This window comes from Cinclus cinclus, chromosome 3 (genome assembly GCF_963662255.1).
Source record: "Cinclus cinclus chromosome 3, bCinCin1.1, whole genome shotgun sequence".
NCBI lineage: Eukaryota > Metazoa > Chordata > Aves > Passeriformes > Cinclidae > Cinclus > Cinclus cinclus.
In genome coordinates, this window is record NC_085048.1 from 105306621 (window position 1) to 105378709 (window position 72089).

The following is a 72089-nucleotide window of genomic DNA, read 5'->3' on the forward strand; positions in this document are numbered from 1 at the left end:
ATGCTGATTCACACATAAAATGTTACATTCTCTTATCCATTAAGCCACATTTATGCAGAAATGCATTCCCTGTTTTGGACTGGGGTTGGCTCATCTGTATAGAAAGGGACTTTATTCTCAACTGGGGGGTAAGATGAGCTAAGAATCTCATAATATTTTTCTTCCCATTACAGTTGGCCAGGCCACTGAGTACCTCAGTTACATGAACCACACCACTAGGTAAAGCTATACTGACTCTCACCCACTCCCTCCCATTGTGTGGCACTAATAGCATGCTAGAACTCAAAATGGAATTATTTTCCTTTTTTTTTTCCCATGGGGCTTTACAGTCTCATCTGGTTTCAGCAGCAAGTATTTCTTAATAAAATACTGCTGCAGCAGAAGAGAGAGGACTGGGGCAGGGAATTAAATTTACCCAGTAGTTCAGATCACCATCTCCCCTCCTTGACCAGGGGATCACACCACCTTCACTTTCACCTGCTCATAGCCAGGCTGCAGTCCCAGCTTGTGCTACTCACCCATCAGAGCACTGCTGCAAAGGCATTGCTACATCAGCTTTTTTTTGGGTACACGCTCATGACTGGACCAAGTCCCAAAATCTATCTTAAAAGTTTCAGGTTCTTTCTCACAATCTCTTACTAACCAGCACATTTTTGAGAATTATTTCAATAAGAACAGTCATTCAATCATTAGACCTCTGGGTCTTTTGAAAATCTGCTCTGAGTCACTTAGAATCTAATTATCAGTGGTATTTAAATCATCATCATTAAGGGAACCAAAGATGTTTTCTGTAAAGATTCATTTTTGCATCCAGATTTCTTTCATCAAGCAAGAAGAGGATGTCAAGATCTCCACAAAAGCAGATCACGGGGAAAAAAAAGCAAGTCTCATACTGAGCTGCAGAACATCAGAAAACACTTAAAGATGTTAAGACTCAAATAATTATGTAGCAAAAGCTTTTACATAATTTGTGTCACCACACTTAAATCTAAGAAAAACTTCAAGGGCCTCAAATATTTAAGATGCATTTGCCAGAGTGTTGGAACCCGGATAAAACTCTCAGGGAAGAGAAGAATAAGTGGTCCGATCACCAACCCAAGGCAAATTCCACCAGGGGAAAAAATTTGAAGTCACATATTCAGGCTTTGCTGCATGCTAAAATTTAACAGAGTAGGACACTCTTTGCCTGTGCTGGCAGCAGTCTTCCCATGCATTTCAAAACTAATGTGAACTTCTGGTCAGAACAAGAAATGTGAAACTTCAACATTAGCCTCACACTATGGTGTATGTATTTGCATTTCACAAATGCAGGAGAAATTCCCACTAATGCAGCCTTTGCTGAAGTTCATTATCTTACAGGGTTCCTGCAGATGTTGATGCTGTTGTAATGAAAGTCAAGATGGGAGCTCTGCTGCCGGCTCAAGTCCACTGAACTTCTGCAAGATTTGAGGCTGTGCATGTCCTGAACTGCCTGGGGAGATGAAAGCCAGCCAGGACCAGCACTGCCACCTCTAATTATCCTGAGTAATACCATTCCATAGGAATCATTCACCCTTTGGCAGCAGAGCCTACAGATCACTGGTGGCTAAACCCAGCCCATTTTAGTGGCAAATGCTCTCCATGCTCACCCTCTGCTCAGGAGAGAATGTCATCCTCCCTTTGGGTTTGGGAGCAAGACATTCATTCTCACAGACCTTACAAGAACCATTAAATAATTTTCCTTGTCTGGGCAGGCTTGGTGCCTTTCTCCCCATCAAATCCCCCTGCAAGTGACCCTTTCCACTCTTTCAACATGAAGGATAAAGGAAAGAGAGACTAGCACAAAAATAAGAATAGACCCTCAAACCGAAAGTATGTGGGTTTCATTCTGAAGAAATTACTCTGAAATTCCATGTTTCTTGCTGTGTAAATGTTGTCACCTCAAAAATGCTCTCAAGGTAAAGAACAAAATAAAAAAGACAGAAAGATCCAGCAATTCAACTCCAACTGGTTTTATGCAGGCACATTTTACTCCAAGGTCAGATTCAGCACTAATAGAAGCTGGAACAGCCTCTGGCAACTGCAGTTATTAAAGCTGAGGGACAAATGTTCACCCTCCTTTGGCAAGAAGAGGTGTCCTGTTTTTGAGGAAAACCTGTATCTGCTGAAATCCATGCAGTGTCAGAACTTCAGGGCATGTGCTCAAAATGGAAATCTTCATTCTCTTCCCATATTGCCAGGGTCTGGCACAAAGCCTGAATCATTAGGGAGACAGCTCTTCAAGGAACAAGAGAACAGGTTGGTAAAAGAGCCCTTTTACTGCAAAAGATACTGGAACTGAACCTGGCCAGGCCACTGAACACTGCCCAGCTGCAGTTTTCTCATGGTAATACCAGAGCTCCTACTCAAAGGCAAAAACTCCTCTCTTTATTGCAGTTCCAATCAGCAGGAACGTGATCAGTTCCTTTCCCAGCATGAGCTGTCTCTCCCCACATCTGTTGCTTCTCCCAGCCCCCAGCCAAAGAGAGAAAAAAGGAAAAATATTTTATTAAAGAAAACAAACCCAAAGCTGTGCAACTGCTGTTTTAGCCCCACCGGAGGAGCTTTTGTCTAGTTTTACAGGGCCTAACATGTGTTCGATCAAGATCAATTTCTGAGAAGATCTAGATGGAAAACAATCAGGTGTTATCAACAGTATCACTGGAGCAACATCAAAGCCTTGCCTTAGTGCATGAGCTTTGATGCACCCCAGCTGCTCCAGACAGAGCCAAAAGAAAAACTCCAGGATCTGACAGAGGTTGTGAGACACCTTGTAAAGAGGGAGAAAATTAGCCAAGCAGGTGCTTGATATGGAATATTTCTAGAAACTCCTGTCTCAGAACTGAGATATGTAAGAACAGTAAAAATAAGAAAAAAAAATTAAATTAAGGATGCATTCTGTAAAAAATATTTTTGTAATACTAAAATAGCCCCAAACAAGGATTCTGGAGATGGTTTGTCCCACAGCTGTTTGTAAGGAAGTGCTCCACACAGACCCTGGCACTAATCCCTGCTGGACACAGGATTATGCCCATGGCTGGAGCTGATTTAGAAGAAACACAGATCTGCTGTAATGACTGAGAGGAAACTCATACAAATTGAAACTGCTCATGAACTAGGACTTCATGCAGGGGTCACAGGCTCTGCTAATTAGATTTAGCCACAATTAACACTGCCCTGACAGCTGCCAAGTTCTAAGACTCAGTTTGACAACAGGGCTGTCCCGATCCTTCTCCCATCTTTAAACAGTCCAGGTTATCTGACACTTTATGTCACTGTTCTACCTAGAGACAGAGGGAGTGGGCAGGGACAGTGAGGCATCAGACAGCTCTAATGGCTTGGTGGCCAGATGCAGAAAAACAAGCAGCTTTTATTTCACCTGCCTCTTTTTGGGCATGTGAAACTTTTGTGTGGAAAAGGTTAAGAATGTTGTTTGACAGTCTGCTGATATCACAGGAGATCCATCCTAAGTATGGAGGGAGACTTCCAATCAATGCTCAAGGCCCACTTAGTGATAAGACATCTTTCAGAGCTGAGCAACACATCTCACTCTGCCATGTGTCTTCCATCTGAGTAGCTTAGGCTATGCAGCAGATTTAATCAGCTCCAGCTGGGACATTTCCTGTCTCCCCACAAGCTGCATTAACCCCTTCTTTCTTTCTACTATTCAGAGGATCTTAGAACATAGATAGTTCTCCCAAGCATCCCATAAACAACATTACCTCTTGTTCCCACCATTTTGAACATTTCCAGTATCATTCGTGGCTCACACAGCACAGGTTTAATCCTGGCACTGTGTAGAGTTGGGCAACTATAGGTGTCTGATCCAAGATGAAGTGGACTAGAAGAGAATCTTCCCTGCAAATCACTTAAATACTGCACATTCCTTTTTAAAGATGGCCTTATTTTTCTGGACTTATATTCAAGTATGTTTTTCGTATTAGATGTCCCTTTTTTTCTCTCTAAGATACATCCCCAGCAACAGAACTAGCCTTAGTCACAAGCTCTACCCTTCATTTACATCTGCTATATGTTTCTAGGGCCCAGTACTCCAAAAATGTTTGCAGGACAGGCCACCAGAGAAGTAGGCATACACTTCCTGCAATAACAAGCCAAAAAACAAAGCAGGGCATCATCATCACCTCTCTGCTCCCAAGGCACATGTTACAGGTGGCATCCCTGTGAAGCTGGTCCAGTCAAATCACACAGAGAATTCACAGGACAGGTATCCACATGAAGCAGTGCATCACCTTTCCCAAAGCCAGTATATCTTAAGAGCCCATCTGGCTTCAGGACTGATATTTACAAGCTGTGCCACTCACTCTGTGACCTCCCTATGACCACTAATTCCTTCCTATTCTTACTATCAACTCTTTCCCAACATGCATTTGCCAGATTTCCCCCAAGCCGACAGGATATACAGAAGCAGTAATCAACTCCAGGTGAGATGCCTCCTGCTTCCTAAAGCCTGCCTTGGCTGCCCTGGTATTTGTCCCAGGGTTTATGCACGCACCAGGGCAGCACAAACCCCATGACGCATTCCAACATCTCCAGCGGCTCCGCAGCCATGCCGACACCCTAGAGCCTGCAGAGGACCGCATTTTAAAATAAACACAACTTTGCTTACACTGTATCCTGATCTTTCACCAAGGGCTTGGGCTCTGCCCAGGAGGCAGACACACAGACTCAGCTGGGCAGAGAGATGGGCTTGTGGCTGAGGCCCTGGTCTGGGAGTTGACACAGCTGGGACTGCACCCTGCTCCCTACTCACATCTTCCTCCGTGACCTTGGACAAGTTGCTGGTTCCTCTGGGCCTCAGTTTTCTCTTCTTCAAAATGTGATGCAGATTTCTCGGTGCACTTTTCCTGTAGGGACTGACCAGGAATTTAAGTCAAAATGGGACTTCTAAATTGCATTTTAACCACAGTCCCCTACTTTTAAACTGGCATTAACTAATGTAGATCCTCTGGCCTAGACATTATAACTTAGATGGATGATGTTGCTGCTAGAAGGGAATCTGCCTTGGAGGAGAGGACTAGAACTCCAAATTTAATTAATTAATTATGTGGCAAAAAACAATATCCAAGAAAATTCAGTAAGTGCAATATCTTTGCACCGAAGGGGGAATACTCATTTATAGCTAGAAGAAGAGGTAAGGACTATGCTGAAGTGCTGGCTGCATGAAGAGAACCGGGCTTTTGAATAAATAAAGCTGTAACCATCATCCTGGAACACATAACCAGAAGTAAAAACTGTGAGGCAAATGAAGTGCCCACTCCATTCAGCTTTTGCAAGACCTCAGCTGAATAATTACACCCTGATTTGGACCATTTAGAGAAATTCCAGAGAAGAGTCATGGGATTGGTCTGAAGTTCAGAAATCATAAGCTGCCAAAAAGGACTGAGAAACTGAGGTTGCTTTAAGGGAAGAGAAATGGACTGCTGAAAAAAGGAAAAAAAATTAATCCACGGTGGTCAGAACAAATAGAAATATGATTAAGTTACACATATTCAGGAAAAGATTTGGAGTAAAGGAGTAGTGAAGCACAAGAATGCTTTTCTTGGACAGAACATCCACCATTAGGAGAATTAGGGACAGGTTAAAAAAAAATCTGTAAGGAGTGATATAGGTGGGTTTGATCCTGCTCAGTCAGAGGATACCCTAGAAGAACTGCATCCCTCTCAGCTGCAATCTCTTAATTATTCTTTCATTTCTGAAGAGATTGGTCACCAATGGAGTCCACACCACGAACACATTCATAAAATGGATATACCTGAAACTTCTCGGGGTTTGAGTTTCGTCAAGTCTGCTTCCAGACCTCCAAACCTCCTCAGTTTTGAGGAGGAGTGTCACCACAGCGTGCTCAATATGGGTGTATGTTCAAAAAAATATATTTTGCCTTTCAAGCACCCTTGGTCAGTGAGATATGTATGTAATAAAAGATGATTTGAGGGGTCCATCATATCCACAGGCATGCCCAGCACCTTTATTTTTCAAGGTCACATTAAATGTTTTGCCTTAGTGACCTCATGGTAAAAAAACACTGCAGAAATTTGGTTTCATTCAGAACTGGATGATGGAAAAGACATAGAAGGAGACACTGAATAGTGATTTTGTAACACCTTTAACAGAAGTTTTCCAGAAAATCAAAACTCTGTTTATTTCAGGAAAATCTAAGACCTACAACACAGAGGTTGGACAATTTCATTGTGCTACCAACATTGAAAGACTACAACTCAAAAAAACAAAAGACTGCATATAGTTGGATCCAAGGAGGCAAATCTGGGCAAAGAGCTTGAAATTTTTTACAAGGACAGTCATTGATCTGAATATACAAATCCCTTGCTAGGTTTTAATACCTAGTAAATCCCCTAGGTGTGAATTTTGAAAGGTAAATACATAAATAACCATAGCCCCTTTACTAAATTAGTGAAAGAGGGATGTCTACATAGTTTTAGAACAGGGAAATATTTTTCAAGCACCAAACCCAACAACTTCTCTCATTCAGCAAGTGGGGGGAAATAGGGACAAATGTCATTAATTGTGCACTGCTGCACTGCAAGTCCAGTGCCATGGAATAAAACCTTTCAAGGCAGGTGTGTTATGGAAGGAGAGAAGAGATGGTTGCCTCTGCAAATACTTGAAGCAGGGGTATTTATAAAGAGACAAACCACACCCCCACACCTAGGTTAACATAACTGCAGACAATCACTCTACAGCCTGGAGAAAATTTGAGTTGGGGGGCTGAAAATCTGGTTATCGCTCATATGGCATTTACATTCTTCCTATCAGTGACCCACTCTGACATTTAGATACTCTTACACATCTTAGGAATATATTGGAGAAATTGTTAAATTGTGCCAGGGCAGCATGTGATCTTTGAACAAGTCCTGAGAACATGTCTGGCTGCACAAAGTGCTTGAAGCAACAGAGTAAACCCTGTGAAAAACTAGCAGGAAAGAGAGTGTGTGGAATGCTCCCTTTTCCACCAAGAGGGTCTTCCACACACACACTGAGAAATGAACTCTCACAATTAACAGGCACAGTCTCATTGCTGAACAACCACTGCTCTCTCATTGTAACACTCCCAGCTTCCGCCTCTGCTCCAGCCTCATCCAGAATTTTTAGACTCCCCCAACAGAAGGAGAAACCCTCCCTTCATACCCCCTGCAAGGCTCAGCAGTAGCAGGGAAAGCATTTCCTGCATTGTTGCTGCTAAACCCAGACTGCAGCAGAATCACCTCACTGCACAAACACTGCCTCAGCATCTTAACCAGTTTCCACATCAGTTCAGTGAGAGACCACTGTGTTTCAATTGAAATAGAATAACCAAGATGACACTTTGACTACATTATTAATGCCACTGCGAATATTCCACAAGGAATCCAGAACAAAACTGAATCACACACTGATATATCTCAACAGCTATAGCTATATAGAGAGCAGTCATATTTGTAAAGCACCAACATGATGACTTGTAGAGAAATAGTCCTTCTAAATTCCAGTAGAAGATAAAGTACATATTTGAGAAGCAAGCAGAAGATCAGAAAGACAATGAAAACAGTGTAACGCTCAAAGTAAACTAAGGAAAAAGGAGCAAGCATTCTTTTCTCAGGGCATCATAAATAACCACCCTTTTGGTGTGCTTCCCCATTTGAAAGAAACAAACATTTTAAAGTTGTAAAAGCACAAACCAACCCTGCAACTAAAGAGGGGCCTGTGGTGCAAAGATTTGGATTGGGACTTCTCTCAATACAGAAGTTCAGGCAAGCTTGAACATTTGGGGATCGTTTTTATTTATGTGTTTTTTTCCTTGCCCTGATCTTCAGTTCCCTGGAAGGTGAAGAGAGCAGCAGCTATTTCTGGTTCTAACTATATTACTTAGTTCTCAGAAAAAGAGGAAAACTTTTGGGAAAGGTCAGTGCAAGGCTGTGTCTGCTCAGCTGTAAAATGCCTCTAGCCATTTATATGGGTTATACACAAATATTTACTGGGTTTTCAATAAAAAAAAAATATTTACTATTCTAATTACAGCAGTACTTGGCAAACACACTAGTCTGCAAATACAGAGCATCTTCCTAAGGAAATATGTCCTTATCTACCAAAGTAAAGGAGGGCAAAAGAAAAACCTCTCCTTCAAAGATGGGCTGAGAGAGTTGGAGTTATTGAGTCTGGAGAAGGCTCTGGAAACCCTCCAGTACTTAAAGGGGATACAAGAGAGCTGGAGAGGGACTTTTGATAAGGGCATGGAGCAACGGGATGGGGAGGAACTGATCCAAACTGAGAAAGGGTAGGTTTAGATGAGATACTAGGAAGAAATGCTTCATCATTAGGTGGTGAGGCCCTGGCACAGGTTGCCCAGAGAAGCTGTGACTGCCCCATCCCTGGAAGTGTTCAAGGCCAGCCTGGAAAAGGCTTGGAGCAACCTGGTCCAGCAGGAGATGTCCCTGCCCAAGGCACTGGATTGGGTTGGATGATCTGCAAGGCCTCTTCCTGTCTAACCATTCTGTGACTTTATGAATAAGGGATGATTTTTATAATTTCATTTCCATCCCTGAATGTCAACCAACTCAAACAGAATAGGATCTGTTTAGTGCATGCTGAAATGCAACTTTGACTGCATGTCATGAACTGATGGAAAGTTTTACTTTCCCACTCTGTTCTCTATGGTTGAGGGTACAGAGCACACAGTAGAAGCTTCCAAGGCATCAATATAATAGAGAGGAAACCCCCACATGTTTTAATAACCCACAGCTACAAAACTTCAGTCGAAATGGCAAGTGCTGTGATTCTTAATTGACCACGGCAGATTTGGAAAGCTGGAGAAAGCGCTACAACAGTCAGACTGAAGTAAAAAGTTTAGCAGTTATTTTTGTTCTAGCTAGTATTTCAATACAGAGGAAAAACATCTAACAAGTTTTGGTTATGGATGATTAAACTACTGATTTCTACTCTGGAATACTTCATAATAATGTCTTTCAATACTCAATAAACAGTAAGGTTTAATTTAAAATTATCAGTTCTACATAAGTAATGGTGCACAAAATGTAAGGTTATAAAGAATTAACTGCCTATACATATTCATAGTCAGGCAGTTGGTGAAAAAGTAAATCCAGAATGTTCAGCAACATATAAAGACAGGTCCCTGATCATTTTTCTTCTCATATTTTGGGACACAATGAGGTCTTCAGGCTTCAAAAGCCTCCATTAAATCCTTTAGAAGAGTGACCTGAGCTCCACAGATAAGTCTCAGACAACCTGAGTTAAGGCATGTATCAACCTAATCAATATATTTTCCATTTGGTGTGCCCACTGCACACTATCCATCACAGTAATGGAACTGTGCATTAGAGGTTTGAGGTTAGACAGTCTTAGATTTCTTCCCTCCTTCATCTCACCATGGAAATCTGAAAAAACCTGAGCAGAGAGAAAGGGAGGGAGTTGCTCACTTTGAATCATTCGTTACCATAAACCTGATGACTTGGATTCCAGTTTGGGACAAGTGTGTCATGAGACCTGTTGAAAAAAGGTTTGTTTCAAATAGACACACACCCATCTGGATGGTCCTTCTGGTTTTGTCTTCATTTTAGGTTTGGTTTGGCTCTCCTGGCACTTGTTATTTCACTTTTCAAAAAAAGCTGCCAAATGTGGACAGTGGGTGTGTCTTGTTGACATCTTGCGGTCCACACAATATGTCCATTTTGCTGATTGTCAGGGCAGTATGATTAAGACCTTAAAATCAAGGGAGATTTTAGCCTGTGACTTGTGTTGAAAAGCAGCAGCATTTGTTGAACCGCAGCAATTAAGCCTCATTTCAACAGTCAAGGATGACCACCTTCAACACTCTTCCTCAACCACCCTCCCTCAGGCCCCAGCTGTATCATTTGTCTGGGTCCTCCTTCACCCACCAGGATTAGGCACAGCTCCAGCCAGGGCAATACCAGCAACCAGACTGAGCTAAATCCAAGGTCCTTCCAGCCCAATACCTTGTGTCCAGCCACGGCCAGGAAACAGCTGTTTAAGAACAGAAACAAGGCAAGAGAATTATGTTCCTTGTGGTACAGTCTCCAAGTAATCAGCAGTTTAAGGAAATATTTCCTGATTTCCAGAAGTAGACTGCTCCCACAAGATTATGTGCATCCAAGGCTTGGTGTTCCCTCCCAGCCAACTGGCAGAGGTTGGATCTCCAATCTGTCAACCCTGAAACTCTGCAGAATAGGCCAAATCCTCTGCCAATAAAAAAATCAGTGACATTTCACCAGCGTGAAAGATATTAACATTATATGAGTTCTTTGGAGTCCTGTCTGAAAATGAAAGCATCCTAGGACCCAGTTCTCATGTAGATAGAGGATCTTTAAATCATAATATCAATAAGGAAAAGATTAGAAGCAATGCTGAATTTTATTTGGCTGCCCCTGAGGAGCCTTAGTCCAAGTTTGAGAGAGGTTTTGTTATGAATTTAAAAGTTAATAGATAACCCCTGAGCATAAATCTCTTTTTAAGCACCACACATTGGACACAGTACTAAGAAAACCAAGGTTCAGATGCGAATATATGAAAGAAATTAAATTAAAGTGTTGCAACTAACTATCCACAGGGCTAAAGTGAAATACAGCAGCCATGAATACACCCAAGCTGATAGGAAGAATAGCACACATAGTAAAATGATATGGGGTGGTATAATATTTATTAATCTTTTCAAGAATAATTTCAGTATAAATGACTTCAGTGACTCAGAAAATCCCTGCCAAAACAGTGTAACATATATCGCACACCGCACAGAGCAAAAAGGACCAAGGTATGGGATACTCTTACATTAAAATCACAGAATAATTTAAGTAAGAAGGGACCTCTGGAAGTCATCTACTCCAACCTCCAGTTCAAAGCAGGTGTAATTAGACTGGGCTGCTCAGGGACATGTCTAGTTGGGTCTTGAACATTTCCAAGGCCAGAAATTCCACAAAATTTAAGTAATGATGTTAGAAAAATCATTTCATTTAAGTTGCAACTGTCAAACACCATTATTCCTCCATTACAGCATGCATGTTACATTTACTACTTCCCACCGTTTCTGTTTCTTATTGCTGTTCTGCTGAGACTCCAGAAAATAATTTGAGGAAGAAATTCTTTGCTGAGGTCTCCCTCAGCTTCTGGAGCTGATATGACAGGGAAAAGGACAGGTTCCTACCTCAGCATTTGTCACTTGAGCCAAAACATTTGTTAGAAAAGGCATAAAATGAGACAGTATGTGTATATACATTTCTAGGGAAGGATTCAGAGCTTCGTAATGGTTTGCAGGTTTTGGGCGCTACCACTTCTGGAGGGGCACAGGAAGAGGCAGGCAACAACTCCAAGACAGCCTGAAACTGCACTCCAGCCCATCCACAGCCTGGCTCACATCTCACACCAGAAGCTTCTTTGTCTTCAAGTAGATTCAGTGATTTGCAGGCAGAAATTATCTCCTACTCCAATCAGAGGTCTGTGGGACTACATCTTAACGGACCACAACATTATTCTGATAAAAGCAAAACCAAAAAAAACAGAGTCCATCAAGATGTCTGGAGTTCAGGAGTGGCCAGGATAAGTCACAAAATTATTTGAACAATAAACTAGCTTTGGGACCCTTGTACACACTGCTGATTCACAAAGGAACAGAATAACTTCAAAAAGTTCTGGGTTGGATGAATGATTCCTATCCCCCTGTCCAGTCCAAACCATAATCTGTTTCAAAAGAAGGGATTATTTGCATCAGGCATCACTTAGAGCAGGCAAACCATCCCTAGAATTTCCATTGTCCTAGACATTTGACTGCACAACATAATTCCAAACAATCCTTGGACCGTGTTTCTCATCACTCTGCAAGCTCCATTGGTTGGGAGGGATGACTAAATACCAGTCGACAACAGCAATTGAAGGAACAAAGAAAAGGATGATCCTATAACTTTAAAATGCCTCTCCCATTTTCCTCAAATTCCCACGCCTCACTCTTACAATGAAGGGAAGGGTGTCTATGAAGCAGAAGCCAAAAATTAATTTAGCCATGTATTATGGAGTTATAACAAAAATCAGGTGAAGGAAACACATCTGCACCTCAATATGTGAAAGGCCAGGAAGGATTCTGGTGCTCTCCCAAGCACAGAGACAGGGAAGAGAACTCAGTTCATCAGTGCTACAGCTACCACCATCACAAATTTGATTACACAATTTTTTCCAGTTTCTTACTTCAGCCAAGTCCCCTAACATGTGGACCAAAGTCTTGCTCAGGTCACAGATTTCACAGAATATTGTAAGCTGGAAGGGACACCCAAGGATTCTTGAGTCCAACATTTAAGCGAACCCACAGTGAACAGAGAGAAGGGACTTTCGCAAAGCAAAAAAAAATGAGTTTTTGTGGAATAACAACCCATTGGCCATCACTTTGCACATGGTGATGATAAGTTACAGTTAATGCTCCAGAAAATTAGTGTATCTTAATTAACCTGGGTATCTAAAGAAAAATGGAGTTTTACATGCTAGAACAGAAGATTTCAAGCCTTTCCTTCTGGGCACTAACAACAACATGTACCAACATCTGTCTTAATTCTTCAAAGTGCAACAGAAATGAAGGTCAGGCATTCAACACTTGCAAACTCATCTGGACCAATAAATGTCTGCAGATTTTAGTGAACCTGCTTAAAAAACATGTCTAAGTGATGTCATCCTTTCCCTGAACCTGCAATATCCCAGGATTTACAACATCCTCCTTGAATCAAAGTACCATTGCTTGTTCTGATAAAAGCTTTACCTTCACAGACATTACCCCAACAATGTGCCATCAGTTTAACAAAAGGCTCAAATATCAGACTGCATCAAAAGATTCAGCCTCATGTTTCCTTCCTGCTCAGCTGCAGGGAGCACTCACTGGTGAACCACAGGCAGAGGGCACACAGAGCCACTCAGAGGAGGCTGTCAGGTTCACCACAGCTCTGCAGGGATTATTTATGTTTAATCATGCACCTGCTTGTAAACATGTATATAAAATAAAGTCATCCAGTGCCCATCATCCCTGCCAACGGTATTGCAGACTGTGATATCATCCCAAAGAGCTCCTGGGGCTCTAAGAGCCAACACAGGCCCCCTAGTAGTCACTCACCATTCTGAATTACCTATTAATGCTGCATCACTTCCAGGAGCTGAACTAGATCTCATCTGGGAGCCATTTGTAGACAGGTAACAACAAATGGACTAATCAAGACCCCAGACTTTAAAAAGAGCATTTTCTTGAGGAAACAGCACTCTCTGATCTCTCATTCATCCCAAGTCAGCAGGGATTGGTTTCTCTCCTTGCTTTCTTCCAGCTGTACCAGGCAGAGCTTGGCAGGCCTCATTCTTCTGAAGACTCACTGGAGAACCAGCGCTGTAACCACATTGCCAAGTCTTTCATTTTTACTCCTTGCTCTCAGTAGTCTGCCCTTTTCCAAGGGGAAAAGGTTCTAACATACCAGGAAACTTCATGCAGAGAAGCTGAATTCCAATCCTCTCTGCTTCCCCACACTCTTTCCTCTTCCTCGGGAGGCACCTTCCCAGCAGCAGCTTTCATCCAGGCAGTATTCCTCAGTTTAACATCATCACCCTATAAAAAGGTCTCTACCTCAAACTCAGAAGTGCTCCAGCTCACACATAGAGCAGTACATTCTCAATTCAGCCTTTCTTCAGCTTACAGCTCTCCTCCATAAAAGCAGCATCAGCACACTACTTACACACCAGCCTTTCCCTACGAGTCCAGGTCCTTCCTTGCTACTAAACCAAGTGCAGGTGTGGCCAACTGAGCAGGGCTGGCCACCCTTACGAGGTGCAAACACCTCCCATGTCCTACCAGTGACTAGAGGGGATTTGCTTTCAGATTGCTCTAATATAGCTGCAATAAGGAGAAGGGGGGGAAAAGTATATCTGTGTATGTTTTAGGCAGCCTTCTGATTCACAAGAATCAAAGTTATTTTTAAGAATGTTCTTTATTTGAAATTGAAAAGCTCCTTTATTTAAGAGCACCAAAGAATCAAGAACAAACATAAACAGCTGAGGGAAAATTAGGTAGTGATGAACAAGGTGTTTTTAATTACATGGGATTGGGTTGAAGTAGCCTGTTTTAGCACTTCATAGAGAAGTATCTTCCTCCCCTTGCAATGTGAACTGTTAATATGGCATTTGCAGACGAGATGGAGAAATCATGTGTTCTGTATTTATTGTACCAAGAGGTTTGATGGGTGGCATTGGAGCAGGCTAATCCATGTGCCCCGGGCCTGGGCTGCCAGTGCTGCTCATCAGCCCTCTCATAGGCAGGGCTGAAGCCTCAGGGCCCCAGGCAGAGACAGTAAGGAATTGTTTAAGTCATTCTGCCTCTTTCTAGGAGGTGTGGTCGCACAGAAAAGGTGTGGAAAAGGTTTTGTCTCTCACTGGATTCACAATTGATCGGAGTGGCACAGTCATTGCAGGCTGCCCTGAAGTCTCTTCCCATCTGTCAGATGCAGTCAAACTCTAAGCCTGCACCTCCTGTCCCACTCAACAACAGCACAATAAATAAAGGAAATGCTTATGATTTTAAAGAATTCAAATTTACCTTCTACTGGAAGGTAAAACAGAGAGGCAGAATTGTAATGTGTTTAATTATGGCATGCAAAACCATGCTTAACTGGAGCTGATAGAAGTCTTTTCATTGACTTTGCTTGGCAAAATGAAGGTCATCCTTAGACTAATTCCTTCAGATCCATTGGCAGCCTTACAGTATTAGAATCATGTGTGTGGTAATATCTTTACCTGTACGTGATCAATTCATGCTGCCATTAAGGAAATGGAAGTTATGGAAGGTGACAGAAGAAATTGGATTTTCTGCATGTTCCATAACACAATTCCTCTCTGTAGCATTCTGTCCTCATTCTGGGTGAGAACAGGTTTTCTCCTATAGATACTTTTCCCCAAAAAGTAGCTCAAACTGGCTGATCAGTGCCTAGAGCAGGACAAGAGCCGTGATTTTCTGCATTACTTTTAAAGCCCAGGCTTTCAGGGGTTGTGACAATACAAATGCTACCTGTGAATATCATTGTCCTAAACCCACAAAAGGAAAACATTTAAGGTTTTCAGTTTGCACAAACAACTTTCAGTCATCCTGGCAACTTCATTCTGTCTGGAACACTCTGTCTTCATATTTCAGAAAATATGAAATTGGGGAGGACAGGAAGTATTAAGAGTTCATGAATGAATTTTTGAAAGTTCTTTGCATCAGAATGGAAATAATTTTCCTTCCCACTCCTTTTTGCCCCCTGTACCACTACATGCTACAGTATTTTCTATCTCACTGCACCTTGTATTTGACCTCTTGGTGAAAGTCAAGAAACATCATCCACCTAATTGTGAGCACCTGCACAGCTGCAGGTGTCAGGGGAAACACCTCATTGAGAGTGGGTCAGGGAACTCTCTGCTGATTTAAAATATTAACACCCATCACATCCAGAAAAAACAGCCTGTGTTCTTTGTCAATGCAGTGGCAGAGGGACATGTCAGAAATGCCACTCATGGCAGCAAAAGTGGTCATGGCTGCTTCATTTTTGAGAAAGGAGGTAGTCCTTAATTTCAGGACTGTCTTGCCTGCATTTTCAGTAAACTTTGTTCTCTCTTTTGAAATCTTCCCCTTTTCTGCCTTGACCTAGACTGAGGGGAGTACACACACACGTTCACTCTGAGTGCATGGGACACACTGCACTGCCTTCAGCAGGACTGACCACGCACTCCATGTGCTGCCTATAGTACATTTGCAGGGATTTTTCTGTTTAACTTTTAAACTGGACTCATATGAGACTCTCCCCAGCCAGACACCTCATTAAAGCTGACAGATTTACAATCCCCAGCTTGCAGTTTCTGGACTGTGGGTGGCCTTGGCCTTGGCCAACTTGCGAAATTTTGCATGCCACCATTTTCCAGTTGTAGAGTGGGAAGAAGAACCCTCCTTACCTCCCATACACAGCCTTGGTGCTCAGAGTAAAGCACTAATATTTCAAAGAGGACCTGCCTATTATGGCATGCCCCTCCACTGATTATAACAATGGAACCCCAACCACAGATAGAGCTCCTAATAAAAATAAATTAGTGCTGCTGTTGTAAAAACAAAGAAATAACACTAATAACTCCAGGAGAATTATGTCGACACAGATGATGGGCAGGGCTGTCAGAGTATTTATTTACTACGTTTCCAGAACCTTGCTATTGACCTTTTACCTTCTAGAAACAGCCATGCTACAGAAACCTCCCTGAAGAGCAGTCTCTGTCTCCCCACACAAACAGCTGAGAACCCTCTGGAGAGCTGCTAGTGAGATATATGCACTGTCTGTCAGTGGTGAAGGAGTCAATTCAACCTCACGATTCCAACAAATGCGCTTTAAGAGCATCTAATGTTTATATTGGCTTTGTGTCTGCAACACTATTTTGAGAATGGTCTGCCTAAGGCATTTTTCTCATTTCCAGACTGAAAGGTACTTTAATGGGGCCATGACTGCAATGGTTTAGTTCCTGTGTTGGGCTCCTTGCCGAGGCTTCCACCTGCCTGTTTAACGGCAGAGCTTTTCAACTGCTCTGCACGGGGTGATATCTGGACTTTAAGGACTCTGCAGTGATGGTGCTGCCTGGTATGAGTGCTGCACCCTCCTGATGTCCCCAGGCTGAGAGCAATCAGAGCTAGGCAGAGCTGGGAAGGCGCAAGAAAAAGCAATATTTACACAGTAAACTTTCCAAGCATTCAGGAGAGAATGGCTTGCAGATGTATATGTTTAAATGACATTTACACTCCCATTGTTTCCTTTAACTTGGTGCTCATCTTTCTTTGGGCTTCTTCTGATGAAAAAAACAATACTGCCCAGAGCAGTGTTCTTGGTGAGAAATAACACCCTTCCCCTTCCCTCTCAGATATACTAAGTGCTAAGAAAAAAAAAATCAGCATAGTAGAATTGTGTGTTTAGTGGGGAGGGCTCCCTTATGATATATGAGCGTATGTCAGTTGAATCCTCTTCAGCCAGAATAGTAAGCAGAAGACTACAGGTACCTGGCAGAGAGGTTCAGAGCAGACCTGGCACAATATTTTAAATCACCCACTCCAAGGCTTCCTTACAAAAGTAAGGAAATCTCAACATGATGTAATATTCAGACCCATTTTCCCCTCAGCAAAGGCATACAGCTGAACCAAACCTTCTACTTTTTTTTTTTTTTAATAAACTGGGAATCCAAAATTTCTACACTCTTTCCTTCCTCAGTAATCCTGGTCACACCTAATGCTCTAGGTTAGGCAATGAAAAACAGCATCTTACAGTTCTGGTAGTCAGCAGACAAAATCAAAGCAATTAACTTCTTCAGTTGTCGACTGCTTATTATTTGAACACCTCAGTGGATAAAGGACATTGCAGTTAATATAAGTCACATCACCCTGACAGTGTGCCAAGCACCAGGAATCAGCACTGCAGTCGGCAATAGCACATTACTGGAAGCCAGTGCTGGAGTTAAGGGTTGTTTTCTTCCACATGTGCAGCCAGGAGGACAAGGGGAAATGCCACCAGACACTTCCAGTTTCCTCTGTGTTAGTGCTTTCATTCTAGACAAATAACTCCTGTGAGGGCTGACAATCAGCAAGTGAAAATCAACTCTTGAGCAAAGGTCACTAGGAAAACATAATACTACCTTTTCCATAAATAATTAGGATGTTGTACAGCCACTCAAAGTCCAGTCTATCACTCACCCAAGCCAAGGACTACGTAGACTCTTGCAGGCTTTGCAACACCCTTGCCATTTGTTAACATCTCCACAGAAAAATTCTATTTAATTTACCCAGTAGCCTCTTCCCAGATGCAATGATACTTCAGCATTCCACTCTGCAACATCTCTATTTTTGATTTTCTGTCTTGGAAATTGGTTTTGTGGTTCAACCACGTATTTTTTTTCACTTCCTATGACTGACATATGATCTGAGCTTGGCTAGAGGAAAGGGACATTTTGTATAACACATCATCAAGAGAAAACCTGCCCTGTACAAGGAACTTGTATGGACTTGGTCTGACTGGTAAAGAAGGTCAGAATGAAAACATATGACATGTAGAGAAACTGCCCTATGACATGAATGTGAAGGCAGGAGGAGAAACCAGATGTCTATTGCAATGCAGTCCTCCATCTGAGGTACTTTGCACTCCTTGGGGTTTTGCTGAGCTATCGTCTGCACACCAAGCCTATCTGAAATACTTTGTAACCCAAGGGTCACCTGAGTGCTGCCCTGCCAAGAGAAGGTGACAAGTCACAGCCCACAGTCCTGCTCAGGCTCCAGCTGAAGAGTGTGAAATAAAGGCTGAGTAGTGATATATGGGATCTGTCTGTTCTGAGATGGAGGGTGAGTGATTCTGCTGATATTTCTAATAACACAGCTCCTGATGCAGTCTGCTCCTAGTGGTGCCACACTGAAATCACTGCAGAATTACCTCACAGAAAATCCAGAAGTACTGTTTAAGTACAAGATGGTGCATGATTATAAACCAAAATATGACCAGGACCCTTAAAGTCATTCCTTTCACAGCTGAGGAAACTGTGACCATGTGGATCTGAGTAACACAGTGCCAGTGAGGAAAGAACTGTGCCCTCTGAAGCCAGCAGACCTAACCAGGACTCTTCAGGATAGCTTTTAGTACATGGGGTTTTTTTTCAGATTCTTTTGCAAAATATCAAATACTTGGTACAGAGAAAGCAATAATATGCTATAATCAAGTTAAATAATTCTTGTGAAGAATTTCCACAGATACGTATTTAATAAGCATCAGGAATGTAAGATCACACTGGATTCACTACAGATCAATATTTCCGCACACATGTGAACTGCTGAAAGTACAGGGCACAAACCAACTGTGTAACACAGCAGAAAAGCAGCTCCACTTGGTTCATTTTGCAAATTCTAGATGTTATTTTTCACCAAAACCTTCTTCTTATTCTTTTTTCTTTATAAATGGAACTGTCATTCACTACAGGACTGAATGGAAATGATAAAACTGCAGTCACTGGAAAGACTTCTGTGCATGTTGGATTGGATTTTACTGGAGTAGTTTGAAGCAAATGTTTATATATACTTCCAGTGAGTTTATTTTCTTAGGGTGAATGAAAATAGAAACTTCTTGGAGCAGGGAATGGAGAAAATCAGCTTTCCACGGAAACCACAGCTGAGAAGAATTTGATAACAGTTCAGAATAAGGAGTACTACAATATTTTAGTTTCATTAAAGACTTATCTTCCTTTAGAAATATATTGCACCTTATATACTTAGAACTGGTTACCCACAGGTTGCCTTCATGTAAGCACTCTGAAATACTGATTTTAGCAGATGTATTTTGATGTTTTACCAGCATCTTGGGAAACCAAGTCTGAGCTATTTTAGGCAGAAATCAAATACTTTATTTCCAATGCCTCAAGAAATATTAGGGCAGCCAATTATTTTCCTCTCCCCCCTATAGCACATACAAAATTAGTAATATCACCCAATCACATGTCAAAGCCACAAAACCACTCTCTAAATAGGTTCAATACTTAGCCAAGACTGCAAACATACCAGAATAAAGGAAGCTCAAGAGGAGTCATGCTATGTCCAGCACTTTGCCCAATTCTAATAATTCCATCTTGTCCATACAGAACACAGGCAGGTATTATGTGCTGTTGGCTGATGGGGAGTAAAAGATATGTCCTGTGAGGCTTCAAGGCTTGATGTAGAGGTTCTAGTGTTCTTTCCTAAACCTTAAGCATCTTTTAACCCTTCCCTTTAAGGCACACTACATCATCATTGCTCAGTTCTTAACAATCTGTCCCTGACACAAGAAACCCAGAAGGAAACTGGACAAACACTCAACCAAACCCTACCAAATCCTATTGTTTTCTTCCACTGAAGAGTTTCAAGCATTTTGGGATTCCTTACTGAGAGGGAGGCAAAGAGAGGCTCTACCTTGGCAGAAGAGACATCAGCAGGAGCATAAAACAAGTGGGGTGATTTGGATTGGCCAAAAAACCAATGTCATCAGAAGGGTGTGAGAAACCTCCAGTACAGACTGAAAATTCGAGAAATGAGAAAATTTCATTGAAATCAGTTTATTTTAAATGAATTATATTTATTTTACCTAAGACTGTAGAACACCTGGTACAAATGCCTCAGTATCTGTTACCTCTGTAACAACTCTTGAATCCTGCTCTTATCAACTCTCTTCAAGAGAGGAATGTAAAATGCCTACATGTCCAGTCACTCCCAGACTTTTCTTTTGGTTCTCACTGAGAGGATGCAAAATGCCCAGGGAAGTGAGTCCCAAACAGATGGGACCCATAAGAGTGCCTGAATCCAAAGAAAACCAAATTAGAAAACACCCCAAAGAATTATTCCTACTATTGAAAAATAAGCAGCAATTACATTCTTATTATTCTGCAGGGGGAAAAAAAATTGCCACGAAATTCTCACCAGAAAAAAAAATCATATCCAAATATTTTTTTGGATGTCAATATCCATCTTGGTAAATAAATGGCTGAAGGTGAATAGCTCTGAGTGTCTTACAGCATCTGCATTGCTAAAACCTGCTTTTCTTGCCAGACCTCATCACTCATAAAACAGTCCTGTATCAGAGCAGCCCCTGCAGTGCAATTCAGACACCATTCAGGTCTTGAGGGAAAGAATAAAACAGGACAGGCTTGGAGCTATGGGTCCCATGAGACACCACCACAAAAGAGATGCAGAGATTTATTTCTGTTGTAACAAAATCCCATTTTCTGATGGGGAAAGATTTGGTCTGGATTGTCTTGTCTGGCCTCATTTATTGTTCAAGTACAAAGCTACAGGAGGAATCACATTCATTCGTTTAAATAGATCAGAAGCAAAAGGCAATGCACCATTGGTCTAGTTTAATTTCATCTGCTTTAGAGAACATTTTGTACTTTAATGAAGTATCCAGTCTTGATTTGTGCCAAGCTCATAATAAAATTGCAGACCAACAACACTTCTGTTTGGAAATAAGGTCAAAGGTAGGAATGACAGGCATGAAAAGATACATCCACAAAGTCAAGACCATGACTTGAAAAGCAAAATAATAAGTTAACAGCCCTGAAACCACAGCTCTCCATGACTTGTGCACAGTGTGTGGAAGGACAGACTGGTTTTGACTAAACTGCCTCACTCTGCCAAGGAGTTACTTCTCATTAAATCTCCTCAGAGCTTTTCAACCCACAAAAAAAATCTTCCATTATATTATCTTTTCATTCAGTTTTGGAACTGAGACAAACAGCAGTTTGTCAGGTTTTCTTCAAGATGGAATTTCTGCAGAAAGTTGCTGAGCTCTTTTTGTCAGCTGTCATAGAAGATAAATGATAGTCTAAGCAGAAGTATACCAGGGCTTCCTCCGGGGTGCTTTGGCTGAGATCAGTCTGAGGATTGTCCTCATACCAGGCACTGTCACAAAGCACCTTTTTGACTTTCTGCTGGACAGCTCCAGAGGGCCAGCAAGGAGAGAGGCAAAACTGGGAAAGGTAGAAACAGTGGTCTGTTCACTACAGATACACATACAGCCAATCCTGCTGCTGCTAACTATGACAACACTGAGGAAATTCTTCTGTTTCCATGAGATCTTCTAGTGGCTGTGCAGCTTCCACAGGGTCAGGCTGAATTCTGCAAACAGGCTTTAAAAAGTTCAAGTTGCTCCATGCATGCAATCACAGCCTTTGTAATTTGTTCATTTATTTTATAGTAAACAATATGTTTTTTCAGTTATTTACCAACAGTTGCACAAGCTGCTTCTCTGCCTGAAGATCAGGAGAGGTCATCACACATTTCTCACAGATTTTCTTCCTGGACTATCAGTAACACTCTGTGTAAAGGCTTCCTTTAATAAAAAATGACCATACAATTGGGCAGCACAGAGGTGGTTTTATCAATCTGCACTGCACATCCCTAAAGGAAATAACCAGATGCTTTTTCATTGGGATTCAGTGAAGGAGAACCATCCCAGAAACTTAACATAGCAGACTGGATACTTGTCAAGGCCCCCTGTGCCTGTGCCTGCCATGCACTCTGGAAGTTCTGCCATCAGAGTAGGTAATCCCTCTGTGTGAAAAGGAAAGCAGCAAAAGGACACCAAAATCACTTGGACTTTGACTGTCATTCAGCTCCAGAAACTGCTGAGTTCAAATTTACCTTCTCCAGGGTAGTAACCTGCCACCTGATCAGCAGCAGCTCCAGTTGAGAGGAGAATCCTGTCTGTTTATACAGGGCATATGGAAACATGTCTAGGAAAACACAGGCATGGCCAAAACTGCACCTGCAGAAAGGGACTTTTATTCTCATTCTTTCACATTAAGATATCACCAGTGTCAGCAAGCTGAATATCTTCTTATTCACAGTGGGGACCTTCCTTAGACCTTTCTGCCTTTTTCAAAATGATTCTTCTTTCCCTTGTTGAAGAACCCTTTTCTAAGGTTGTTTTTCAGCTGTGAAACAATCAGTGAGATGTACTTGTTTAACAGCGCTGCACACACACAAACCCCGAAGCCATTTGCACAGTCCCCTTTCTCTCCCTAAGATCTTCTCCAAAGTACCGCAGGCAGGACCTCTCACCATCACAGGATACCTTGAGGAGAAGTGGAGATTCCACTTGCAAAGCAGAATGTAAATATGGGAGGAGCAAAGCACAGAACCCATCTGTAATATCCGGGATAATGCAACAATACTCTTGACAATACGGCTGTTTCCTTAACCCCCCCCCCCCCCCCTCCATCCACACCACAGCCAGCTCTTTCAAAGGGCAGAATCTAAACACAGCTGCTGGATCCGTCCTTAGGCCAAAAGGCTACATCTGGCAGAGCAGCTCTACATGTCTCTGATTTGGGCATTCCCAAAACAATGTCATCTCCTCTTGGCCTCTGTTCCTGTCACCACCCAAGTGCAAAAACTCTGCTGTTCCTGTGTAATTCACAAGGAATCCTGGTATCAGCTTCTCTTGTGATCATCACTCAGAACAAGGAATCCAGGCCATTCTAGCATCCAGTCTGGAAACTGATTTCTTACTAGTGACTGACCCAACTTCAGAAATAACTTTTGGTCTCCACAGTAAGTCCCAGGACTATTTTTTTAAGGATTATTTCCTTTACACACCCATTTGCATGCTGAAAATCTAACATTCCTTCCTATCAAAATCTGGGCTGGGCTCATAACCTTCCAAACAAATCATCTCCAAGCTCCTATTAATCATTTAGTTTTCATCTCTACCATGGAGATTATAACTCTCTGGTAATTTGAACCTGGATGACACGAAAATTTTGAATAGATTTAATTTCATTTTTGCTCAGCAAGTGTCCTGTCCATATCTGGTGAGAAGATGTGTGAGTTTTTCCCAAGTGAAAGATATTACATACTCTTTTACTTATTTCAATGTGCACATCCACTGATGATGCCATTTTCCCAAGGTAGAAGGCCCCTGAGAATTTATTTTTCAATCACAGATGTCCCAACTATTTGCATAGAACATACATTGTAGCAGGATGATCTCTTGGTATAACTAGTGACACTGATTATATTTAACTGTTTTTTTCCAGTTCTTCCTGGTGACCTACATAGCTCCAAGCCAAAGATTTCACATGAAAAATGCAGGATGTAATTCACATGACCCTGTGAAAACACGATGCCAGTATCTGGATGCGTATCAAATTTGGTATTCCCTGAAATCACTAGAACAGGGTGACAGGAGTACCCTAACCCTCTAAGGCAGCACATCACATGACAGATTAAACCCTTGCCTAGGACAGAGAGCCACTAGGGATGTTAAACTATTCAGATTGCTTTTTAAACATTTTCTGCCTCCTTCCTCACAAGCTGACATGAGGGCTTTAACAAGGCTGAAGTTCTGCAAGAAAGATTATTCATTCTCCTATATAAGAAATACTCTCAAGAGTTCTGTTGTATTCCAAGCCTTCACCATATTTAGTTGCCATGATTCCACCTTCCCATCCTATGCAGTAGCTCAGACATGCTATTCCTAATCTCCAGGAAATCCAAAGGATATTGTGGATTATGAATTTGATGGCTGTCTCTCTTCCCAGCTCCTTCTGTAATACTGACACATTTTCAGTACTATTTCTGACAGGGCTGTCATTTCCCAACACAGGTTATCTTGTACCAAGCAGTGACATACTCACTGACATATTCACAATCCCTGCAACAACTTACTGAACTCATATAAGCATCTCTTGAGTGGCTCTAATGTTAAATTCTTTACAGTTGTCCTTCAGTCCTTTTTTTGGCATTCCTGAACTATATCCATGTACAGACACCAGAACTTACTCCTCAGTTGGGCAAATACTTTATGAGCAGATGACAGCAATGGCCAGACACAGTCAGCTTTGTAAGATGCAAAGGGTTATCCAGTTTAACTATAAACAGTATGATTATATCCTTTCCCACCCATCTAAATCAATCCCTGCCTTGAGAATATCAGCAACCAGCTCCTCTGATCAGGTACTTCTAACCTGTTACACTATCTAAAATTGCAAAACCCATTTCTAATCCCTGAGAGTTTGTCCTCTTGGTCTTTGACAGAGTGTATGGATAATTATTTAACTTGCATTTAGTACCTGCAGTCCCTTACTACCTAGGAGATTTTATTGTCTCAAGATCACTAAAATATGAGTTTTGTTCAAGAATAAATTCCTAATGCTTTCAGCCACATTCCCCTTCTGCCAGCAGTTGTCTTTGAATTCTTACATTATTATCTCCACAAACCGAACTACACCTCTAGGACATTTCTAAAAGGAAAATATTCATCTCATCTATTTTAGCTCCACCACAGTCAGAGGAGCATGGCCCAGTGACCACAGCAGCACTCCCTGCAGAGGCTATTTGCAAGACGTATCCCTTCCATGCCAACACACAAACCCACATCCTGGACTCCTGGTGGACCACTTCCTCACAGCCTTCCCATTCCTACACCCAGCTCTGGGCTGCAGCTGCTCCTTGCTGGTCCCTGCTGGCCTTCCCTGCCTCACTCCAGCAAGTGCAAAGTGGCAAGAGGAGCAGCTGGCCAGGCAGGCCCAAGGCCTCTGCTGCTGTTAGCACATAGAGCATGAGTCTGGAAGGCCTCACGGAGGCTGGCACAGCCAGGGGCTGTGACAGTGCCTGCAAATGAAGTTATCTTACCCCCTCCCAAGCTTTCTGTGACTCTTCTGGAGGTGATCCAGAGGCTGCATAGCTCCCCATGAGCCTGTTACTGTCCCAGTGTGGTGCTCCAGTGCTAAATCCCCATCCCATGCCAAGACTGCCTGAGTAGATTGCTCCACAAGCACGAGTTTTACAACCCACACCCCACTGTGACTTCTCAGCTGCAACCACAGGCAGAGGTCACAAGCCATTGTACACAACCACCTTCCCCAGGGATCTGTCTCCTTCCTGGAATCACTGTCAGAGCATCTCCTGGGGTCACAGCAGTTCAGCATGGCCAGCCTGAACAGGAGGCCACAATTTCAGGTGGAGTAGAAAAAAGATGAGGAGACGTTCTAGAGGGTGGTTGGCAGGGTGTCAGGCTCCAGAACTGTGTCACAGCTTCATGGTCTGGGCTGTGCCCCAGACAGACTGGCCAGAACATCAGAGGGTCACTTAGCTACTGTCCCCATTTGCACAGAGACACCAAGTACACTCACTCATCCAGCTGCCAACACTTGTGCTGGGCTGCTGGCAGCACTGTGCTGTGCCACATCAGGGTCACTGCTTGTGGAATCACCTGCCAGCATGGCCCATGCTGCTTCTCTCCTGACCAACCAGCTGTTCCTCTCAGGCATTCTTTTGCTGCGGCATTCAGTGCTGCTCTATCAGGTGTTACAGATATTACATATTCACCTGAACTGGCATTACTTCCATTCTTAATCTCAACAGCTCACAGAGTCTGTGAGACTTTTACACTTCAGCACTGCAATCCTGCTGCCCACATTATTTGAATTAGTTATAAAATGGCTTCTCTCAGACCTGGAATACAAATCTGCTAAAAACATCACCCAAACCCTGTGAAATGCTGTCTGGCATCCTGAACTGGGACCTTGACCCAAGTCTGAATTGGAACCTACTTTGAAGCTGACCTGCTCTGAGCAAGAGGTCTGACCAGATGACTTCCAGAAAACAATAGAGGGGAAGGTCCATCTCTCACCTCTATTTCTACTCCCAAGCAGATACACCCATATGAACACCAGCCTAGAAAAGACAACATGGTTTTACTCCAGTGGTTGAAAGTGCAGTTTCCATATGATACTTCTGCCTCCATTTGGACAAACAGAGGCAAATTAATATGCCTGTGCTCCAAGAGTTGTGACCAAGCAAATAAACCCCCTCTCTCAGCAGCTGGACAGAATTGCTTCTTCAGGATATACAATATTTCACTGTCAACCTTTTTGTTTTAACAGGAATTTGCATCACAAATAGTCTCTGGAAAACAAAATACTTCATTTAAATGATGCCAAAAGTGCAACTCCTGGCTGGTTTTGCTCTAAATTAGGTGTAAAAATCAGAAACTGATTGAAACATACTTTTATCTTTGAAGCTGTTCTGGCTCAGAAAAAAATCAGAATCTCCAAATCATATTTTCCTCAAAAAATCCTGCCTTCTTCTTAATTGATTAGGGGTTTTTTTAATCTGTTTTTTATCTGTTTTATATTAGTACTATAAGGAAAACAAGCATGAGCTGTCTCTCCTTTATATTCACCTGGATCCCATGGAAGATCATATCATCCTTCCAGCACCTGAAGGGAGCCTACAAGAAACACAGAGATAGACCATTTACAAGAACAGGGAGGAATTGGTTCAAATTAAGAGTAGGCTTAGATCAGATATTAGGAAAAAAGTTCTTCCCTGTGAGGGTGGTGAGGTCCTGGCACAGGTTAGTCAGAGAAGCTGTGGCTGCCCCATCCCTGGAAATGCTCAAGGCCAGCACTTGGAGCAATCTGGGAAATGGTGCTCCTGCCCATGGCAGGGACATGAGATGTTTTTTAAGTTCCCTTCCAACCCAAACCTTTCTACTATTCTGTGATTCTATAACTAGAGAAATATCTGCCTGGAAGCTTAGCAGCTTCACTTTAAGTGGTAATTTTTTGTTTTTCAGGGACATCTGAACCTTAGGCAATATGCAGGGTAGGTATGAATAAACAGCAGCAGATACCCATCATGCTTTATAGTGATGGAGCTGAATGAAAAGGTTTTCATTGCTACTGTGCTTGAGAAAATGAAGCTTTCTCCAAAGCCTGTGGTTAGCCTGAAGAGGATTTCACTTGTTCTTTCCCTTAATGACATTGCTGCCAGTTGATACAGTTTTCTCAGAGCTTAAATATCAAAGGAAAACATGTTTCTGTCAATGCAGTAAAAAGACATATTTAAAAGAATCAAGGCTTGATGTTCTGTGTTCTCACTTCTGCAAAAATCTGAGTGACTTCAATGGTGTTTTCAATTGAATAAAGAACATAAACTAAAACCAACATTATTCGTGTGTGGATTTTTTTCCCCATAAATTTTTGTTTGTTTTAAACCAGTTGTTAAACAAGTAAAACATTTGATTTATTAAAACTTACTTCCCAACAGCAAATAGTTTTAGCAATTTTATTCTTATAACCTTGTTTGTTAGCTGAAGAATTAGATGAAACAAAAAAGTCTCGTGACAGGCCAAGGGGAAAGGCACAAATGGAATGGGATATAAAAGTCCACTAACACATTAAAGATGTATCAAAGAATGTGATAGAACATATCTGTGGTCAGTTGAAGATGCTTTGAGTGGAGATAATTTCCCTGAATTATTATGTGATAACATTCTTTATCCCAGTACACAAAGCTCAAAGATAGGATTCAGATTTTTTTTTTCCCTGTGAAGGCAAAACATTTCCAGGCCTTTTAACAGTCATCAGCTTGGTTTTACAAAGGAGCACAAAAAAACCAAATTGGTTGGAACAAGGGGACCAAGGCTAGAACCAGACAAAGGATGTAGGCAATTAACTTCCATGTGACCTAAATTTTGTGTCAGAATTCATGGTCAGATGACAGCTCATCCCACAGGTTTGTAACACTCTGTTACCAGCTTCTCTGTGTGTCCAAATGTGTGTTGCCAGCTGTGAACAGTCATGACAGTGACTCGCAGGATATGCTGCTCACAACTGACACTGGGACACACACTGAGCTGGGCTACTTCTCCCTGGAAAAAGCAACCAGAGAGGCTTTAGTAGCCACACCTGAAACAGGAACATCAAAGAAAGGGGCACAGTTGGCAGAGGACTAAAAAGACTAAAATCAGTGCAGAAAAAGCTGATTATTGATATCATCAGAGTTGCCTCCTTCGCTGCTTGTGAAGTACAGTATTGGCCATCATCAGGCAGTTACTGCCTTTAAGTTCCTACAGGTTTCCTGTGCTCATTTCCCTTTCCACCATGAAGACTTTCTTTCATGTCAATTGATGTGCACCAAAAAGCTGGGAGCAGAGAAAACTTTACAGCTGGTCACCTTCAGTCCCCTGGTTTGTGCAGCAAACCTCCACCTTTGAAAGGTAACCTGGTGACTCCTGGCAGCCATGGAGCTGATTCAGAATCAGCCTCTCATTTGTATCATGATGGACTTGAAAATGAGAGTCGGTATCACAGGCATCAGCAACAAAGTTGTGCACATCAGAAGCACTCAGGAGAATTCCTGCTCTAGAGGAGAAGTTCTTGTCTTTCTCTGGCTGTACAATCACTAAGGAAAAGTCATGAGGTCAGACACCCCCTGTTGTTTGAATCAGTGGATTAATATTGCTGTCACAAGGGGAAAATGGGACTCAGGATCCCCCCAAGAAACTTCTACATCTCAGCGAGAAGGAACAGCTGCTAGCTTGGCCTTTGGTCTCAGTTTTATTGCCAAACATATAAAAAGAAACGTTCCAATCTTTTAGTCCTTTTTCCCCTCAGCTGCTGACTCAAGTAACTTCTAACACCACTATCCCTTTTTGCTATCCTATAAAGCTCTACACAGATAATAGCCTGATCTATAAAGAGAGAGCAACCCCTCCAGTCACCCAAATATCTTAAGAACAGGACATTCAATGCAGTCAGCCCAGATTTAGTGAATTACATTTTCATAGGAAGAACTGAGTATAAAGCAGACAGTGCAGGACAACAGCTGCACTAATGAAATCTTTAGTTACACCAGATGTCAGCTATGAAATGTAAGGAAGAGACACTTGCATCTTTTTTTTCTTCTTTTCTCTGTTATCTGTGCCCTGCATTTTATTGTTTAAATGAAATTTCTGAGTCATCAGGAGATTTTTGTGGTTGTATAATGGTTGGAGCCCATTCCTGCCACCCTTGAATTTCACTGCAGGCATCTGGCATGAGAACCAGAGCTCTGGAAGGAGTCTTCTGGGTTTAAGACCACCAAAGAGACACAGGCTGTAAAAGAGACACAACTACAGCTGGAGACCAGTGAAAAGGAAATATTATTAGTGGACATTTATGAAGTCCTTTTTCTTTGGTCTGACAGTTAAGTTACACTTAAGTAATGAAGATTTTAAAGTTGAGCTTCAATAAAACCATTTCTTCCTTGGTTGCATTTAGGACAGAGAGGATCATTGAGAAAAGACCCAGGTTAGGAGGGTTCAATGCATTGTTCAAATGTGAGTGTTTCTGCAGTCAGCAGAACAAGCTGTAATGGATAAAGACAGGTTTCATTGGAGACACTTCCTTGGTGGCTTAGCTTGAAGGAGGTGAGAAGAAGCACAAAAGAGGTACTAACACAGGAGATATTCTCATTTCAGACTCAACAGAGAAACAGTAACTGTCTAAAGGAATAACAACACATTTCACTGCATTCACATAACCCAGCCACACGTGCAAATCCAAATAAGGTGCTTAAACAATGTTTGTGAAACATTTGGAGGAGATGGCCAGGATATCTTTCACAGAGTTTTCCTTCATAAAAGGATACAATTCTGTTAAATTTTCAATGGAAAGAGATTTTGATGGTAATGTTCCTAACACAGAAGAGGGTTCCCTAGCCCTTCTCAGGAAAAAAAAGAATTTGATCAAAAAGTTTGGATTTTCAATTTGAAGAAGTCATTGTTTTATGTGAAAGCATGTGAAAGAGCCACTGGTTTGCATGGATTTTTCTTCATTCCAATGTGGAATAAAGAGAAATTTCAGATACCTGGAAGTTGCCATGAGATGGGACAAAGAAGAAATGACTCTTGAGAGCACAAGCACACCCTACCCACTATAGCTTGGAAGGGGGAATCCCATGGAATTCCTAGTACTTCCCAGCCAACTTCACAGTTTACCGTTTTCAAAAACTCACTGGGATTGATTTGTGTTTTGGTAAAATGCACAGTCATGCTCACACAGGTTAGAGAAGGAAGAGATGCACCTTTCTTTCCCAACAAAAAAAATTATTTTTGAAAAAAACAAAAAAATGTAAAAAAAGAAAAATCAACTTATAGAGGCTGCTGCAGTACATCCAAAGAATGGCAACATAGGCTTATTGGTCAAAAAAAATCTTTTTTACTAGAATATTTCAGTCTAGCTGTAGCTATTGCCTCCAGAACGGGATACAGGTGTGCTTTTTAAAGCCCAGTAATACCCAGTACACCAAAACAGTGATTTGCACAGGTTTTTCTGACTCTCAAAAGCCTTCATCTATGCTAAAAGGCAGCACTATAAATTCATCTCATATGAGAAAGAGCACAATAAAACAGATAGAGGAGGGTCATGGATGAATTATTCCTCTACAGGAAATTTGAGTGATCCTAAGATTAAGAAAATAAAGTCCAACATCTTAGAAAAGGAGAGTACTCTCAAACAGATTTGGAAAAAAAAAAGTCCTCAAATGAAAACCACGTTGATAATAAGTAGCATGCTGGTGCAAATACTCTGCCTAACTTCTTCTGTGCAATTAAAGACTGTGTTGAAAAGCAAACTTCTGCTTTGCAAAAGACAGATAATTTAGACCATACTTCTGCATCCACATTCCAGAGTCTTTGGCTTCTCCATGAGAATAGGGATGAGGAACAGCAACTACAGACCAGCACAACTGTGACAGAAGTTTTACGGATGGATGTCTGGCCATGGGAAGCCCATTGGATCCTCCACCTCTCTAAATCCAGACCTTTGACCCAACTGAAGAATACAAAGATCCCTCTGGGGCCTGATTGTAAATATCACCAAAACATTCTCAAATACTTTTTTCAAACACTGCTTTAAAAAAGCCTTCCATATTCTAAACTTACATAGGACAGCACTGGGTCGCAACTCCAGTTCTCTAATCCTTAATATTTTGGCCAGCAAAAGTTCTAATCTTGTATCAAAATGTAGTGTCCAGAAAGTTTTAAGCATTTAAGTTTTATATGTTCTTACAGTTTACTTAGGATTACTATAAGCATTGCTTCTTATAAACATTTACATACTTTGGCTCTGCTAATAAAGTGTATCCTCACTCTTTTTTTTTTCTTTTATTGGGGAGCTATAAATTTGTAGAGAGAGAAAAAGCCTACAACAACAATGGGGGTAGTGTGGCCCAAGCCAAAGGAAATTCATATATAAGGAAACAATGGGAAGTTGGCAAAAACAACATGAAAAAAAGGGAAGTTTATTGAATACACGCAAAGAAAAGACCACCCTATGTGTGTGGCATATATTTGTGCTAAGTCTCACATCTTTTCTGTGATATTTTTTTTTACAAGGTTCTAAGCTGTTTTTTATGAGATGAATAAAATGCACAAGAGCAAAGTCTCCAGCAGTTAAAGGGCAGTAGTAGATGTCTCTGCTATGCATTTGCTTCTAATAGAATTCCCATTCACTTTCCTTGAGCAAATCAAAACCATGGTTGGAAAACGTTCTTTGAAGACCAATGACCCAAATTATCCTTTTGCAAAGGAAAGAGGTATTCAAAGCTTAGAAATCTGCCTCCAAACATATATGCACAAAATGCAGCGTTGAGCAAATGAAGTGCACAGTAGTTCCTGCCCAAATCCTGTATGTTCCTGAGCTCAAGCTGAGAGACTTCAAAGGGCCTCCAGCAGAAACATGCTCAAAACTCCCCACTGCCTGGCACTATCCCATGGGAGTTTGCTCAGTTTACCTTGGAGGTGCAACATTTTCCCTCATTTGAATCCAGGTAATTGATTTTATGTCTCAACAGACATTTTCAAATCACGTTACCCCAGTATTAGTAGGAGGCCCAGCTCTAGTCCTGTTCTCTTCTTGTACCATTTAGCATCTCTAATTGGAATCACCAGTTACATTCTCCAGCCCAGTTCCCATTTTACTGCTCTTCTGTTTTGCTCTTCTGCTCTCCCTTCTTTGTGAGGGCAGTTTTAAGTTATGCACATGGTTACGTTCTTCTAAGGATGTGGTAAATCCAACAGGCTTCAGTTACTTCTTGTAAGGCCTCGAAACCTGTCAGTGGTGAGGGAAAGATGCTGGCCTCCAATGTGTGGGAGAAATGACTAAAATTAAGCACATGAGAAAAATTAGCAGGAGAAAAAAAGGAAGCTTCAACACATGGAAGGAATTTTGGTGGAACAAATAAGATTTGCTGGGCCCTTCTCATATGATTCAACGATTCTGTTGTTACAGTGCAAGTTGCAGTAATGGAAAACAGAACAACAGTTAGAAGGTGGGAGGTAAACTGAAAACTAAACAATATGTTACCTTGCAATGCAGGAGAAGTGAGGGTTACATGTTTATGGTGCATTAAAATGCATCACTCATTTGTCAAGATAAAATCCATCTTAAAACCCTTTCATTCTTGTTTTCTTACATTTAAGGTATTAGCAGAATTCTGTATTTTACAAAGCAATCCAAGATCTACTCAGAAGAAAGGATTGCGGTTCCTTTTTTTTGTCCATGGTCCTTTTTTGTTCAGATGCACAGAGCCTGAGCAGAAATTCAACTCTGGCAAATACCTACAACAGGTTCAGGGTGCTGTAAACTCTGCTAACTCATGGTTATGAAGAAAGCATGTCACCACATTTCCTGACAGGAGGGTCTCAGCTATGAATACAGCTTTAATTTTCTACAGCAGGGTTCATTAGCTTTCATTTTACTACATTTGTACCACTTTACAATTTACATTTCACACTGCTGTGTTGGGAATCCTTCAATATTTGTGGTTCTTGTAGAAAAAATTTGGCTCTGCAGTTAAGTCAGACACTTGACTGCAATCAGACCTTTCACCTTTCAAAGGTAAAGTTTTCTAATTGTGATAAGAGGAAAAAAATTTTTTAAAAAATGAGAACTGAAGATACAGGCACTAATTAAGCACTGGATGAAGTTTGGTGTTCCTCTTGTGAGGATCCTAAGTGCATCCAGTTTCATAAAGATTAAAACAACACAGAATGAGCCACCTTCAAATGAAACGAATGAGAAATCAAATTAAAATAATTCAGTGGTAATACTATGGTTTTCTCTTCTTTTAATATTTAGGCCAGTATTGCTTTTTAGTGAGCCTGGAAAGACAGTTTTAGAAAAATTCAGGATAGCCACTCTTATCCTGCTGTTTGTCCAGAGCTGAGACCTCACTGGGTTTCTGTGTTTGGTCCTCTGGAAGCAGCTCTTCCCCAGGTTCATTGTACTTCACTGAACTGAGTGTGCTGCTGTTCTGTGTCTGTTCCTGGCTCCCCTATTGCATTCCTGAAGCACAAAATCTACACCAGACACCCCTCCTGGCAGGACAAAAAGTGGCAATGAAAGCAGAAGAGCACACAGATTGAAGAATCTTTCATCTTCATCTTGGAGAAAGACAAGCAAAACAAACAAATCGTGTTCTGAACACAGTCTCTTGCCTGTCATTCTTCCCTAATGGCTTTTCTCACTCTTAGTCTATACAGGCAGTTCAGACATGCTCTGAATTTGAGCAAGAATTTGGGGGAGTGTACACAGATTCTTGCAGCTCATGATGTCTTCAGCAAATAACAGTCCTTGGTTCTCAGTCCTCTCTGCCCTTCTGTGGCCCCATGCTCAGAAGCTGTGCTGTTCCACAGAGGAGGTGCTGTGTGTGTTTGTTCCAGCAGGAATTCCATAAGGGAGCAGAGCTGGGCACCGCTGTACCAGCTGGCATTGGTGGTGCTAAACTCACGCCTTAGTTTCATTAACAGTGAGGGTGAGGGAAAAGAAAAAAAAGCAGAGCTCTTAACCTGAGATCCTGAGAAGCCGTGTGCAAAGCAGGTAAATGCAGAGGTGTGTAAAGCCATGCCTGAGGCTGGGTACTCAATGGACAGGTGCAGTGCAGCTTCTCTAGGAGCAGGTCAGAATGAAGTAATTTCTTGCTGTTACATATTTAGTTCCCAGTGTTCTGTAAGGGCTCTCTAAGTGCTCTATCTTAGCTAATTACTGAATTTAAAACAAAAAGACCAAGCCCCAGCAGAGATGGTATCTCTCATTCTTAGCAAAGGGTGTCTGACCCCTCCATTGTGCTTTCTGAGCCTACTCACTAGCGGTGCCTGGTTCAGAATGAGCTGCAGAATGGAACAGAGGTTCTTGCATACAGTCAAGACTTAAGAACCTACAGAGCCCACTTAGCACACATCACCCAGTGAAGCCTACAAAGGCTTTTCCACTGACCTCATAAGAAGCTGGATCGGCCCCATAGGAAAGGTTTCAGCACAGCAAATACAATTTCTTGCCATGATTGTACTTGGTTTGCCAGAGAGATTAATTCCAGACATGGTGGGTTAGTCAAAATTTGGATTTCCACCACACCCACGCAAAATGAATGGTAAGAGGTTTCCTCCTGCTCCCCCTTCCCTGCCCAGCAGCACTGCCACCTGCAAGAAGACAAACCTTGAACTAACACAGACACAGTTATATAAACCAACATTCCAGTTAATAGTCACTTTTGAAATTCCCAAGCTATGAGCTGTCCTGCAATCTAGAAACTGTGGTTTCCAGACATGAGCTAAAATCCCAAACCACTGCACAAGGAGTCACTGCGAACATTTCTGTGTCATTGTTTCAAAACAAAGCTTGCAATATTTTAATGCCATGACCACAAGATCTTGTCTGCTGCAGCATGTAAAGACTATCCAGTGAGTTAGGAAAGCACTCTGGCTCCCAGCCTGCTCCCACTCATTGACAAGTCTATTGGGAATATTGGGGAAAGAGTGCCACGGTGGGCCAGCTACTGGCTTACCTAGAGCAGTAACAGTAAAAATGCAGATGATGATAAAGACTCCCAGGAAACACTATCTGCCCTTCTATCTTCCCAGGTGTCACTGTCTGGTGACACCAGGATCAGTGTCTGCCCAGAATGTGGAGGGCATAGGCTCCTGGCCTTCTTCAGTCTCTTGTTTAGGCTTGTATTCTCACTTTGCCACCAGGATTAACTCCCCCTCTTTCTGTAGCCATGCTGTGGTACAATGAACAATGTCAAGCTCTTTGGGTTTTCAGGACAGTGAGCAGAAGCACCTGTACAGCCTGGAGAGGGTGTCCTTGTCTCTACCTTCTGAATATTTTCATCTCATCTTAAAACTCCAGAGGTCACAATGGTTTACACACAGAATTTTATAGCCACCAACTCTGATAGGCAGATCTGCTTTAACTTCTTTTGCCATTTTTTCCTGTATCTCACCTTCTTAGAGAGCTTCATCTTCAGTGTTAAAGAACAGGTTTCACTTTGCCACCTGGAGTACCACCCACCTGAGACCAAGGCTGCTGTGACAAGGACTGTCATTTGGCTTCCCCCCTTCATTCACCTGTGACTCAGAATACACAGTTTTCTTTGCAGGAATTCCTTTCCTGATGTCCTCCCTCAACAACTGGCTTCCTAAATTGTGACCTCTGAGAACCAAGAAAATTACGGCATTTTGGATGACCATTAGAAACCTGAAGATCTAGCACATGGATGGGTGAAAGGATCACCTAGATCTTTTGTTGCCTGATGATTATTCCTAGCTTGAGTCAGGAAAGCCAGAACCCTAAGAAATAATACACCAAGGTAAAAAGGGAAGGACTAGAATAGAAGAAACTAATCCAAGAGCAATTATTTTGTCTGTTCTTTCTGAAGTAATAAAATACAACTAAAATTTTCTCACATTTAATTCCACAGGAGAATGCACATGTCTGCAAAAGTAAAAATACCCAAGTATTTCAGCCCACAAAGATTCCAGGAAAGTGACAAGAGTTTGACTGAGTCAGGATAACACAAACTATTAACTTTCTGAAGTTTCAGGACATAGAAAGAATTCCAAATTTTGCTTGATCAGCTGAAACAATTTAGGGAATAAGTTTCTCTAATTTTATTGCCAGAACTTTAGCAAAGAATTTCATGTCAACATTAAGTAGAGATAGAGCTGTATAATAGAAGACATTATGAGTTCTCCTCCATGGCTTTCCTAGTAAGGTGATACCAGCCTTGGAGAACAAAGCATCTTTCACCTTTATAGAAATTTGGAGGCTAAAAGAATGCTAAAGATTTAGAATTGATTCAAGAAAAAATAGCAGGTTGAAACAGAAGCTTCACTTTTTTTTTTTTTCATATTAGAGTAGCTTTTCTCAGTTTCCCCTTCACAGGTTAGTTCATCCAGATTGGTTTGCAAGGCTGAATTAATTTTCTGCAACACTTCCAACTTACACCGCATATGTTTTATATGCTTTCATACTGAAATGTGTTTCAAAGAGTTATGACATTTTGTCATGCCAATTTGTGATATTTATGTTTACCTGGAGAAAACAATTAAGATCTGCTTGCAGGGGACAGATGCTCCTGTTTCATTCTGTTTAACAGAAAGAACTCACCAGCACTCAAGACTGACAAGACTTGACTGAAAGACTGACTATTGCACAGGCCAACTGGGGCTACATAAAATGATATCTGTTATTATTTGCATGGGGCAGTTGGGAGAGCTTTATATAAGTAACATCCCTATAAAAATGTATCACAAACTGAAGAAAGCAGATTTTGGCAAGTAACATCATCCTTAAGGAAACTTTTGCTGACAATGCACAGTCTCACTGGGATGGATGTGGTTGACCAGTAAGGCCAGGCCAGTCCCTGACAATTGTCCCTGGCTAGAATCTGCAACTATTTAATTCTTCTTCTACAAAAATGACAAAAACACTTTCAAGCTGGAGACTAGAATAATAAAATCATGTATGTTTCTAAAGAGAAAGTGTGCTTTGAGGGATTCTTTGATATGCTTTGTTTATTGTTGCAAGCAGTTGTAAACCACAGTCTATTTTGGGTTTTGTCTGAGTTGCACATCTGGCTGTCAGGGTTAATGTCAGCTTGGTGGGGGACTCCTCCAGAGATGTGTACAGGAGAAATGCATATTCTGCAGCATTGTGTGCAGGTCTGGGATTTTTTTCCTTCACCTTTCAACCTTACACTGAAGGAAAGCTCTTAAGTAAAGCACAATGGCTCAATAATGACATCCAAGGCTTCCAGCTAAACTCAAAGCTCCCCAGTACTCACAAGACTTCTAGAAAAGCTAGCATGTCACTTTGGTCTTTGGTAACCACTTTGACCAAAACTTTATTTGTTTGTCCATGGCCAATCAAATAGCACATTTTAGTGGTCAGCCCAACTGTTGTGTCCCCACAGGTCCTGTGGAAATGTCACATGCATGGAGGGACTTGGAGTGTCTGAGGATTTGCAAAGGGGCACAGCCCACAAACAGAAAATAGTGACCTGCATCACAGAGACACCAAGAGCTATTTCTAGAAAAGTATTTACGTCCTTGAAGTCTGGAACTTAAATCTGAGTCCCCAGCTGAGAAACTCATTTTGAGAAACTTGCGATGAAGGTTGCCAACCTGCACATTACCTCTAACCTTCACATTGCTCTCAGTGTCCTGAGTTGTCCCAATGCTGTGTGAAGGCCAGGGTCCCACCACCCACACGCCCCTCAGTGTAGCAGGAGAGCACTGTAATGCTGGGAACTCCTTTGCAAACCAAGATGCTAGTTTCTAAGGAGAATGTTGTTGGTTTTGAAACCTGGGCTATTATATTTGTGTTTAATACATGGATTTGGAAAATGGAATTAGACCAAAAATGTATTTTGAATGTGCTCCATTTAGTTTTACAGCTGTCTGCAAACCACACAATCTGGTTTGGGGTTTATAATACAAAATTTGACCTGAGGATCAGAAAGGTAGAATACTTAATACTTTGTGTATTTACAGATTAGTTGTAAATAGGCCCTTTCTTTCTTATGAGGAAGGGCTCTTCAAGTGCTTGATAATTTGTGGTATTTACTTTTGTAAATACTGGTAACTCCTACATTTTGGACTGTTAGAACTATCTTCTTATAGTACCCAGTAGAAATTAATGCCTTCTACATCCAGATATGAAAAGCAAAACAAGTGACACGTTGTGAAAAAATTCAATAATACATCTTGAAAGAAAACTATGGAAATGGCAGAGGATGGTGCTAGCACCAATGCCAGGATGCAGTGTGCTCCAGACATTCCATATTCTCTCCTACTGAGAGCAGAGAGAAAGAGCATGCAAGGAATCTGTTATCCTTTGGATAGCTTGGTGAATGTTGTAGGAAGTTAGGCCTTGCTAAGATATCTTTGAGTACAGATATGCCATTTCTGTGGCAAGGAACACCTCAGCAATGGTGTTCACAATCAGTCACAAAATCACAACATAATTCATTAATTAAAGCCAGGTTAAGGTGAAGTGCAAATAATAGGATGTATTAATTGAATCTGCAGTTGATGATATACTTAGATGCTTGCAAAAGATAAAGTGGAGAAATGAAAGAAGAATTCTACTTAATTGACAAAATTGACTAAATGAAGTCAAAAGGATTTTCTACCCTTTGGGCTACTGCCTGTGACAAGAGAACCACAGAAACATTAACAAATTAACCCCTTTGGTTCTCTCTGTTACATTGAACCTGTGACTGCCTGATTTCCTTGTTCCATCAGATGAGTTTCCCACTAGTATTGCTGCCCTGGAATATTTTTTGGGGAGCTCACAGTGAGAGACATTTAGGCTGCACAGAAGTTTCTCCCTACAAATTGGTCTTTTCCCAAGGGGAGACCTGAAATATGAATGGGACAGTGTTCCCCCTACCCTTTAAGCATTAAGCAGGATCCTCAGCAGCTACTGCTTCCCTCTGGAAGCCTGCTGCTCACCGGAAGAAGAGGTTGGTGGTACTCTGATGACACTTTTCTTGCACAATCTGTTTCCACTTCAGGATAGAGAAAGCACATGATGAAGCAGAACACTTCTCCTCATTCTCAGTGAGGCTAAAGAATGATCCTGCTGCTCTGAAGGACTGCAGGTCACTGTCACAACCTAAGACTCAGATGTGGGACAAAATGTGTCCAACTTGTTTATATTTTTCAAGACAGTAGTTGCATCCTAGGGAACTGAATGAGTTTTCTTATCTGTGAAATTCAAGGAATAGAAACACTTAACAGTGGCATCAGGGTATTTGTCAGTGCAAGATGAACAGATGAAAGTGCTTGGTAAAGCATCTTAATTTAATATCATTTAAGTGCAATGTGACAGACTTAGCTGTCTTTCAGTAGTCTCTTGGTCCCTTTTGGATCTGTAACCACCTGCCTAAAACCAGACCTGCTGAGGAGCAAATGCTAAGCAGAAAACAACAATTCCATTTTGGCAACAAAACCTGGAGACAGCATTCATCACAAGGAATATAATTTGTCCAGGGATTACACTGCTTTGCAGAAAAACACTTGCAAAAATCACCATGGGATGATGAAAGGGAAATGAAGAGAGGTCCAAATAAGAAACATTTCCTGAAACACTGCAAATTTTAATTTTCCCTAGAACATCATAGCTACTTCAGCAAAATTTTAGCTAAGAGAACAGCTGTGTTAAGTAAGACTCAGATTAGAATGGAACCTCATTCTCTCCATCAATTCTTTTTCCCCTTTAGTTTGGCTTTACTATCCTAAGATGTTACTTTTGCAATGTAAGGATGAAGTAAAATCCCAGCAAAAGTGTAACACATACATTGCCAAGACTAGCAAAGTTCAATGAATCCTGAAGCTTTTTCTGATCCAATTCCAGCATATAAATGGCCAAGGCTTTGCAAATTTTATGGGCCATCTGCGGGCATAAGACAATTTATGTCCTTGGAATTACATCAGATTTTTAAACACTATTTTCATGAAAATAAAAAAAATGCATAAAACTTAGGCTTAGCAAAACTTCTCATAGCCAGTTATATCACCAAAATCAACAAAAACAGGTGTCTTTCACACTTCCTAATACGTGGTGACCTTTCACTGTTCTATAATGCATTTAGGCTTTTTAAATGCTCTTTTCTGCCACTTCCTAACCTCCTCTATGTCTCAGCAGAGAAGCAGGGAATAAGATTTGCTCAGGATAGAATAAGAAATGACTTGGACATTTATCCAAACCACAAGCCAAGATGCCTGTGGCTTGACAAAGTCTGATTAGTATTTTTTTCCAGGTTTTGACTCACATTGGAAGTGAAAGTGACAAAAACTCTACTGAGAGAAGTCCTTTCTTTTGAGATTCCCTTTCTGACTTGGTGCAGGTGTGAGTTTCAAGACTGCCTGGTTATCCCATGCACCCAAGGCTTTCTGTAATACAGAAAATAAAATGGGACACACCTTGTTTCTTCTGAAGTAATCCCTAAGGGGTCAAAATCCTCAGCTATAAAGCACAGGAAGACACAGTTTGTGTACATTGCTCAGTACAGTACCACCCTCAAAATTCTCAACTGTCTCAATAGAACAGCAACTTAGTTTCATGCTAAACTGGTAGCTCAGTTTTGTCTTAAAATCAACAGTCAAAATGCAGTTTACATTTTTGTTTTTCCAGCATGTCTCCCCTTTCCCTAATGAATATTCTGCTTCCATTACTTGCTTTTGCTTCCAATTCAAATAACTTTGGTTGAAGAAATCGCAGTATGTAAGTGTAAGGAAGCCTAGCTCCTTCAAACATATTTATTGGCATGAGGGTGCCACCTATTGTCATGACAACTGATGAGAGAAAAACTTCAGCAGAGGTTTTTGGAAAGCACTGCCCTGTTCCTTTCTACTTTAGATCACTTCAAATTCATTTTGGCAAGATTTTGTTTCTGTCTATCTTACAAAGACTGATCACACAGAGATTGCTTGTTCCACTATGTGATTTTGTTGTGGAATATGATGATTGCAAGGTCATACAAGTATCAAAGTATAACCATCATGCCTGACCCTCAGACACTGGTCTGCTATACTCACCACCAGGATAACAAATCAGGTCCCAAAAGCACCTGTATTTAGGATTTTTCAGTACAAACATATATGTATGGCAAAAAAAAAAATACCTAGCACTTGATATTTTTCATGATTACTGAAGTTTTAAACTTCAGTATCTAGATTCTATTAGGTACCTCTAGTTTGGGAAGGCCAGGGACAGGCTTGGAAGTGGGAATAGCAAGAGGACAGTTCTACTTAAAGACCTGAGAAAAGCACCACTACACCACCTCTGGAATTTTAAAGTGCTTCCCAAAAGGATTGTTCCATTTCTTTGACCACTAGCAGTCTTTGTAACCATGCAAAGTATAGTCCTCAGCTTTAAAAGAAATTATGTCTTCTAACTCTGAAGATGAGTTTTCAGTTTTCCAGCAGCTCAAATTATTAAATATTTCATATGGAAACTACTCCTAAATATGTAGGGAAACTAAAATTTTTATAAACAAGTGCAACGTAATGAAGTGCAAGCCCAGGAGCTGATTTTCATGGACACCCAACTTTACACAGTGGTATTAAATTCAAGGTGTGGACACTCACCTTTCTACAGTGATCAGAAGTCAAACAACCCAGCTGCTGCTTCAAGGAAGGAAACACCAGTTTCTGGGCCTGCTGTTTTGAGACCCTTTATTTGGACCAAAAAAAAAGGCAGAATAAACACTGTACTGGGAGTCAGTACTTCCATATCTACTTCTCTTGGAGTATTTTTAACACTAGCATTATCTTTAAGTAGATTTGTGGGAAATGCAGAAGTCACCACTAAGCTGGTCCTTCATAAAAGATACACTTGCTGGATTGCTGTTCTAGGGTATTCTAAGCTTCTGCCATTTTTCAGAGATACCAGGATACAGATGGATCTCCAGATTTATTTGCTTTGGTACGGATTCATGTTAGGTTTGAGTTTTCAGCTTAAGTCTTTTGGGCTTCCCTATCCCAAAGAAAATTTACCTAATCTGAAGTGACAGGGCTGTCTTTTCCTGGGCAGGCAGGTAGAGAAAAACAGACCGTCAAAGGTAGAATCAGCCTGGAAAATACAAACAGCACTGATGTTAACTGCTAGTTGAAGATCATTTGAGTAGACATGATCCTAGAAGACCACAGCTCTCAGTTTAAAATGCCAAGGCTGTGATTAGAGTCACCACTTTTTCCTCCTAAATCTGAATCCCGAAGACCCACAAGACTTTGTTCTTACATGTGCCAGCCATGGTTTCTGTAAGTGGAATATTTGTTTCAGCTTCATGTTCAGTGTGCAAAGAAAAGAAACTGAGTCAGTTTTCAGAGTAGCAGGAGAAAGAAGAAAACACTATTATAATATGGCTGCTATTTGTAAAATTACTTTAAACATTTTAAAGCCTTTTTACATTAAGGGGAGGAGGGGGGGGAGGAGAGTGAATAAATAAATCCCTGGTTCCAGGTTCGTGCCTCCTCGAATCCAGCTGAAACTGGTATAGATTTTTGATAAGCCATAAGAATTCTTAGCTGTGAGTTATAACATTTTCTTCACCTGTAAGAGTAGATGAGACCCAAAATGAGTCTGGGGCAGGATCCTCTTCACAATTTGGAGAATATTTCTAAGGCAACAAAGAAAAACCCTTTGTTTGTTTCAACTAAACAGCAGCAAACACCTATTTCCTCAGCTGGTAACACCTTCAATGAACTTGCTGACTTGACACTGATCAACACACTAGATTAAAGCCTTATTTGTTGTATCCTAAATGAGTGAGTTTAATGAAAACAGCTGTTCTAGCAACACACCAGAATCTTTTCATTTCAGCAGCTAATGGGACTCCTAAGGCAATGCCAAAGAACACAGCTTCACCGGGGAAGCCACATTACTTCTTTTCAGCCACATCTCCAAAAATAAAACAGGGACTAAAATAATCAGATTGAAAACTTTGTCTTGGTTCCTGCCAATAAATTCCTCTAGGTTACAGCAGATGCCTCCAGAAGCAGACAGAGGTGACCACAGTGTAGAACAATTGGAACAAGGATATTCCAGAAAGATATTCCCAGAAGTCCAGACTCCACAGCTTTTTCCAAGGGGTCACTAGGTTTTCAAAACAGCATTGTGCATTTAGGTTTTAAAAATCAATAAAGGTATATCAGCAAAACAAATTATATTGGGATTTATCCTGGCATAACTGGATCCACCTTCCTGAACTGTGGAGTTCTGTCACTGAAAATGTATGTGCAGGGAACACCCTAAAGCTGGGTTCAGAGGGAAAGCTCTATCTGAAGTCCCAACATCACAAGGTGCTTGCTCAGATGGACAAAAAATACTTTAAAACCTTTGCTTTACGATATTTCTCCTCTACAGTATGTCAGGCTACTTCACTCCCACCACCCAGAAAACCACACATCCTTGCAACAGAATTAAATATTCGTGGTGCAAGAGCTTATAATTAGCAAAAACACTGAGGAAGGGGGGAAAAAAAAACAAAAAACAACAAAATAAATCCAGCCAGCAGCACTTCGTAAGAGATTCATGTTTATTTAGCATTCCCTTAGCTGGCAGCCAAATGCACATTATTGTCAGGTAGTGTCCGTGTGTGATCTGCTTTATCAGTACTGCCAGCTCTTTCTTTTCCCCATCCTAAATTGCATTTGCCTCTTCAAGAGAGCACGGAAAAGAACATACCAAGAAAGCAAACACAGACTCTGACTCTTAAAGCATTTCCATCCCTTGATATTCAACATGCAGTTGTATATAATTTGGTTTTCATTTGCACTTTAAGTTATTCTCATGGCAAGGGCCAGCTTAGAGCTAGTGAAAAATCTCTCCTTTGCTCTAGTTTGCCCACCTCCTTGCCTTCAAAAGCCAAAAATCACAATGTGCTGCACAAAGGGCACACTCAGTGGCTCGGAGTGGCCTGCCTCCTCCATTTATCTGCAGTGTGTTCTCCCTGGAGGCTGAGCATAGCCATCAATTCCCCTCCTTGTCTGCTCTTTCTGCTTGACTGACACAGCAGCATGATTGACACTGGCCATTGTCCACAGCGAAATGAACAGACATGAAATGACACCAGAAAGATGCCTCTGAACAACATTTCCAGCTAGAGAGGGGGAAAGAATGGTCATATTCTTGCCCTATTTCCTGACAGAAAATGTGTCCACATTGCATCTGAAAATGACCACAGCTTGTCTCTCATATAAATATCACTTGAGATCTGAAAGCCACCTAGTTGACAACCACCTGGCCAAGGACCTTTTGCCACCAAAGACCTAGAAAGAGTTGTAAATGCTAACAGTGCAGTAATAATCAATGGAAGTGCACAGTACCTAAGCGCGCAGAAACTGGAATAAAATCCTAAACTCCCTACAGCCAGCTTCTTCATTTCTGTATGCGATAGTGACACTCTGCTCCCTCCAGGTTCTATGTTCAGCAATCTGACATGGGAGAAGGATTGCTCCAATTTACTGTTGCTGGACTTGCTCCATGTCCAGGAGCCAGGACCTGGCCTTTGTGTCACGTGTGCCCACAGAGCAGGGCCAGGGGAGCACAAGTGGAAAGGGAGGCAATAGGCACTCCAGCATGGATGTTCACAGAGCAGAATAAACACTCCCATTGGGATGTCTGACACTGGCTGATTCTGCTGCTGAGTGGCAGCACGCACAATCTGTGTACTGTCATGAAGTCATTCATTCTCACAGGCAAAGCTTTCGCTTCACAAACTGGAAGTATGCTCTAGAAGAAAGGCACAGAAGAAGAGCTACATGCCAGTGTCAGTCTTAATTTTAGTAAAGCCTTTACTTGTACCATTCACTGGATACTCTCCAGTGCTACAGACAGCAGCAAACCTTTTGCCATGCCCAGGTATTCACCTGGGCTCTAAACTCAAACGACATAAAATGAAAACACCCCCACTGGGTCTGACTTCTGCTGCTCCCAAAGTCAGTCATAAAAATTATCAAAATTGGAGTTAGAGGAACCTCACTTGTCAAAATCCCCCGTCTCTCGTTAGATATATTACAGGACATGATAAATTTCCTTCACACAAATGGTGAATAATCTGCTTAACAGTAATAACAAGAAATGCAAACACTTCCTGAGCCAAACGCAGACTAATACTATGCTGGCAAGCCCATTTCCCCACCTTAGTTTGGGAATGGTTAAAACAGTATAAAAGTGTAACACCAGTGGATGAAGCCTGTAGCATGCTGTACAGCCAAGAAGTAATATTTTAATTCATGTGGGGAAACATTTTTGTGTGCTGCAGAGACCAAAACTCATCTCTACAGCCCCCTGGGAGAGCTGATCTGGAAAGGCTGGATAATTCTGCCTTCGTTGCCTCATGGAGCTGGAGTACAAACAGGTGACGTATTGTGTGTTCTGGACTTCTCTTTGGAAAACTGGGCTCTGAACCACAAACATTTGTACACAGTCTCACCCTCTCATCAAGGCCATCATCTGTTTAAAAAACATAAGTGCAGGAAATTCAGTGTGACAAGAGGATTGTCACACTCCTGGTTTTTTTACTACTTATTCTGATACTGGGTGGGCATTTTCCATAAAGAAAAGGCAAAAAGGAAAAAAAAAAGAGAATCTTGAGAATTTCAGTGTTCCTTTTAGCTCCACAGAGTTCTCAGTTCCTTTAATCCACAGAATGACAGCCAAAAACTTGGAAATATGAACCCTAAGTTATTTTTGTTTAAAAATATTTTATAACTGTCTTTACTTTTGAAACCTTGGTCATAATGTTGCAGACATCAACTTGTGATTTAAGAACCACTAGGACACAAAAACTGTAGATTGCTCCCCTGCATATTCCATGGGCTATGATCAAAATACTACATTCATCCAATCCATGTATTATTTTTTATGCAATATTTTTTTTCTGCCTGGAAAGAATTTCCTTTTCTTTAACTGTGAAACTTTTTCTATAAATAGATATAGTGAGAGAAAGAATTAATTTTAAAGACAAACATAATTTTCCTGGGGAATTCTCTGTCTGCTTGAGTACTTTATATAATTAAACCAGCCAGTTCAAATTGTGCAAATTGTTTTACATATACACAGTTGCCCTAGTGAGTAATTCAAGTTAGAGAGCACACTCAGTGCTGACTGACAGCCCAGTTTTCACTGAGTTTTGTTTTCTTGCAGACATTTTCCCTGTGTGAATTGCAAGCCGTACACAGAAAGGACATTTGTTTAAAGCTGAGAAATTATCTGCAGATTTTTACCATGCCCTGTGGCTCAGCAAAGGAAAAGACTCTACACTGGTAGTCTGGCACTCCCTGGATTTTGCAGTTTGTATGGAGTGCATTGCATCCTTCTCCAGAAAGTACCACACTAATGACCTTACCTGTTTGCTCCTGCCAAGTAGCAGTTGGCAAGTGAGGAACACACTTCAGTGAGCAATGCCTTTTACTGATGACATTTTTACCCTTAAAACTACATTTTTTACCCAAATTGAGTTGACCGAACAAATCAGTATGGGAGCAAGAACATCAGTTTGGATGTTTCAGCATAACATCATAGCAAGCAGGGACCTGCACACACATACCCAAGTCTGGAGATTCCCACTTCATTCCTAAACCTTGTAAGCAGCTCCCAGCATTTAATACCTAGACAGCAAACCATTTCCCTTGATGAGTAAATATCCTGGTGCTGTAATTAGCTTTTTTTTTTAACCACAAAAAGGGAATCATAGCCAATGTGCAATGGGATCTCTGAGACACCTTTGGGATCTGTGTTACCTGTGAGGCCCATCCCACACAAGCCTACACTGGAGCCATGCTGGCAGCATGTGGATTACCTGCTTCTCAAGGCTTTAACCCTGTTCTGCCATGGACTGGTAGGAGGCAAGTTTGAGCAGCAGGAGCTGCAAGAGTCAATCCAGGTCTTGGGGCACAGATAAAGCTTCACTGACCAAACAGTTTCACATGTTCTAGAACTTCCTTATCACAGAAGCGTTCCTTCAGGACACTTCACTAGGCATTACCAACATCTCCAATAAGTGTGATTAAGAATACCTACCCACAACCTCTGCTTCTTTCCTAGGTAGATGGAAATCCAGCTGATCTTGCCAAGTTTCAGTGGCATTTATCTCCTCTGGGCTGGCTGGATCAAAAATTACCTTGTGTGTATGTCAAAGTCCCATTTTTCACCTGTTCACACCAACTTTAACAGGCCCCACCACTTATTGAAAGTCTCATTGTAACTGATTTGATGTTTCCTCTGCAAATCCTCAGTCATCTGAGAAAAATATTTAACTGAGCTTTCATTTCTGGACTTCTACCTTGAAATTAAAGCACATTCACAAACTTGTATGTATCTAGATGGGAAAAAATGTTCATGCTAACTTTGAATCCTGCAACTGCTTTCCCATCTGCTTGTATTTACTAGCATGCCATTCTCTGAAATGAATGGATTCCAGCAAGCTGGTGTTACTGGCAGCAAGCTGAAGACTACTCCAAACTGTTTGCAGGATCAGGGCTCTCTCCTCCTGGAATGCATCACTGTAAAGGAGCACAGTTTTCAAATAAGGCATCTGCATTGAGACACTGACACTCACTAGAGACTCTTAAATGCTTCTTTTATGTAACTAAAGGTCAAACTGAACCTCCAAATGTGGAATTTCTGACATCCAATTAAGTAGCCCATATTAAAAACTGGGCCAGTATTTAATTATGTCTGGAGAATACATGAGTTCAGCTGAGACAATCCACACTCACCTCGTGTTTCTCAGTGTTTTTGATGGTGAAACTGAATAAATATTCTTTTGCTCCACAGATGCACTGGATCAAGGTTTAGCTTGTTACACATAAAAAATAAATCAGCTCATATTTCCTTGACTTCATTTTTCCAGCTTTGTCATTCTGTCTAGGAGCACACTGCACGGTCAAGCCAGGCATGGCTATGCATGTTAATAACCCTTGGAACACTATGGATATTTCTGTGCAAACCCCTTTTTATTTTTTTCCAAATAAATGGTCGAAGTGCACCTGGTAAAAGATACTTTTTCTTTTTCTTTTTTTTTTTTTTTTTTTTTTAACTAAAGCCTGTGTTTCAAAAACTCTTAAGTCGAACCACAACTGTGGTGCTGCTTTTCAAATCAAAAGGACAGTACAGACTTCACAGGATATGGCTCCCAGCCAGTTGTTTAATGCTTGTAGGTCAATATACAACCAACTCAGCTTCTGCTGCCTAATTGACAAACCACATATCAGGCACAGGAAGGTTAACAACTGAGCTTTCTTTCACCTAAGATCCTCTGTTGAGTCTCTCAGCTCTCAGCCCCTTTTTATTTTATCATTCACAAATATCTACTGTGAGCTCCCTCCAGGCACAACAGACGAACTGCATACCTGGAAAAAAAGGAGAGCCCTGGTAAAGCAGTGAGTGTCTGGTCACTCAGGAGCCAGCCTAGCTGTTCATCATGCTCTTCTATTCAGTCTGCCAAAGAGGTTTAGACCCACTGCTCCCAGTGTAAATTATTTGTGCATGAATGAACCAGGAAGAATTTCCTCCAAAATATTTTTGATTAATGGAGCTGTGACACCAAATGTCAATGTATCACCAAACAGCCTTGATATAACCCAGTTCCCTACTCCAGCCTGTTTGTCAATTGTCAGTGTTTTAAGGTATCTCTTTGCAAAAACAAATGTTAAAAGTCTTCTCTCAAAAATGCTTTCCAAAACACCAAAGAAGAAGCCTTCCTTTTATTGTAGGTTTTTTCCCTGGTATCATTCCTTGCCTTTTTAAAGGAAAAAAACTATAGATAAGGAGTTTGTCTGGATGGGGACACCTGACAAGAGCAGAGAACACAGATATCTACCACAACCCCATGCTCACTACTGCTCAGGAAAATCACCTGGATTGTATGACCCACTCTGTTCCTCTACACCATGGCAGTCCCACATAAATCCATGGAAAAGCACCAGGCCTCAGCCAACACTGCAGTAACTTAGGATAATGGGATATGCCTCAGACAAAATACATCAGCAATAACAGGGCATGAAAAGCTCATAAGAAGCTACTGAAATAATTCCACTCAATATTCTTGTCAGGATTCCTGGGGATGTTGTTCCTATCGCATCATCACAGTAATACCTTGTACTTCACCCTGACAAAGCTGCAGTGAAGCCCAGCAACACAAGCACAGAGGTTTCAGCTCTGTCTTTGGCCATAAGACACCCTATAGTGACATAAAACATCGGTGTGTACTGATCCCAGTAACACTGAATGGATAACTGTCATCTGGAAATCACCTGGTGAAGGCAAGCAGCTACTTCTGAGTACATGCATCCAGTCCACACAGAGCTAGTCCCTCAGGGTTGAGTGCTGATTGTCTGAAAGGCTAAACCCTTATATGTATCCACGAGTGTGATGTGCACCTTAGAAGGAGACACAGAGTGGATCCACACACAGCTGCTTCCACTTGCTTTTTGTTATGCTATTTTTCTACAAGCTGTTGCTTTCAATGTTTTCAGGTGTTTCTGACCTTTGCTGTGTTTGATGGTGCTGAGTTTAAGTGTAAGGATTGTACCCATCCAACAGTCTCAAAGTGATAGACTGAGCTTTCCCATGTAGTTCCCACAGAGGACACTGATAATTTTGCAGGGATGCCGAGTCTGGGTCTGTGGTTCTATTAATCTAAGTGAAATAACTTTCCCTGTGTTGTTTCCGAAAAGGAGATCTCTCCTAGGCAATCCTTTCTTGCTCCTAGTGTTGGTACTACCGATGGAAAACATCAGAATGGCTCTGTCCCATGCTTCCACCCACCTCTCTCAGGAAAACCAATCCATTTTTTTAACCTCAAAGGCTCTTGAAAAATATCCGGAGGATATCACCTTTCAGGATAGACCTTTTCATGTGACCAGCACAGGAGTGAACATATAGCAAAGCAACAGCAGTAAATCAGCCCATGCAAAACACAGCAAAAGCAGATACAGTACTGCTAAATCAGCCCTAACAAATAAATACTGTTGTTCAAACACTTGCTGAGAACTCCCAACATGCAGAACACAACAAACAGACAACAGAAACTGGGCTTTGTGTCTAAGCTTTTTCTTTACCTCAGAAGACAAACCCTCACCTGCTTGAGGATCTCTCTGCTTCCCCCAGAGTTCCGAGTTTTTCTCCAATACACAGAATGGTATCTTTAACCAGGTCAGCACAGTACAAAGGGCACAGATACAGGAGTTCTAACTTTCCATCACAATGATTTCTGGCAGGAAAATTACTTCAGCTTTGGCAACACACATGTATCTTCAAAGATTTGAGGGCCAGTTGCTGTTTCTGCATGTTTGTTTCTCTCCCTTATGTGACACTGAGAAATGCAATTCCTCCTGTAAAGAGGGGAAAATTCCAGTATCCATCATTTTGAAGGATTACAGTCAGTACCATTAACATGTGAATGCAGCTCTAGTCTAAATTACATTTTCTCTTAGGGCACTCTGAAAGTGAAACTGAGCATGAAGCTTGAAACTAAATTGGATTGGGAATAGAAAGCCTGGGAACCTTCACCCTTTCCATAAAGTTGCTGGAGCCATTCTACTTTGCAACAGCACTGTATAATATATTTCCATTGGCCTGGAAGACAAAGCTCAATTTGTTTGAGTATCATGAAGAAGCTGAATTGTTACAATTCATGAAGTTAAATAAGAAGTTCTTTTGAATTTGATGTTCAAAAGCCAGCTTTAACGTCCCTTAGTGTAACTTTTTAGGTCTTCATGTACTTTTGAAAAAAATCATTTGCATAAGGCTGTGCTGCTTTTCTTCAAAATTAATTAGGTAGAACTGCCACATCTATTTCTACACACAGGCAGAACCTAATATTTTTTTCCATCTTTGACATTTTTCACAGAACTGAGTTTAAAAACTTACAGTTCCATTTTTAAAATAAACTGCAGACAAGATTTTCAGAAGTGCCTCTGCATTTCTGCTCCCACTGAAATCAACACTCCAAACCTCAATTTTACCTTCCTGTAATTACAAGCAAACCCATAAAAATGTAAGTTGATGCACTGTTATCTTCTCTAGCCTGCAGACAGCTTGAAACAATGTATGAGGGATGGGTACTCCTGTCTCTCATCCTGGAGGAGTGAATGTGAAACCAGAAGTTGACAGTCTGTGTCAACATTGTTAATGCTTCCCCAGCTGAGGATTTCAGCAGAAATGCCCTGCTGAACTTCTGCAGTCTCCCACTTTTTCACTCAGTGCCTTAAAAAAACCCCAGCCTCAATTCCTAATATGTATCTACAATCTGTCTGTGCAACTCTTCCAGTCTCCAGAACTCTACAATGGCATCTTCTTCTGCTTTGCTCCTCTTCCAAGGTTCTGCTTGCTGCCACCTAGCCTCAGGCTGATGCATCAGGAGTGCCAAATGTCCAACAGAAGAAAGCATGCTTCCAAGACCACAAAAACCTTATTCCTTACCAATACCAAACTCCCAAACCAGACAGGAAATAAAAGTAACTGAAAGACATTTATTTGAAACTCTTTCATTTGAAACCAAGTTTAAGATTTATGAAGGTGTAAGATATAACTTGGGGGGATATTTGAGGTTGGCAGGACGGGATGCAGAACTGCTGTGCTGGGAAGGTACCACTTCCACAGAGGACAGCAAAACACACTCTATTAAGCAGCTGAGCAAGAATTCTTGTTGCCCTTCCTCAAAAATGAAATAGCTCCTAGTCGGGCCATGTACAGCCACAGCACTGTCCTCAGATGTACTCTCCTTAGGATTTCAGAAGTTCACGGGTTATAAATACAATTACATCAGGATACTTCCTCTACTTGGACAGAAATTTTTGTACTGCTAAACTGCCTCCTTCTCAGATTGCCCACTTGACTTTTACGCCATCCTTGCTGCTTCTTACTCAGCTGACACAGTGCCACAATGGTAGCATTAGAAAGGCTTCTGCTGTCTCCCCAAAAGTAATTTCACAACCCAAGTCTAGGCAGATTTACAAGCAGTTAAGAGTCTGATCATTTCAGTACATCACATACTTGGTATGATTTTGGAAACATAATCTATCTGTTTTCATTTCAGCTTTTTCCTCTTTCTTTTTTCCCCCCATCATTTACTCTCACCAACACATCTGTTGAAATGTAAATCAAACCTATTTTCTGTAGCAAGCTCTTTATGTTACAGCTTTTTCAAACCCCAGCCATCAGGTAAATATTTACAGATATTCTGTGGTTTAATTAATTGGCTATGGACTGCTGCAAGTGTGTGCACAATGCTGGTCTCTTTGCAGCAGAACACCACTAAGGAATGCCTGTTTGTTTCTTCTCTTCTACATCCATAATATTTACCATTACCTGATATATCAGATCAGGAGTGCTATAGGAATTTACTGATTCTGGCAATGAAGTTTAGAGGTAACTCTCTAGATCTTGTTCCTCAGGTGTCTGTGGCAATTCATTAACACTATGGCTAGCTTCAGTCATTTGCAGATGAAATAGACATTCTTTTTTTCAAATTCCTGAAATCTGTTTCCTTTCAAAAGTCATTTCAAAGTACTCAGAGAAATTCAGTCAACTTAATTAATGTCATTTAAAGGATGCCCAATGGAAACACAGTTATTCAAGGCCAGTGTTTCCATATTTGGAGTAGTACCCTACTTCTATGCATTGTTCACCTCTACACTGATTTTGTAGGGGAGGACAAGGGGAAGAAATGGAAAGGATAGCGTAATGAAATTTTAAATAACCAAAAGGTCCTTTGGCAGTTTCTTTATTCCCTGAAAAATTAGTGCATTGCCTGGAAAATTTAAAAAAAAAAAAAAAAACTGATCTGTAACTCCAGTGGAAACCACTTGTCATCTATTGTCCAGCTATGAGAAATGTTACTTTTCCTCTTCCAGACATGCTGCAAGCAGCAATCCAGCTGAATGCTTTGCAGGGACTGGAAGGCCACTGGAGACCAAATGCAATCATCTACCTTGGCTTCCTGGATGACACAAGCCATGGAATTTCAGAGCACATAACTCCTGCTGTAGCAACAAGTATGATCATCAGAAAGACATCCATTCTTGATTTAAAGACTTCCAGTGATGGAGATCCACAATGTTCCTGGGTAATTTTTTCCAACCTGGTTAAATAAGCTCATTGTTCAAAATGCAGCCTTACTCCTGGTTTGAATGGATCCTCCTCCTGTTTGTTGGCTCCTGTTAAACCTTCCTCTGTCAGGGTAGGGCAAACTCCACAGTCACAATATCAAGACTGTGACAAAACAGTACAAGGCACTTCTGAAAATGAAGAGCCTGGATTTTTTTCATCTTTTGATGCAAAGGAGTATTATTTATTTACTCTAGTTTATCCTGCTTTTTAAATAGGATATGGAAACAGTCTTTACAGAGATTGTGTCAAGCTTTACCACAAGGATAGTTGAGATCTGGCTCAGACTTTCTGGGCTTTAATATCATCATCATTACTTTTATTTTAAGAGTTAAGAACACCTCAATATTCTTCAGCTCCATCCAACATGTCACAACTGAGTAGATGAAATACTAGTAAAAAGGTCTCATTCATCAATACCAGAGGGACATGAGACCTGCAAACATTTGATTCCACTTTCAGGAGACATCCCTCAATGCAGAAATGCCCACCATCTACTTAATACTTTGTATTCTGTTCTGTTTGGAAATTAAACTTGCAAAAGTGAGAAGTGGCTGCTCATTTTCCCAACCTTTTGGACAGGGATGGAGTTGAGCAGTACGATAAATTTCTTGGGGAACCTCCATCTCTTTTCTTTTGTTTGTGAGTAGCTTGAGATATTTTCAGATTTGTGACCTTGTTTTCCATTTCCCTCTCAGAATAACTTATAAGAAGTTTGCTGTTGACATTTCATTATTTAATTTAGGATGCTGCATTGTGTAAGTTGTTCACAAAAATTAGTCATTACCTTTTCTATCCCATGATTGGTTACTCTGTCTAGATCTGCAAAAGTCAAATTAGGAACTTGACACAGAATTAAGAAATGTTTCAGTCAGTGCTTGAAAAGCCACACATAAAATGATCTTGTGAATGTTACAGGGAGCTCAGAGAGCAGGACAGATGAGCTTTGGTATGGGACAAGCTCAGGCTGAGAAGAGACAAGCAGTAGAGCTCCCTCTGCAGCTACTAAATAAACGAAATCCCACTTCTTCCAGCACCTTCCTGGTTGCTGCACCATGAATAGTTGTTACACCGTGCGTACTCTTGCTGGTTCATGCACATTCATGAGAAAATGGATGCCAAGGCATTCTGAACAGGCCTGAACTGAAAGTCACCCTGATATCACCTGCTCAGAAGGGACGGGATGTGGACAGCCAGCTGGAACTTTTAGGAGCACCATTTAGCCTGACCTTAGACTTATTTAATGACACTTGGTAGCTCACAACCCTAAGACCAAGGGAACAGAGCCATAAATGACAGCCACTTCCTCCTTCTTCCTGAGAGTTTATAAATTGAGGGTATCACCCTGTATTTCTCATGTAGGAGTACCCTTTAAAGATAGCACTCTTGCAACATTTAAAGCTTATTCTGGAACTCTCTTAACTAATGCCTGAATCCAGTTCAAATTCAGTCCCAATGCTGACATTTGTGCATGCTTCTATCCAGTATTTTCTCAGGCAAAACTCCACTGGCTTTCCAAAGCATTTTGCTTGAGCAAGAACATCAGGTTTGACCTTTCAATTGCACAGTTACAATTAGTAACAGCTCAAAACAGAGATTTTTTTTCTTTTTTTTTTTAACACAATAAAAAAATCCACTCTATAACAGGATGTTTGCTGCCACTGAAGCTCTCTTCTCCCAAAACCAACAGAAATGAAGTGCTTTTTTCCAAAGAGGCTTCAACATCTCCTGAAGAGCCTCTACAGAGTTCAAGAGCTGTTAAATCAGCACCTTTCTGAGTGTCCATGCTTCCATCAAATTCAGCAGCTGATTCAGTCTCTATTCAGTACATTTAGACACTATAATTCCTACACACACACATATACATATACATATACATATACATATACATATACATATACATATACATATACATATACATATATAAACCAGTTATACATACAAGTATGTCTGTGAGGGAGTGGGAGAGAGAGCTCAGCTCCCATCCTGTCCTCTATCCATTCATAAATGTTTTTTTCCCCTTTTAACCTTAAGACAAGCAAGGGATACAGTGTGGTTTGGAGTCCAGTATAATTTATCTCCTCTGTAAATCTTGTGAATTGCTATCTAAACAACTGTAGAGCAAAACCTTTGACTGATTGGTCCCACGTGTCACAGAGCCAGGTCAGATAGGTGCCTCTTTCCTTACTCCATGAATATGAGAGAGGCCAGCATAAACTCCATGCCAAATCTGTGTTTATTTAATTACAATATTAACTACAAGTGGCAACAAAACCTGCCACTGAAAGGAAGAAGGTGACTTTATACTGTGGAGGAGACCAGGTGAGTAACTGCAAATGTATGAGTTAATCCATCATCTCATTCCATTCATTTATCCAGTCACACTTTTTTAATTTTTAGTTCTGCCATTTAAGTCAGAATCCACTTTCCAAAAGCTCCTTCACCTTTCCAGGGGCTGGAGAAGAAATACTGAATTATGCCCAGATCCCTGAGTTTAGCCCAGTGATTGCCTACACAGTTGGACAAGAGGCACTTTACCTTCCCCTTCTCAGGCTCTTGAGGTGTGGTTAAAATCCTGGCCCCTTGGAAAAGAAATTCCCACTAATCTCATCAGTACCAAGCTTTCCCTCCTCATATGCCCTAGCTAGAAAATCTTAGAAAAGCAGCAGTTCTGAACAGTTTGGGGTTTCTTTCTGTCCACATTGTCTCCCAAGCTTGCTAGGAATTTCTTTAGAGTGTGGCTAAACCTCAGATGCGAACTCCATTCCTGAATTCATATCCTTGAGATGCTACTGGGGAAAGAAAGCTGAACCTGTGGAGAAAGTATTGCCCAACACCTCAAGCACTGCTGGTAAAAATACCTGTTTCTGCTGTGCTTTTTAATGCTATTTCCTGGTCTATTTTATGTTACCACATTTTGGTAGCTCCTGAGTGATACCCTGATAAATCAAATTGACCAAAATTGAGAGCACTCACAGTGCCCAAGCAAGACAGGTTTCTGTCTGCCCCATCTTTGGGAGTTACCAACTCAGCTTTGACAGAAATTCTACCCCAAGTGCATTGATTTGTGATTTTAAGATAAATTGACTTCATGTCTTTTTGTTGCTGTTTAGTATGAGGTAGGCTGAGTTTTGGCAGGGTTGGAGCCTTGAGAGGACATGGTCATTACAGTATCAGGGTCACAAGTTTTCCAAAGAAACCTGTAGTGTTTCCCACTGATGGTCAGACCCCTTAATGCCTGTGGAAGACCTTGCATGTTCAGATCCTTCTGCCAAATATTAGTTTATTTTTCAGCTGTCTCTTCCCAGCTTCACAGTAATGCAGCTGTAATTGCCTTTGTCAGCTTCAAAATAAGCCCTGTGTGTCCACAGCTTGAACCAGAGGTGGTTGTTCCCTGTTTTGATCAGCATCACTTACAGAGGTTACCAAAGAGCACACCAAATGTCACCCTGTGTGCACAGGAACTGGGTCAGCACCTAGTACAGAAGAGCTCTAGAGACCACATCCTATAGTTACTTCTGTAAAGACATTATTAAAATGTTTAAAATCAAATTAGTATAATTTGGGTATTTCTATCTCCTATCCATACTGCACAACAGTGAGCTGGAAGTGGAAGAAAAGGGTTTTTAGAGCTGACAAGAATTACAGTGAGGACAGGCTTGCTGGACTGATGGACTTACAGAAAGCACAGAGTGCCTAAAATACTGCTAAATCAACATCCAGCCTGAAATTTTCTTCTTGATTCTTCTACCTCCCATTCCAGACTATGTTCATCTTTATGCTTGCAGCAATTCTATCTTTTAATCTTTTACCAGCTCATTGTAAATCTTGATATCATTCTCATAACAGAACTGAATCATGCTAAGACAAACATCTTGGCAGGACGGAGAGCTCCGAAACAGGAAATCTTTAAGATAAGTCCATAGCTCAGAAAGTATCACACAGAGGCCCTAGTAACTCCTGAGCTGTAGAATTACCAGTTTTGCCAAAAGCAACAGATTTCCTTCTGATCTCAGAGCAACTGTTTCCACACAAATCACATGTGGAGACATTTTATAGCGTCTGTTTTCTACTTGCATAGATTCTTGTATTTTGACACTACTTCTCCTCCCATATAAATGACCTTGTAAATTAAATTTATAGCTTCACAACTGGGGTCAGATCAGTGCAGTTTGTTCTAGTTTGGAATATGGAATAGGAAAGGCTGTTCTTAATGGGTTTAGGATAGACATTGCTGCTTGGGAATGGAAACAGACTCCACCAATCACTAGAACAACAAACTGGGAATTCAGAATCCCTTACTCCATCTTGCCTGGCTAGGTGAACAAATCATGAAGTCTTTCTGTGGCTCCTGTTCACTCATCAGTAAAGGGGAAATTTGATCATTCCTGTCCTCTTTAGAGAGAGCTGATCTGCATTAAGCACTGACGTATTGACATAGAAATGCCTATAAGCACATAAATAGGTCTCAGTGGTAAATGGTAATGGTTAAATCAACTCACTGCTCATGAGAATTTCTCTGAGCCCAGCTCTCCTGTCATGCTCTGGGCATGTTGATCCTTACCCATGCAGTACTTATCAGATACATCCTTGGGGCTGGCAGGATTTGCTTTGTTCCTGCCTGCTCAGTGTGCTTTATCCATTTCCTACAGGGAACATGAATGCAGCAGATACTGCAGCACTGTTCCCTCTCAGAAGTGGAAAAACAGCCCTAATAAAACCTTATGGCAACCACTGTACGTGTTGTGTGCCAGCGTGTAAAGGTTTCAGGAGAAGGGACAGAACATTTGTCCAACTCTCCCTTAAAAGATGGTTTGCCAAGCTTCAAGTTAACACCCTTTCAGCACTTAAAGATGCCTGCTTTCACATATTGCTACTGGGTGATGAATACTATTCATTACTGGAAAGCTATAAAACAATCCAGTAAAATATCTGTACAGACACCATACAGAGAGAAATGTTGAAACAGAGGGAGTATGAGCAGTCAAGACCCACTAACAAAATTTTTAGGAGCAGAACTCAACAGACAGAAACTGCACTGGCAGTTTTGTCACTGCTAGTGACAAATCCAGAAAATTACAAATTCATAAAAAGCTGAACATGGTTTTTCCTCAGTGTCTTTCTCAACCCTGTTCCCACCCCAGACAATTGCAGCATTTTGGCTGCCATTCTGCTACAGGAGGCGAAGTTTAGTAAGCAGGACACAAGATCAGGAGTCAGCACACTTGGGCTTTACTCTTGGCTATGCCATTGACCTGTTTGGCCTTTTCCATCACCCCATGGAAACAACCAGCACCTCTGTGAATCTTTTTTTCTGTTCTTGCACTTTGCAAGTCATGTGAGCAGAGCTGTCCCTACATGTGCAGCACGTGCAATGCATAACAAATCCCCACTCTTGGCCAAAGGCCTCAAATACTAAAATAAATCAAATTATTGTTACTGAATGTCAAAAAATGCACTCTCAGAAATATCAAATGGTTGGCAGAAGACCTGTAAAGAAATGTCATTTTTTTCCATTTTCATTCCTCTCTCTTGTTCAACTTTCAACTTTATATGCTAATACTATTTTCATAAAATATTAATCCAAAAAGAGTCATTCATTGCTTTTCTTTCAGGGCTAATACTGGCTCCTTGCTCAGGTAGTCTACCAATTTTCTAAATTTATTTGCTTCTTTCAAGACCCCATCATGCTCAGTGGTTAATAGATCATGCAGTTTACACTGATAAAGGACAAAAACAAAAACAAAAACAAAAACAAAAACAAAAAAAAAAAAAAATAAAAAAAAAAAGAGAGCAGTCCAGTACCTTATGTCCTTTTACGTGTTCTTCTCCTGCTTACCTCTGCTAGGCTTCTTTGGCTCTTGTTTTCAGTGCCTTGGAATAAAAAATGAAACACTTAAAACCTGTCTGAACAGAATAGCCAAAATAATAAGGAAGAGATATCACATGACTCAACGGAAAATTGAGTTTCGTGGCAGTTACACCTAAAAGTTCAAATCTGTTCCTAGCTCAAATCTGTCCCTAGAATATACCCTGTGACACGACAGGACTGTCTACACTGCAGGAAGCTGCTGGCACTCCTACTCAGGGTGCGTTTGGAGCACATTTGGAGGAAAAATGAAGTCTTTTTTGCCATTATGATTGTTTTCATTAAATCTGATAGAAGTCTAGACATATTATAACTAACCAGGGGGAACCAATAGGCAGAATGCAGCTAAAACAGTCAAGGGCTAGGCTATATGGCACACATTGATTATCCATAACCCTTGACATTTCATCACAGGGAATACGAATAATGTGTGTGTTCATTTCACAAACAGTATCAAATGGACAGGCCTGAGTTCTCCTGCAGCATGGAATGTGGAGCAGCAGCAGCACTCTGATCCTTAGACTCTGCTTTATGGTTGACTCCTGGTTAAAGCTGGACTACAAACAAACAGGGCTGAAGGCATCTGAAAAAATACTGCTCCTCAGCAGTGAGGTCATCTCCTACTCAATCAGCTAGTAGGTAAGTTGTGTAACAGGAAAATCCAAGTTGAAATATTTCAACTGCCAAAGATTATGAATTCTTTGTTTTGCTTTGGAAACAAATGCACAGTAGAGACCAGAATCACAGAGCAAGAAAGACAAAACAAAGGCTTTGTTTGTAAGGGGATGGAACCACTGCTCTCTGGTCAGGGATGAAGTTGGCTGATGTGTTTTCCATAATAACCGATTGAACAATCTCAGCCCTCAATCCCAGCCAAACACTAATCTGCTGAATTTATTACATTTGTGTTTTCAAATTAAAATTACCATCTGTAACTCGTGTGGCAACCAGCACAGAACATGTGACAAGAGAAAAAAAGCACCTCATGACAAGGTGGGCAAATTCCAGTTAGTCTGAGGAGCCCAAAGAACTGGGATAGTGAACGATGAACTTTCCTTGCTGAGCATAAAGTGTAGCAGTTTAATGAGGTTATTTGTTAAAAACCTCTCCCTTCACCTCGGTAATGTGCTGTGCAGCCCAGGTCTGGAAATGTAGTTGGTTTGACCAAAGTGATACTATCAACTCAACAAAGCCAAATTGCAGAGGAAAAATTACATGGTAGCCAGAAAAAATACATATGCACACAGAGAGAAGAAAATTGGGTTTGGGGGTTTTTTTCGCTTTGATTTTAAGATTTCTGCTCTCACAATCATAAATCATAATCATTGTCAGGACACCAAAAACTGGTTCAGTGTTGCAGCTACACGATCTGAGGTGGGTGAAACCCCACACCATGGAGCACTGGGTGTTTGGAGTTCTGCAGGCCCACACTGTCACCCAGCATTTCTGGCCAAACAAGATGCTGGTGGTGACTTTATGGTCTAATTCTTAGCAAGGCTGAGGGCTTGAACATTTTTGCTCTTTCACTGCTACTCTGAGACAAGTGAACTCTTTAGAAAAGCAGTCTGCTGGAAACAGCAGGTCCATTCATCCCCAGTTGAATAAACTACAAGGTATGAACTCCCCTCAGATACCCACCCCGTGCTCTCAGTGTGCCTGGTGCCAAACCATGTGTTTCATAGGATTTCTGCACAGAAATGCAGATGGGTCTGAGCTTAGTGATAATGTCACACTGCACATGCACAAACAGGTGCAAATTACCTGCAAAATTATGCAGAGCAAAACTGGCTTAAATAAAAGTTTTCAGAACAAATCTGTAGCCAGAAATACTTTTTTAAAAACCTTTTGTCCCAGTGTCTGCAAATCATATAGGTGAATATTTTAATTCATTTTCTACTCAGGGAACCACAGAGCAAGTGACTGTCAGTGATCCCTGGGGGGTTATGAGTCTTAGGAGCTGCTCAGGTGGGGTTTTCTACCACTCCCATCATACCACTGCTTCCAGTTGGTATTTCCCAGTACAAATAAAACCAGAGCTGAAGCCCAAACATGCAAGGTATTGTACAGAGAGTCCATGTTTACAGTCCCCTGTGTAGGCATAAAGCATGGACTGAGGGCATCAGTCTCCTTGTACAGTTAAAGGAGCTGGGCACATTCAAATTACATCAATGGGATGGGATGTAGGTTCTCATTTCTCTTTGCTCTTTAGGAAGACGTTAACTTAGACAAAAATATTATTTTTTTCAGTCTTTTAGGGTTGTATTGATGACAAGAGCTAAGTAAGAAAAATCCCATGCATTAATCTAACAAAAAAAGACTTCCTATCTTCATTTTGCAAAAGAGAACAAAAAAAGGCTAAAATAAAATCAGGAACTTGATCAAAGTTACAAGAAAAACTAGAAGTCAAAACCTTTCATTTTTTTTTTTAAGTTTAGGCCTTCCTTCCTCATAGTGAAGTAGGCATGATAAAGGCTCCCTCTGCTTTCCAATAAACAGCAGTGGAAAGACATCATTGACTTATTTCACACTTGGTGATTCCTGTCCACTTCTCTGTGAAAATAATACTGTCCCCCTTTTCTTTCTTCCTGACCTAAGCCAAACACAGAAATTTAGCCTACTTTTCCAGTTTTGTTGGTATTTATTCCTTGAGATATTGTTTATGTTGTTAATTCCGCTGTGGCCTGATTTTCCAACTGAGATTCGAGCAAAATTTGTCACCAGATTGACTTAATTCAGTCAAGGTCTCAGACATTACTGTTTCCAGACAAGATGTAGAAACTGTATAAGAATTTTTAGGGGGAAGGGTTGTTCAGGTTTATTCCAAGCCTCTAATGTGAATGCTTCACACAAGTTCTTCTCTATTTCAGTGTTTAACAGGTTAATTTTATATGCAAAATATCTTCAAATAAATGTTTCCCTTATATAATCAGGAACATTAAGAGATACAACAGTAAAACATTTTGGTGGTCTTATTGTGCATTATAGTTTAATTTCAAATTTTATCTAAATGCAATCTAGGATGATGAACAAGCAAATAGTTAGTAAGTACTAAGTGAAATTAAATACATTTTTCATCCTTTCCTAGGATAATTCAAATTCTACCAAGTTTCTATGGTTAGGAGTCCTAATGTTCCATTAAATAATTGCTGTATACACACATAGGGATAATGCTATAGAAAGAGGTCAGGACCAAGGATAAAATTTAGTTGAAATACAAACTTTCAAAGATGTAAAGGTAGATATGAAACAAGGCTAAAGTGGCTTACTCAGTAGATTGCTGAACCTATTTAAAACCAGAAGATCTTTGCCACCCACTGTTTTCCAGTAAGCAGCACAGACTTTTGGGTGCACAGCAGAAGTTTCCTTCTCAACTTCCCAGAGGTAGAGGAGTCTGGACATTTCTTCTCCCCCCATCGCCTCCCCCCCCCCCCCCCAAAAAAAAAGAACCATATTGAGAAAATACAGCTCAGAGGGCTCCTAGTCTACATATCATTTCTCACTCCATCTCTGGTGCTTTTTGATCACATGTACAAACAGAGTTGTCCTTCCTCTCTCATGAACCTAAAGATGCTCCCTTGTGTGCCATGCTGTTTCGAACATCTGCCCTGCAGCAGCCCCTCCCCATCCCAAGGAAACCTCAGTTGGAGTCAAAGGAACTTTTCCATTGCCACTGCCATATTTCACGTGATTTTGCTGGCTGTTGTTTGTTTGTAGCTGCTCTGAGGAGCAGAGGGAGTTCCCGAGATTGCCGTTTGTGTTTTAAGTTGCCATTAACATAATGGAAATGCTTTGTAACTCCCATCTCCCCAGCCATCAAGGGGCTATCAGTCTTAATCAGTGTCCCAACGCCCTCTCACTCATCCTCCTTAAAAGCAAATGAGTGGCTCTGCATCTGTTGTTTCTTTCAGAGGCAAGCCCAGCAGGGTCCTCCTTCCCTCTATTCACCCTCATCCAGAGGTTTGTGTTTTAGTAACTTGAAACATCCTGTAAAATCTATCAGGATTAGTTTCCAGTATAGAAGCACTTGTACTTGATCCAAGCCAATCAAATGTTCCTTGGATACTAAGCCCCAGGTTTTAAGAGAGCACACCCAACATATTAAGCAAAAATGACCTTCTTAGTGTGGCTACTACATTCTCCTTTTTGACCCCTTTTGACACAATTTTGGCTGAGACTAGACTGAGAGTTAAAGCCATTGTGAATGGGCCAAAAATAATACAGTAAGAGTGTCTATGATGTCACCAGGATGTTGTATCCTTAGACAAAAATATCAAAAAAAAAGAAGAGTTTAGATGGACCTGGACATTTTTTACATATTAGTAAAAGAGGCTTTTTAGTATATAACATTTGGCTTTAAAACTCATTTTTCAGTCTTTCCCAATGGAATTAGTAACCAAATTAAGGGGTTTAGGAGCTCCCATTATAATCTAACACAAGCCAGAACTTACAAGCCGTGTATGACCTGGCAGTCCAGAGGTAATGGTGACTAAGGAGGTTGACCACAGAAAACCAAAGAACAGGAAACTTTCAGTCTGGTGTTGATGGAAAAGTTTTGGATTAGATGGATGCAGTACTGAATAACTCATTTCAAAGCAAACAGCCCTAGCAGAGGTTTCTGCCCCTTTTATGGAGGAAAGGCTGAAGATGTACAATGTAAGAATTCAGGAGTTACATTAAACTGCAAAGTCTTATTTTGAGTGATATACAGCAAGAACTGGGTTTCCACAGCTCCAAGGAGTGACTTCCCCTTCTGCTATCCACAGGCTCCATTGACTGAGTGACTTCCTCAATTTCTAACCCCGGTACTTATTATCCCATCAAAGTTGGTTTGGTGCTCAGTTCATCTATACGGTCCAGGCAATTTAATGGAATTTCTGGAAGGCCACAGATATACAATACTTAAACAATTCATTCCAGTCCTCTGACAAAATCACTCTTTCTGTGCAGCCATGGAAAGAACTTCTTTTTCCACCAGTGGCAATTCCAGAAGCATCCAGATGCTGGCAATTTAAAAAATGGCAAAGTTTTATCAGTGGGATTAAAATCAATCTAATCCAACATTTCCCCATTCTCTGGGAGGGGAAATTCCAGTTTTAACACTGGAAGATTGCACATAAACATGAGCTTCTCTTGCTCACAGATATTAAGGGGCTCTATAAAAGAATGGCTCAGAAATGTCTGCTGCCACAGGCACTTATCAGACTGTGTGAGGCTGTCCTGCCTTAGTTTCAGTGTTATCCAGCTGAGCAGGTGGTTAATTTTAATCCTGACCACTAAAACACAGCACAACTTTTCAATGAAAAAGGAGGCTAGACTGAAAACATGAGCTGATTTCCTTGAGTGAACTTAGGCTTGATTAGATTTCCAAAACTATAATGTAATGCTAAAAACAAAATTAAACTTTGACCGAGGTTAGCTCCTTAATTTCCACTGGAATAAAGGCAAACAGATTTCTCCACAGTAAAATGAACAAAACAAAAAACATTATGAATTGGACAAAAATTCCAAACCTTACTAGGGCAGTTGTACATTCAGTTCCCATTAATATTAATTTGTAAGCATTCATTTATGAGAACATGTGTCATCAGCTGCTACAGCTTAGCTAATGAGTGGCAACTTGGTGACTTGAGGCCAAAATCTACTAGAGACAGCCTCTTTGTGCTGCCTGATGTTTAAAAAATGTGGATTTCAGTTAATATTGAGGGAGCTAAAGGATAAAGTTAAAGGATAAAGAATAAATATTTAAAATAAAGCTGACAAAACTCAAGAAATTCATTTCAAGGAGCAGAGTCCTCCTCACTCTTTCCATTTTGCATAAAGCTGCTCTGGTTACCTTTAGGCTTTCACTGATCAGGCTCTTCATGACAATGATGTACAAAACCCAGCATTGCTCTCTTTATGAGGCAGAAATTAGTTACCTGAATTCAAAAGAATCCAGTTCCACCTAAGTCAAGACTAATATCACAGAAACATGTCAGTCACTTCCACAAAGCTCAGACTAACACATATTGACAAAACTGGGAACCAGGGAGAGATAGAGGCTTCCACAATGCCTTGCTTGAGTCCTTGTCACAATTTAACTTTCACATTCTTAAGGAAAAAAGCCCAGAAAAAAAAGCTCACTCAAAAAGTCCAAGCCAATAAATGGCCAGATGCTCTTCTGGTGTGAATTAGTAAAGCTCAAACCCATGTACTGCTTAGGCTTTCTAATAACAACTCAGGTACAAAACATTTGAGATCTGATTCTCATTCCAGGCAATTATTAGATCCATGCTACCATATACTTACGGTAATATCTTCTTTGTTTAAAAATATTTCAAGATTTTGGTCCAAGGGGGAAAGAAAAGGGGGTGGGGGGGGAAAGTGATTTTTTTATTTTAAAACCTCCATGCTACTTTCTGGTCTTAACTTCGTGGGTTTCTGACATGACATATATTTCTAGATATCAGCTGTTGAAAAACGTCAGATCACACTGAGAGGCAAATTCAGTTCACTTTCTTCCCAGATCTAGACCACCCGACCTGGACCACAATTACTAAAGCCAATATCCTGTTCTGTCATAAAGGCCAGTATTTGCTGATGACACTGATTTTTGCCATACTCAGCCTATAAAACTTGCTTTAAAACCTCTGAGAAAACACACAGTTTGCCTGGAAATGCAGAAATTGAATACTTGGCTGTCACTTTTCAAAGCCTCATTTATAAAATAGTTAAAATGTTCTGGATGACTCCCTGCTTAAAGTCTTCATCAGAGCACAGCAACAGTGCAGGAGGCATTGGGATGGGAGACAGTGGGACCAACACCATGGTACAACTGAGCTACTGGAAGCAACACAGGGTTATTGTTTGGAGAAGGAAAAGTCTAGTGCAGGAAGGGAATGGAGGGCATTCCATTCTCTGGAACAGAGATTGGTGTCAAGGAGGAATCCTGCTGCGAGGAATGTACTGAGCCCAGAAACTGTCTCTGTTTTTATTACTATTTATAATTATAGATAAATGATGGTAAGCTTTCAAACTTTCCTTTCACAGCAAAATCCCAAGGTCATGGGAATCACCGATGCCACAAACGGATGAGTGAGATGAAGATATGAAAACCTATCCTGCACAGGGCCTGTCAGCTACAGGCTCCTTCACTGCATGTCCCCCTCCTCCCAGCACTCCTCAGACTGGACAGACTCACTGTAAGGTGGGCACTACCTCAGCACTGTAAAGAATAAAACCCCAAAGTCATGAACTCTTGATTAAGGTGTCAGTTTGCTTTTGAATATTAAGTGCCAATAAGCTCTTAATTGAAATGTTTAGTTGCTATTGAATGTTAAGTGTTAAAACTCTAAAACTTACCTTTTGTTGTCATTGTTAAGTGTTAATATCCCTTGATAAGTTAAGGCGTGTTCTGCTGATCCTATATTTCTATTCCTTCCCATCACTTACTCTGTAACTCTACCCCCTTCAGTCGGGTATCACCTCTACTGCTCCCAAGAGTCTGTGCACCCAAGGCTATATGCAAATTAGAGACATCCAGCATCAAAGGGCCTCAAGGACAACGAGCCAATGTGAAACTAAAGACTGAAAATAACATTCCTGAGCTGGCGAAACAGTAAAGAACGTCAGACCAACACCAGAACTTTCTTCAATTTGTTGCTATGATTGCCACAGCCCCTGGATGGCATGACATCCCTAGACCAGGAGGCAGCACCTTCTTAGGGAGTTTGTGAAGATGGAAGCCCCAGCTCTGTTGAGAGACAAAGCTATGAATTCTCCTCCTCAGTGTCCTCCAGTGGGAGCAGTGGTGTTGTGTGCAACCCCTCCGGCTCCCCACCCAGAGCTGACCTTTTATAAAGGCCTTTAAGAAGGAGCTGGTCTGCTGGCCTATTCATAACAAGCACCAAGCTCCAGCAGCACTGGCAAATTTAGGAGTAAACCCAGGTTCATCGTGCACCAGGCTTGCTGCTTCCCGTGAGATCCTGTTGGGTTAGTGCAGGCATTCATTTGAACTCTCTGATGGTCATACAGCTGCAATTGCCTTGAGGCTCTTTGTCCTCAGCGGAGGCTGGGAAGGGAGCACAGCACAGACAGCACAGACAGCACAGACAGCATGAGGGCCATTTCTGGGAGAGCACTTCAGCATCAGGAGAGCACAACCATGATTCTGGACAGTTGGGCTTTCCTGATGGACTGTCTCCTTGGCTGGCCATCACCTTTCAACCTTTTTTTTCCTGCAGATCCCAATCTTTTAAGATCTTCACATCTTTTAACATTTGCACTCCAAGACTTCCCCAGACAGCCAGACCAACGCAAGGAAAGAGTCTCCTGCCGTGCTCTGCTTGCTGTTGTCCTGGCTACTTCTTTTCACATCCACCTTCCTCTTCTCTGCTGAAGGGAGGTGCAGCTGTCACTCAAACCACACACCTCCTGCAAGCTTTAAAGAGCTCTGTCTTCGCCAGTACTCAAATGTGAAAAATCATTCTGCTGGAAATTTGGGAACCATTTAAATCTGAGTGAGGGTAAAAGCCCACAAACTACCTTCAAATCATGTAGAAACTCACATAATTTTGCCATATGAATCAGTTTCATTCTTTGCAAAAACAACCAGAGCTTTTTTACTGCAGGGCCCTCAGCAATCACAGCTGTTAGATCACACAGCTCAATACAAGGTCTCACATTGCAAGAGTTATTATAGATAACAGTAAATTTATTATTGAAAACAAGGTGTTCTGTGGCTGCTCCTGCACAGCACAAGGAGTCCTGGAATGAAAATTGCTTGTCTAAAAAATAATTTGAATTTGGACAGCTTGCAACGAACACAGACATATGCCAATCCCAGGGTGCTCTGCATGCACAGGAATCACTGAAATAACTTCACTGTCATTTGGGAAGCTCATTGAAACACAGTTTCTTTTGAATGTACGGAGCCGCTAGGAAATGTTTCCATTTAAAGCAACCTGTAGGTCCCAGGGTATGGTCCCCTCCAAAGCAGGGCTTTGCTTTCCACAGAAAAGTGCAAGTTTTCATCAGAAAGGCTAAAATACACTCAGCAAAAAAAGATTTTCAGCTTTTCAAACGACAGAGATTTCTCAGAAAAATAAAATATTACCAACATCAGTACCAGGTACAAATTGCCTGGAGCCCCAAGACTAACTGGCCCATTATTTCCTGCTGTAGTCATTCCCTCTCTGGAGCACTAATCCCCTGCTGAGCCTCTACTTAGGGAACTATAACACCCACCATGAGTAAGCAGGATAGCTGAGTGAAAATTTCCCTCAGCATTTGTTCCTTTGTGCATGACTAACCAGGATATAACTTCAGGTATTTTTCTTACCCTCTCTTTTTACAATGTAGGCAGTGCAGTCAGTTACATTCTAGTGGAAACATTACTCCAGCCACTGCCCTCACCAGTAAAGACATGCACACTCCTTTCCTCTGACCTGTCCCGAATGGAGCACTTTACCAGCAGGTTCCTCTAGTTATTTTGTCCTTGGAGCTGCATCCAGCTATGAACCAACAACTGACACAAGTGTCATCACAACCACCAGTTCCTAAGGCAGTTACCTTCTGTTAGAAGGATATTTCTACAGAAGAAGCGCAAACAAGGTTCTTGGGGAAAGATGAAGGATCAGCTTCTCAAAATTGTTGAATCACAGGTAGGCACTTAAAGGCGTTTTCAAAGGTCCCTACAGAGGTTGAGGATCCAGATCCCTTTGGTAGCACAAACTTTTAGAACACCTAGATGTCTACTGAAACAACAGTGAGGCCACAGAAGCGTTCAGAAAGACACAGTACCTTTTACTGAAAGTAACATAACACTATATAAGCCTATATAGTAAGTCAATATAGTAAAAAAAAAAATATATATCCCAGATGTCATTTCTACAGGAAGAAAAAATATCCGCCTTTGTAATCTTGGCAGCCAATGATGCTCAAACCCTTGCACAGAAAAATAGTATGATCTTTCTTACATGACTAAGAGCCTACAAACACTGGAACTCTGGAGATACAGAAAGAGGCATTTGCTGTAAAACTGCTGCAAAATCAAAGTTTATGGTAATGGGTTTGTTTCTGTGGCTACAGAAAAACAGATTTAAAATGTGAACTGACCTCAGAAAATAATTTTCATTTTGTCAGGACTGCAAATTTTGTTGTTTAATTCCATGTTCAATACCCAGTTGCAGCCAAAGAGAAACAACTCTGTATCTTACTATTTGTGGGAACATGCACAGAGCAGTGAGCTACATCTGTACTTTTCTTTATCTGACGTGCTTACTTCAGAAGCACTATTCTCTCCATTTTACAACTAAATTCTCTAATATTTTCCCCCTCTGTTCCTTAAGGCAGGGTTTGGAAAAGAAAGCCCCTAACTGTGTCATCCACAGTGGAGATGCCATCTCAGCAGCCAGCCAGCTGCAGCCAAGCCAGATGGCAAACAACACCTAAATGCTGCCTTCAAACATCTCCCACTTTATCCAGGGAGCCTTTTCCTCACACCAGATAAAATTCTGGGCACAGAGAGGGCCTGGCTGAGGGAGGGAAGGAGAAATAATATGGGATTTCCAGTTTCTTTTTCAGTCACTATGAAAATATCCTTTGAAATAACAATCTTTAAGGTGAAATAACATTTTTACTGCTCCAAGATGTGATTCTTATGGGTTTTTTTTTTCATTTTTAAAGCAGAACAGAGCTCATGCATGCTTGGTCATTTGTGAGCCCTGGAAGGTTTCAGAGAGGTTCAAAACAGTGGGATTTACAGTTTTATCCTTGTCTCTGGAGGCTTGTTGCTGGGAGACCTCTGAGGGCTGAAGGGGCCTCTCCTGTGTTCTCACACAGAGTCCAAGTGGTAGAGTATCAGGGAACCTGGAACTGTGGATGCTGCAATAAAGTGCAGTTGTCACTTCCCAGACCCACAAAGCCCAGCCATGTCACAGCTGAACAGCCTGAATAAAATCTGTGTCTCTCAGAGGACGGGGAACTTTGCTGTACAAGTACCAAAGCCTTGGTATTGAGTTTGTTTTTCTCCCTGTCAGCCAGGAGCTGACCCATCCATTACCACAAAGGACACTTATTCAGTTTTGGTGGAGAAGGAAGTGTACCACCTACTGAGTCACCCATGCCACATCCTAATACCTGGCTCTGGCCTTGCTGGGCTTCCATTTAAACGTGAATCTACCCTTAGTACAGATGTAGAAAAAATCTATAATAAAACCTCAAACCACACAAGACCCTCCTGGATGGGAGGGTATACTGTGATCTCCTCAAGTCCATGGACTTCCAGAAGAAAACTGAAATTAATCTGCTTTGCTTTTGTCCAATTTCACAGGTAACAACTGTGCATGTCATATCCCAAAGCAAGGTACAAAATAAGGTTTCCTTGAAATCAGATACAAAATCATGGCTACAATTTATTTTTTCTTTTAAACTGACTGCACAAAACTGGCCCAATCTGGCAAGGTGTTAGAATCCTGATCTACCACTTACCTTAACTACCTCTGGAACTTCAGCCAAATTATTATCATTCTCACAAGACTTTTGAACATAAAACAGAGGGTTTTTAAAAAGCTGAACTGCAGACATTTCTTACAAATTAAATTGTCACCTGCTGGGCAATGAATCACTCGCCATTCACAGTACACCCCATAGTCAACAAACAAAGCAGTATTTGCCACCCTATTGCAAAACATGGTAGGGCTGTATTTTGGGAAATGATTCTTTATTTTAAAAAAACGTCATCCAGTGCAGTACAATGCTACAAGAGTCACACAAATACGATGCTACATCCTGTGACTGTGGCTCTGAAACACGTGTGAAAACAGTCCCATTTGGGGGGACTGGTGAAAGCACACACTTTTCTAGGGAGCATCATCTCCTGGGTGGGCTCGCTGACCTTTGGTTTGTCCTCATTCAGGCCACAACCCCCTTAACCCCACACTGAGGAGCTCAGTCCCCCAGCAGCTCTCCCACAGGCAGGATGATCCAGCCCCCACCATTCAAAGGTACTTTCTCCAAAATGCTGGCACGTGGTTTCCCCAACAAAATCAATTTTTACCTGAAGCTTTGCGTCTTTCTAGATCATCCACCTGAATAAATGAAACAGCTCCGTGCTCGAGCTCAGGTCCCAAAACCATAAATGCGAAGTATGAGGGAAGGCAGAGATGAGCTCAGGAAAAGAAGAAGGAAAAATATTTCTGTAATTAGCATCCTTTAAAAAACTGAATTGCCTGCCTCTTTTAAACTAATGTTTGCAACTAATAATTTTGAAAAGTGCTGGAAGTATCTGCAACAGCTGTGCTTCTTCATATACAGAATATCAAGAGCATCACCCAGATTGTACAGAGTATCAAGAGTATGAGTACATAGACTACATAGTATCATAGCACCAATAGTATTAAGACTCACCCATGCTGGTGCATCACTGCACCTGAGAGAACATAGACAGTTCAAAAGAAAAATCACCTCACTTCATACGGTCAATAAAATTGCTACTAATGCTTCACTGAAAATAAACTTAAATCCTCTGGGACATTCACGGAATTTCTCCATAACTTTCCAAATTGCTAACAGAATAATTATTTTTATTGTCACTCAGACAGCTGCATTCTGAAATATAAATGTGACGAGTTAAATAATTTGTTCTGTTGCACTTTCTCAAAGTGCTCAAGGCCAGGGGGGATCTGTTTCTGAACAACCTGGTCTAGTGGAAGGTGCCCATGGCAGGAGGGGTGGAATGAGATGGTCTTTAAGGACCTTCTCAACTTCAACATTTTTATGATTCTGCAGACCCTGCCCATGAGGAGCTCCTTCAAGGACCCATCCTTTCACACTGATTTCCAGTTCCTCAAACCATTTGGAGTAGGGAAATGTACAGGCACACTATAAAAGGACAGAAAAATCACCTCACAGCTGC